At 53.3% G+C, this 63,430-nt stretch overlaps 15 non-coding genes across 15 annotated transcripts; 6 read left to right on the forward strand and 9 right to left on the reverse strand.

Annotated features, from left to right (window-relative positions):
* Positions 1-1,563: 1,563 nt before the first annotated feature.
* Positions 1,564-1,645, reverse strand: TRNAS-UGA. Its single transcript has one exon. It is a non-coding gene; the product is annotated as a tRNA-Ser (tRNA).
* Positions 1,646-5,124: 3,479 nt separating this feature from the next.
* Positions 5,125-5,206, forward strand: TRNAS-GCU. Its single transcript has one exon. It is a non-coding gene; the product is annotated as a tRNA-Ser (tRNA).
* A 1,815-nt stretch (positions 5,207-7,021) lies between these two features.
* On the forward strand, positions 7,022-7,095 carry TRNAT-UGU. The gene has a single exon. It is a non-coding gene; the product is annotated as a tRNA-Thr (tRNA).
* A 4,410-nt stretch (positions 7,096-11,505) lies between these two features.
* Positions 11,506-11,577, forward strand: TRNAR-UCU. Its single transcript has one exon. It is a non-coding gene; the product is annotated as a tRNA-Arg (tRNA).
* A 19,155-nt stretch (positions 11,578-30,732) lies between these two features.
* TRNAF-GAA lies at positions 30,733-30,805 on the forward strand. Its single transcript has one exon. It is a non-coding gene; the product is annotated as a tRNA-Phe (tRNA).
* Positions 30,806-32,247: 1,442 nt separating this feature from the next.
* On the forward strand, positions 32,248-32,320 carry TRNAK-CUU. Its single transcript has one exon. It is a non-coding gene; the product is annotated as a tRNA-Lys (tRNA).
* Positions 32,321-48,940: 16,620 nt separating this feature from the next.
* Positions 48,941-49,013, reverse strand: TRNAK-CUU. The gene has a single exon. It is a non-coding gene; the product is annotated as a tRNA-Lys (tRNA).
* Positions 49,014-51,988: 2,975 nt separating this feature from the next.
* Positions 51,989-52,070, reverse strand: TRNAS-UGA. The gene has a single exon. It is a non-coding gene; the product is annotated as a tRNA-Ser (tRNA).
* A 1,321-nt stretch (positions 52,071-53,391) lies between these two features.
* Positions 53,392-53,463, reverse strand: TRNAQ-CUG. Its single transcript has one exon. It is a non-coding gene; the product is annotated as a tRNA-Gln (tRNA).
* A 1,500-nt stretch (positions 53,464-54,963) lies between these two features.
* TRNAK-CUU lies at positions 54,964-55,036 on the reverse strand. The gene has a single exon. It is a non-coding gene; the product is annotated as a tRNA-Lys (tRNA).
* A 1,411-nt stretch (positions 55,037-56,447) lies between these two features.
* TRNAF-GAA lies at positions 56,448-56,520 on the reverse strand. The gene has a single exon. It is a non-coding gene; the product is annotated as a tRNA-Phe (tRNA).
* Positions 56,521-57,760: 1,240 nt separating this feature from the next.
* On the reverse strand, positions 57,761-57,843 carry TRNAS-UGA. The gene has a single exon. It is a non-coding gene; the product is annotated as a tRNA-Ser (tRNA).
* Positions 57,844-59,076: 1,233 nt separating this feature from the next.
* Positions 59,077-59,148, reverse strand: TRNAQ-CUG. The gene has a single exon. It is a non-coding gene; the product is annotated as a tRNA-Gln (tRNA).
* Positions 59,149-61,466: 2,318 nt separating this feature from the next.
* TRNAR-CCU lies at positions 61,467-61,539 on the reverse strand. Its single transcript has one exon. It is a non-coding gene; the product is annotated as a tRNA-Arg (tRNA).
* Positions 61,540-62,693: 1,154 nt separating this feature from the next.
* Positions 62,694-62,766, forward strand: TRNAF-GAA. The gene has a single exon. It is a non-coding gene; the product is annotated as a tRNA-Phe (tRNA).
* Positions 62,767-63,430: the final 664 nt, after the last annotated feature.

Genomic DNA, 63,430 nt, shown 5'->3' on the forward strand with positions numbered 1-63,430 from the left:
TAGATCTTCAGTCTAACGCTCTCCCAACTAAGCTACTTTGGCAGCTGTATAGCAGCATTTTGGCCTGTTGCTTCTCTGCCTGGGAGGTTTTTGCAGCAGTTGCACACAAAAAGGACGTCATTGGGAGCGGCCCATGAAGACAAGACTCGCTTTTGCCTGCCTTGCTCAGCTTGACTTGCTGCCTCACCCTGTTCCTGCCCTAGTGCCCGGGTTGACCTGGTGGTGGAAGGGGACTGGGGGGCCAGTGACATGGGGAGGAGGTTGAGCTGGACCCTGAGCTAGACTAGACCCTGGAGGCGAGAGTCTGGCCACCACTTGCCGCCCCACCCTGTTGTCCTGGCTTCCCCCACTGGGCATCATTTTGGGAGGGAAATGGGGCTTCTGCCTCCCCTCCCCGATTTTCACACCGCAGAGGAGTGTGAACAGGAAAACGAACGGCTGCTCCACACCCCCACCGGAGGAACCCGACGCCCTTAGCTGTGGGGAGTAAGAAGTGGCCGTTGGCTGACAGGGCCTGTCCCCGAGGAGCTGGAACAGCAGCTGCCGCCTCCCCCTTGGCTCCAGGCTGTGGGAAATGCTCATTGCCTGGCTGCATGGGCGGCTGCTGCTCCGTGCTCTGGAGAGCGTCTGTATTGCTCTGTCAACCCCCCGTCTTCACTGAGCCAATCTGGTAAGGTCCCAAGTGCCCCCTCCGGCCTGGCAGCTGAGAGTCTGTGCAGAAATCAGCCCCCCTGCCAGCCCCACAGGCAGCAGCAGCGCCAGCCCCCCAGCACCACAGGGGCACTCGATGCACTTCCTGTGAGGAAATGGCTCCTTGGCGTCCAGCTGCTAGAGTGAGAGCCAGGAGAGAGCAGTGTCTGGCTCAGCTTGGGGGAGAGAAGAGACCTGGTGAGTGCGGATCTCCCTCAGCCTCCCCCGCAATGCTGCTCAGTTTTATTGTCACTGTGATAGTCGGTGCGTCCCTTCAGGGCCGGCCCTAGAGGGATCCGGGGCATGGGACAAATCCCCCCTTTCCTCCCCAGGCCCTGCCCCCAACTCCACCCCTTCCCCCAAGCCCCCACCCCTGTCCCATCTCTTCCCGCCCTGCACCTTCCTGCCCCATTCCTCTTCCTCTCCCACTCTCCCTGCTCCTCCCCCCCCCAGCGCCTCCTGCACCCCACTGAACAGCTGATCACTGGCAAGTGTGAGGAGCTTGTCAGCAAGGCCTGTAGTGTGTGTGGGGGGGGAGCTGGCTGCCAGTGGGCACTGAGCACCTTTTTTTCTCTCTGTTGGTTCTGCAGCCCCGTAGCTCCCATGGAGTCGCTGACTCAGCTCCTTTCACACTCTAGAGAGAGGAGCAGAACCAGGGCTATGGCTGATCTATGGGGCACCAGGTGAGTGGCAGAGGCTTCAGGCACTGAGAGTTTGCCCAACCCCTCAACAACACAGTGTGAGGTGGTGTCCCAGGCATCTCGATGAAAGGAGCAGAACAGAATTTACTTGGGGTGGGGAGAGAATTGAGAGTGTCTCAGGGAGTTGTACAGAGGTATTGCCCGGGTGAGAGACTGGCTAAAACACAGGCCTCGCTGTGAGCAGGATTTGAACCTGCGCAGGGGAACCCTATTGGATTTCAAGTCCAACGCCTTAACCACTCGGCCATCACAGCTGTGAGCACAAAACTGCCCCAATGCCAGAGAAACTGGTAAAGAATCACAATGCCCAGGCATGAAGTCATCTGAACTACAGGATTCCCACAGCAAACCTGGCTCCCAAAGCACAGGGGGGATTTGGGGTTTGTTCTGTTTGCTTAGCCAGGTGCCACAGGAGTCTTTGCTGCTTTTACAAATCCAGACTAACACGGCCTCTCTGATACTCCTAGTGACACTCTCCAATGGATCCCCATCCTCCACCCACCTTGAGCTAGGTAGGAGTGGATCATCATTATCCCTACTTGAGAGAGGGAGAAGCTAAGGCTGAGAAAGGAGAATTGACTTGTCTTAGGTCACACAGCCAGCCAGTGGCAGAGTTGGGAATAGGACCCAAGAGCCCTGATTTTGAAACTAACCATCAGATCGTGAATTTCAAACACTGAATGACCTGAATAAAGTGCTCTCAGATGAGCTCCAGACCAACAACAGTTCACAGTAATTATTCAGCAAGTATTTGAGGAGAACTGCAATGTTAGAGAGAATCATGAACTGCTCAGAGACCATTAATGCAGCAAAGCAGCAAAATTTGTCAACATATAACAGGTTATGACTTATTTCCTTGGTCTTAAAAGAGAACAACAAGGACCTGAGTCTCCTCCCTGTCAATAACCCCCTGCTCAGCCAATCAGGGTAGAGACTGAGGACGGGAGGCTGAGGCTTCTCACCAGAGAGCCCAAAGCATGGCCCAGGTCACTGGTGGGGATCACTGCCCGAGCACTATTTCAGCCCCACATTTTTGGGTGGACCTCCCACAGTGGGAGCTGCAGAGCACTCCCCCACAACACACACACACACACACACACACACACACACACACCGCTCCTGGTGTTGGGAGGGGAACAGGTGAAAGGACAAAAGAAGCAAGAGACAAAGAGTAAGGAGGGAGGGATGGATGGAGGAAAAGGTGAAACAGAAAGGACAAACCCTAATGTCCCCACTGATTCTATGGGACAAAATCCCAGGTGCGGAATAAAATTCTGCCTCCTTAAGTTTGTGTTTTCCATGCCTAGAATTCAACTGTCACCAGATGGATCAGACCGAACAGGTTTCAAACCTCAAGGAGGCTCTTACCTTCTAAACAGAGATGGATGTTTTCTAGTAAAATCACTAAAAGGGAAGGAGAAAACTCTAAAGAGGTTCCTCCTGGTGCTCACATCTGTGAACCCGAATACTCTCTCAGTCCTCAAAGAGAGACCTGGAGAAGGAGACTTGCTGAAGCAAAGCCACAGGGGTCTCTGAGGTTTCCTGGCCCCTCACCCCTGTCCTGCCTGGCTGATGTCAGCATCTCTCTGTGAGGTCACCACCTCCCCACCACCTTGGACCAATAGTCTTAGGTCCTGCAAAAGGCCTTTGTGATGTCACTGCCACACCCCTCCCTTGCTGTGCTAATGTCCTGCCCCTGGCCAGGCACTTTGGAGGTTTGAGCTACTCCCTGTGGATCACCCCACTCAAGGAGCGTTCGTTCTAGGAAGCAAGCCGGCTAGACAGGAAAACATCAGATGCTGCTGCTCCCAATGCTACACTCAGCTTTTCAGAAATTAGTCGCCTTTATGGCCAGAAGAGACGATTAGAGCATCTAATCTGACCACTTGAGGATCACTTGAGCTGCAGTCAAGCACTCTACCGCTGAGCTATACCCCCACAATGACCTGAGTAGGGAATCGTGATTTTCAGGACTTTGAAGGACAAACCCTGATTCATCGAGCTCCTTTGCCATTCCCAGACCACAGGTGGTTTTAAAAATGGGGTTTGATTAAACTTCTTAAATGTGGCAAACACCACAGCTTGCACACCCACCGATATAGCTTCTCCCACTGACATAGCTGCCACCTCTTGCAAAGTGGATTAACTACACCCACAGGAAAACTCTCTCCCATCAGCATAGAGCAGTGCTTCTCAAGCTGTGGGTCAGGCCCCCAAAGTGGGATGTGACCCTGTTTTAATAGGATTGCCAGGGCTGGCGTTAGACTTGTTGGGGCCTGGGGCTGAAGCCAAATTTCTGAGCCCCACCACCCAGGGCTGAATCCTTCAAGCTCTGGTTTTGCCCTCCCCTAACTGGGGCAGGGCTCAGGCTTTGTCTTCCCTGCCTCTGCCCAGTGTGGAGGGGCCTGGTCCCTCTTTCCAGGGCCATGGAGTAAGTTTTTTTTGGGCAGAAGGGGGTTGCAGTGAAAGGAAATTTGAGAAACGCAGGCATAGAGCCCCTGAATATGTCTAGACTTGGCTCCCCGTGGCAGATCAGACACTGAAAGTATAGCCATGGAGACACCACACACCAGCCTTGCCTAACAGGCAAGAATCAAACCTCCACAGAAAGATGCCTGTTGCTTTCTAACCCATCTCCCTAAGCCCTCAGCCACCAACACTTAACAAAGGGGCTTTTCTACACGATGGTTCTGGTCTCACTGAAGGGTCATTTCCAATTGTTTGCTCAGACCAGCATTAGGGAAAATGGTGCCCTGGCCAAAGCTTGTACTTTGGCACTTCCCCATTGCCCCTGGACGATCCCCACTCCCCCTTTACCGCTAGCTCCTGCACTCCCACCCCTTGCACCTCCTTCACCCCTTCCTCCTGCCCCCTCCTGTGCCCCCTTTGCCCTTAACTCCCTATGCCACCAGCCATTGCCCCTCTCCTGCAGCCCCTTCACATGGCTCCAGTGCTGGGGGCCCACACTTGTTCTCCCTTTCCCTGGGCTTTGGCATCACTAGCCCCTGCTTAGCGAGTAGGGTTCAGTGGTTCCCAAAATGTGGGGCATGACTCCTAGGGGGACACAGAGGAACATTCATGGGGGCACCTCAGGGCCTGAGCCAGCCCCCATGGAGGGAGCAGCACTCAGCCCCACTCTGCCCCAGCTCTTCCCCAACCCCACCCTCAGCCTGGGGCTCTGGCTCCCAGCTCAGCCTCGACCCCCTTACCCCTGTCTGCACCCCTCTCCCCAGCAAGCAACAGCCCCACTCCCAGCCTCAGTTCTTGACTGCGGCTTCCAAGGGGCCACAGCCATGGCTAAGAGGGCACAGTGTGAAATGTTTGGGGACCACTGGTTTAGGGTGATGTTCTCAATCACTTCTATGAAGTCCAATAAAAGCTATTCCTCACCCACCTACCCCTCCATCAGGACAGTCTAGGTATGTTCTGCTGCCCTTCACTCATGCAGGAAGGATAATAACATTTCATTCCATTGAATCCTAAAGTGATTTGTAACCCGCCACCAGCCGAAACTGGTCATTTTGGGAAAGCAGCCCCATCATGCTGCATACCTAGGCAGAGTAGGTGTGTCTGTGCAAACACGCTCTGTTCCTGAAGTCTTTCCCCCAGCTCCTCACTAGATGTGAGGGGGGAGCTCATTCAGCCCCTGCTTCTGTGTAGTATTTAAAAACTCCTTATTGTCCCTAGCTCTGCTGGCCTTAGATTTCTCCTCCTGTCCTATTTTAACAGCTCAGATGAGGTGGCCGAGTGGTTAAGGTGATGGACTGCTAATCCATTGTGCTCTGCATGCATGGGTTCGAATCCCATCCTCATCGGATGCATTTAGTTTTCACCCCTCCTTTGTAGACAACCATCTCCCCCTTTGGTACAATGACAGATCAAACGATCTTGCTTCTTGCAAACAAAAACCTTCTCAGAAACTCAGAACTCCCTTGCTTTAAATAAAATGTCTAAATCCCAGATTTCTTTAAAAAAGAAATTCTCTAGTGCTGTATTTCTTAGTTTTTATCTCAAGAGGTAACATCCTCATCTTCTCCCCCAAACACCCTGGGACCTGCCCAAATTATTAAAATACCCTCAACCCGAGCAAGGCCAGAGCAGTGAACCAGAGCTAGTGTCTAGGCCAAGCTGTTCTGAAGGAGGCAACTCAAACATTTTCTCCCTGCTTCCCTTGGCAAGGTCTGACTGAGAAAACAAAATTCCCCAAACTGAAAATTTTCTGCTGAAAAACTAATACTAGTCTGGTTGGGGACTTTGGTTTGAAAGTATTATTGTTATTATTCTCTTCTGATTTCTGAATCAGTTCAGTCTTTGTCCTCCAGGTGTGTTTCCAGCTGCTGAGTTGTGGGGGAGAGAGGCCAAGTCATGATGTCTCTTCCCCTCTTTCATAGTTTCTTCCAACTTGCTAGGAAGCTCCTTTGCTACCATGTGAGTCAAGCAGTGTCCATTGTCTCTGTGCTATCTCGGAGAAGCCTGCATTGTACACGGTTCCTGGGATAGTCCTTGGGAGTGTGGATCCCTTCAATGGGCCAGCAGCGAGTCTGGCTCCTCCCTTGTCACACCTGAAAGGCTGGTGGGGGCATTTCCCAACCTCATAACATATCTCAGTAACACACACAGAGCAAAACTTCATAACTTCCCAACCAATGCGAGCACACACAATCCAACACGATATTAATGTTCAACAGATCAAGACTTTTGAAATGATACGTCACAAGGCAGACTTTGAACAAACCATGTCATCATTATATGAGAGTGGTGAATATGGGGCTTCCAGGTGCTGTTCTGAGCACAGCGTGCCACACCTGGGCTTACATTGCAATGGAGACGTACCCTTAGAGTCCATCTCTCCTGGGATAAAGATGGCCCACACCTGACTCTCTGCCAATCCCCACTGGGCCCTGACAAGTGTTGTTCATGTTTGTATTCTGTAAAGCAGAGGAGCAGATGAAGTTTTGCTCCCAAGGTTTGTGTGTGATTCTTTGGACAGGTCTACACTACAAAATTAGGTTGGTGTAATTACATTACTTAGGCTGGCAATGCAGTTCTATAAACCTAATCCCGGTGTAGATAGCGGCTCAGCTGTCAGAACTTTCTGGAGCTATGAAAGGGGAGGGGCCCATGGCTCTGTAGCAGGAATGCAGGGCAGGTGAGTTCACGGCAGGCATGGTGGGATACTGGTGGAGGCCAGTTATGGTGATATAATGACCAGCAGCATTTACACTGACATTTGTCACTTTAAGTTTGCTGCAAAAAGCACTAGGCCTCTCGTCGAGGTGGTTTTATTTTGTCACCAAAACAGGGCAATTTTGTCGCCAGACGTGGTATTGCAGTGTGTGCACCAGCCAAAAACTGCTGACCGAGGGAGCGTTGTGTGTTTTTCACACATCCTAGCAATATAATGATGCTGAAGTAACCTTGTAGTGCAGACCTGGCCAAAGATTCACACACACACACACACACACAGACACACACAGACACACACACACACACACTCACACACTGCTTGCAAGGAAAACCTCACCTGCTCCTCTGCTTTGCAGAATCCAAACACAAGCAAAGCTTGTCAGGCCCCAGTGGGAATGGCAGGGAGTCCGGTGTGGGCAGACAGTGTGTTGTTGTCACAGGGAGGCACCATGGCTTAGCTGGCTAAAGCACCTGTCTTGTAAACAGGAGATCCTGGGTTCAATTCCCAGTGGTGCCTTGTTGACTAACTCTTGGGCAACCTCGTATTGACTACTGTGGGAAGACAAAACACAGAGCTCTTTGGTCCAGCCCAGTATAGTTGTTTAAATTATACTCACAGGCACTGATAACAGACTTACTGAAAGTTTGGGAGTTAAGAGCTGATAGGTCAGTGTTCCAGCCTGTCACAGATGATCCTGCTTCCTCTGGGACAGGGGCAGGTCTGGGCTCTCACACGGAATGGCTCATTGTGGCTGGCAGAACCTGTGGGCGGCTCATTTAGTTTGCACCGAGGGTTGAGTCCTGCTTTGTGCACCGTGTGTGAGGATGAAAATCCTAAACTGCCCTTTGAAATAACGAATGCAGCAGGACGTGTTATTGTCCCTGCGCCAAAGCAGACAGACCAATGGAGAAATGCCATTGAGTCCAGGGTAATACTCCACTGCCATTTTACCTTTTTTGCTTGCTAAACTCCCTCCCAACCTTGAGGGCTCCCAGAGCCCGGTATTGAGCCTGAGCCGAGAGGTCTACGCTGCAAATTTACCACCCCATGGCCCTAGCCTGGGAGCCTGCACTGGCATGGGACAGCGCTGGGTGTTTCATTGCAGTGTGGACATAGCCCAGCATTATGTCTACACTGCCATTAACACACCCAAGTCACTATTCTCAAACCCTGGGTCAGTTGATTCAGAGTAGACACTTGGGCTTCAGCCCAGCCTCCAAGACCCCACGAGGGGTGAGGGTCTCCGAGCCTGGGCTCCAGTCTGAGCCCAGATGTCTACGCTGTAGTTTTTAGCTCCACAACCTGAGCCCCAGGAGCCCAAATCAGATCATCCAGGCCAGCCGGGCCAGTGGGATTTTATCACAGTCTAGATGCCCTCTCAGGGTATGTCTACACTGCAATGTAAGCCCAGGGTTAGCAGAAGTCATGTCAGCAGCCCCAACACATAAACATAAACCACGAGGGAAAGACCCACCCCCCAGATAAGCTGGGCAGTGTCCTTCTCCCTACGGTTCGTAAGTCCAGCAACCAAAAGTCCTTTAACATGAGCCATCCCCTCTCTGCACCCCACTCACAGCTGTTGTCCTTAGTCAGTGCAAGCCCAGAGGTGCCTCTGTAGAGTTCACCTGCCATCCTGGGTGGAAAAGGGGGGAAAATAAGAAGGCACCCTACTCACTATGTTGTCTAGGGACTCACTCATCCCTCCACAGCCACCCTGTCCTAAAGTTGGTCTAACACCTAAATTTTAGCACTGGGACCCAGACCCCAGCCCACTTGGCTTTGGATCCCCTGTCCCCTGCCTAGCAAGTGCTATTGAATTGAGGGTGAGTCCCTCAATCAGGGTCTGCCAAGCACAGTTGTGCTGCCCTCGATTCACACAACAAGGATAACAACCCTTTATTTCTCCTGCCCCTATAACATGGAGACTGGGAATCCAACACCAGCCACAAGTGATCATTTCGGCAAGCAACCCAACCTATTTCCAACACACTGTAAAATCCACATGCAGACTCATATATGAAACCTTGCAAGAAAATCTTCCTGAGGGGGTTTGAAGCACCTGCTGCTGGAGGGAAGGAGGGAGCCGTGGATTGGGATTGAGGAGCAGCATGAGGAGAAGGAGCCTGTGGGTTGGGACAGAGGAGAAGGGTGAAGAGGAGCAGGCTCTGGTTGGGAGTGAGGAGCAGTGAGCATAGGAGGGACTGAGGGTTGGGTCTGAGGGGCACTGGGAAAAGAGGGGACATGGGTTTAGGCTGAAGAGCATCTTCATTTGGGGATCCAGCAGGACTGGGGAAGGCAGCAGGTGATTCTAATTCCTTAGGGATATTCTGTGTGTTTGTATGTGTGTGTGTGTGTGCGCGCAGGGGAGGAACATGCTCTATGCCCAGAGGCCTTTATTCCTCCAGGCTGCAAGGACAGAGGGGCTGTCAGGAAGTTGCCCCTTCAAACCACACACAAAAAGGCCCTTCTGAGGAAAGGGAAAATCCTGAAGAGAAAAAGTAACATCAAAGTTGACTCCAGCACGACAGTGTAAGATCTCGGGGAGTAGTTTATCACTTGACCAGGGACTTGAACCCTGGACCCTCAGATTAAAAGTTTGATGCTCTGCCTACTGACCTAGCCAGGCTCACAAAGAAAAGCAGCAAGTTGGTGCAGAGGAGAAACTAGTCAAGAAAACAAGAGCAGGAAACAATAGGGGAAACCTGCTGCTCTCTCTGGCCTGGTCAACACTACGAGTTTATATCGAATTTAGCAGCGTTAAATCGCATTAACCCTGCACCCGTCCACACAACGAAGCCCTTTATATCGATATAAAGGTCTCTTAATACCGGTATCTGTACTCCTCCCCGACGAGGGGAGTAGCGCTGAAATCGATATTGTCATGTCGGATTAGGGTTAATGTGGCCACAATTCGACGGTATTGGCCTCCGGGTGCTATCCCACAGTGCACCATTGTGACCGCTCTGGACAGCAATCTGAACTCGGAGGCACTGGCCAGGTAAACAGAAAAAGCCCCATGAACTTTTGAATTTCATTTCCTGTTTGCCCGGCGTGGAGCGCCGATCAACACAGGTGACCATGCAGTCCCAGAATCAAAAAAGAGCTCCAGCATTGACTGTAGGGGAGATACTGAAGCTGATCTTTGTATGGGGAGATGAATCTGTTCTATCAGAACTCCGTTCCAAAAGACGAAATGCCAAAACATTTGAGAAAAATCTCCCAGGCTATGACGGACAGAGGCCACATCAGGGACTCAACACAGTGCTGAAACTTAAGGAGCTGAGATAAGCATACCAGAAAGCCAAAGAATGAAATGGATGCTCACGGAGGGAGGGGCGGCTGATGACTGTAGCTATCCCATAGTTCCCGCACTCTCCAAAAACCATTTGAATTCTTGGCTGAGTTCCCAAAGCCTGAAGGGTCAAAAACATTGTCACGGGTGGTTCAGGGTATATGTCGTTGCCCCCCCTCCCCCGTGAAAGCAAAGGGAAAAAAATCATTTCTCGCCATTTTCAATGTCACCGTATGTCTACTGGATGCTGCTGGCACATGTTGTGCTGCAGCGCTACACAGCAGCATCCCCTTCCCTTCCCTTCCCTTCCAGATGGCAGACGGTACAGTAGAACTGGTATGCGTCATCGTCGTCCCATGAGTGCTCCTGGCTGGCCTTGGTGAGGTCGCCCAGGGGCACTTGGGCAAAAATGTGAATGACTCCCAGGTCATTCTCTTCTTTAAGCTTTGTCTAATGGAGATTCAGTCCTGCCTGGAATATCATAGCAGCTGGAGGCTTCTCTCCCCTCCCCACTTTGAACTCTACTTGCAGAGGCAATAAAGTCAGTGTTGTTTCAAATTCCTGCATTCTTTATTACTTCGTCACACAAATGGGGGGATAACTGCCACAGTAGCCCAGGAGGAGTGGGGGAGGAGGGAAGCAATGGGTGTGGTTGTTGCAGGGGCACCCCCTAGAATGGCATGCAGCCCATCATTTCTGCGGGATGTCTGGGGCTGTGACCCGGAGCGGCTGTTTGCCTCTCTGGTTCTTTAGCAGGCTTGCCTGATAGTCTAGACAGGACTGACTCTCCCTTTAGACAAAACGTAAAGAAGGGAATGACCTGGGGAGTCATTCCCATTTTTGTCCATGCGTCCCCGGCCGACTTCACCGAGGCTGGCCAGGAGCACCCATGACAGCAGCAAATGGTACAGTATAACTGGTAACTGTCATTGTCAACTTGCAAAGCAGCAGATGGGACAGTATGGCTAGTAACTATCTTTGCTAACTTGCAAAAGGCAAGGGGATGCTGCTGTGTAGCGCTGCAGTACCGCGTCTGTCAGCACCATCCAGTAGACATACGGTGACAGTGAAAAAAGGCTGAACGGGCTCCATGGTTGCCGTGCTATGGCGTCTGCCCGGGCAATCCAGGGAAAAGGGCGCGAAATGATTGTCTGCCGTTTCTTTCACAGAGGGAGGATTGAGTGACGACATTTACCCAGAATCACCCACGACACTGTTTTTGCCCCATCAGGCATTGGGATCTCAACCCGGAATTCCAATGGGCAGGGGAGACTGCGGGAACTATGGGATAGCTATGGGATAGCTACCCACAATGCAACACTCTGGAAATTGACGCTAGCCTCGTACATGGATGCACACCACTTAATTAATGTGCTTAGTGTGGCCGCGTGCACTCGACTTTATACAATCTGTTTCCAAAAAACAGTTTCTGTAAAATTGGAATAATGCCGTAGTGTAGACATACCCTGTGATTAACAACTTTGCTGGCTAATTGAAAGGCTGATGGTTCAAACCCAAGTGAAGATGGAGGTGTTTTTTTAGTGATGAGAATCCAGTACATTTTAACAGGCAGAAAAGTGCCTCAATGCTGCTCTAGCCTCATTGGGCAAGCATAAGTGGCACTTTTGCTAGATGCATTGGTGGTATAGTGGTGAGCATAGCTGCCTTCTAAGCAGTTGACCTGGGATCGATTCCCAGCCAATGCAGGGATGTGACATTTTCTCTACTGGGAATTGGTTTTATTTCAGTCACGTTGTGTCAGTTTATCAATGAAATGAGAGAATCGATGTCCTGCAGGTCATTCAACACACAATGGAGGAAGAAAGGGGTGGGACTGTACAATGAGCTGTTGGAGTTATCTGGTATTACAATGTTTGGTTTATTTAAAAAAAAATCTTTACTTCCCTCTCCCTTTTAGACTCAGAGCCTTTAAGGTCAGAAGGGACCAGTGTGATCATCTAGTCCGACCTGCTGCACCTTGCAGGCCAAAAGACCCCACCCACCCACTCCTGTAATAGACCCGGGAGGGGAGGCAGCTCTGTGCTCTGCCCCTACCCCAGGCAGCACATGGAGGCCCTCTGCTCCCCTGCCCACATCAGTGTGCAGAGACTTGCCAGCAGCACTAAGGTGGCTCCCTGCCCACTCTGCCTCCGTCCCTCTGTGCCGCTCCCAGAAGTGGTTGGCACGTCCCAGCATCCCCTGGGGTGGGGGGAGTGTCTCCATTCACTGCCTCTGCCCCGAGTACCAACTCCGCAGTGCCCATTGGCCAGGAACTGCAGCCAATGGGAGCTCTGGGGGCGGCGCCTGCAGGCAGCGGCACACGGAAACCCCCCTGGCCCCGCCCACCTAGGACCTGCTGCCGGAGGGTTGTGTGTACCAGTCACTTTGGGAGCTGCAGTGCCCAGGGTAAGCGCCACCCCTCCTGCACTCCACCCCCCTCCCCCAGCACAGAGCCCGCACCCCGCACCCAAATTTCCTCCCAGAGCTTTGCTTGTCTTCCTTTCACCCAGAACTGTCCTTCTCCTGGGCTGCAAGTGGCCATCCCTGGGAAGCCAAGAGACAGGCACAGGATTCTACCTCCCAGCAGCCAACCGCACCTCCCCAGGCTTTGCAGAATGACTGGTGGTGCTCTACTAACCCCACTTAGCCGCACTGAGGTGCTGAGCTTCTGCCCTGCCTTCCTCAGCTCGACTTTCCTCTTTTGCCCCATTCCCGCCTCACTCCCTCCTTTGGCAAGTCACACAGAGGAGGCAGCAGGAAGAGCCGGCCGCCATAGGCCAACCTCCCAGGGCAGAGGAGACCAAGCCACAAGGCTTCAAAAGGTGCCTGGCCAAGGTCCTCTAGCTTTCCCGTGCTGATGCCAAGGCTTTTTCCCAGCTCATTTCACCACCCGCTATCTTGCAGGGGTTGGGGTTATCGCAGGTGTTACCCGAAATTGGGCCAGCTAGTCAGCGTAGGGAGGACTAATGACCCACCAGAGTTTGGCAGAAAGCAGCACGTTTGTTATAATGACAGCTAAGCTCAAAAGAAGAAGCGGGTGGGGGGGAGGTGTCACACTCACACTTGCATACTCACGCTCCCAGGACAGGCAGGGAACTGGAGATGTCAGGATTCTGCAAGGTAAGTGTCCCACAGCGCAGCTATGGATGGTGTGATGAAGGTAAGTCTTTCTGAGGCACAATGAAATGCAACGCAGAGAACCACTGGCCAGGCGGTCCGGGCAAAGGGCATTCACTGGAGGTACAAGCTTGTGAGTGCTCTCCTGAGCACAGGGCCCTTCCCCTTTTAAGGGCCTGCACCTCATGGCCTGCGACTAGAGATGACTTGGCTGCATCTGGTTGGTCACACTCCACCTTGGGCAGTGTCCATGCTCTGGGTGTGTGAGTGCTGCCTAATTAGAGTCCCAGACGCCTTGTCTACCTGGAAGCTCTTCTGCTCTTCACCCAGAACATTCATCCCAGGAGCATTCCAGGAGGGCTGGGGAGGGGGAAAGCCACTTCACAGGCATTCAGAGAGGGACAGGAGACAAAAGTGGGAGCAGGGGAAGTATAACAGACCTTCTGAGCATAGAAATCACTGCTGCTCCTACAACCGCAGGGACAGGCCAGTAGGAGCTGGGAAAATTAAACCCACATGTTTCTGCCTGGTTTTCAATGAGGGACCTTTTGCATGTTAGGCAAACGTGATAACCACTACACTACAGAAACTCTGTCAAAGGGCTCTGTCCCTCCCTTCATAAGACCATAAGAATGGCCATATTGGGTCAGACCAAAGGTCCATCCAACCTCACATCCTATCTGCTAACAGTGGCCAATGGCGGGTGCCCCAGAGGGACTGAACCTAACAGGTAATGATCAAGTGATCTCTCTCCTGCCCTCCATCTCCCCCCTCTGACAAACAGAGGCTAGGGATACCATTCCTTACCCAGCCTGGCTAATAGCCATTCATGGACTTAACCTCCATTAATTTATCTGCAAAAAGAACAAGGAGTACTTGTGGCACCTTAGAAACTAACAAATTTATTTGAGCATAAGCTTTCCTGGGCTAAAACCAACTTCATTGGATGCATGCAGTGGAAAATACAGCAGGAAGATATATATATATACACACACAGAGAACATGAAAAATTGGGTGTTGCCATACACACTATAACGAGAGTGATCAGTTAAGGTGAGCTATTATCAGCAGGAAAAAAAACCCTTTTGTAGTGGCTTTCATGGCCTTTGAGAAAGCAAGACAGAGCCTTGGAAGGCCCCGCAGAGTTTGTGGCACAGGAATTGTTCTCAGATTCCACTGAGACTTCAACTCAGATTGCAGGATTCAAAGTCCTGAGTGCTGGCCCTTACACCATGGGACCAGCAGAGCACGTGTTGATTACTGTCGACTTCCAGCAGGGAGGACTCTGTGGGCAGGGGCGGCTCTAGGCATTTTGCCACCCCAAGCACGGCAGGCAGGTTGCCTTCGGCGGCTTGCCTGCGGGAGGTCTGCCGAAGTTGCAGGACCAGCAGACCCTTCGCAGGCATGCCGCCGAAGGCAGCCTGCCTGCCGCCCTTGCGGCGACCGGCAGAGTGCCCCCAGCGGCTTGCTGTCCCAAGCACCCGCTTGGCGTGCTGGGGCCTGGAGCCGCCCCTGTCTGTGGGGACAATTTTTTCTGGCAGGGAGGACTCAGTGGGAACATGCCTCTGTGACCAGCCCTGCATTTGCTCAAAAAGTCAGCACACAGCACTTTCCTACAGGCCCAGAGGCCTTTCTTCCTCCAGACTGTGAGGCCAGTGGACAGGTGAGGCAATAGCACCTTCAGTCCCAGGCAGTAAAGGGCCCTTCCTAGGAAAGGCCATGTCCTGAAAAGGAAAAACTAAAGTAAAGGAAAGGAAAGTCCTGGGGGATAGTGTTTCTTTACCTGACTAGGGACTTGAACGCTGGACCCTCAGATTAAAAGTCTGATGCGCTGCCAACTGAGCTAGCCAGGCTCACATTTTAAAGAGGCAAATTTCATGCAGAAGAGAAACTAGTCAAGAAATATGAGGGCAGGAAACAATACAGAAAACCTGCTACTCTCACTCTCTTAGCAGTCCTAGCCCCAGCCTGCTCCTCCATCTGGAGCCCTGAAGCCGTATTCTTTTTTTCGTTAAATATCAAATCCAGGAGAAAACACAGTTATACAAAGCAAAATGAAATCACAAACAGAAATGTCATTGGAAATACAGAAATAAAAAAGGAAAATGCAATCCCCATCACTTTATCATGTCGGGGCCATTCCTGTATCAAGAGCACCCGCGAAGGTCCCTGTGTGCTTACGAGAAACCTGGAGCAACTCATACCACAGCCTGAACATGAAACTCAACTGCTCCCAGGTACTGCAGTAAAACCCTTTCCCTGCTGTGATGTTGCACTCCATAGGATTTTATGAAAATATGCTAATGAGTGTGAATATAAAGTGACTGGACTATGCTTCATGCAAAAGGTCTCTTGTAAGGTATCATTACAAAGCTTATAATCTACTGTGTGTGTTCATCCTATTTGTATGAACCGATCATTCTTGGATCTGAAACTAGAAATATGAACTATAACTCTGAGGTCCTGTTGTAATGATGCAAAGTGTGGGCCATTAACAGTGGTTTGGACTCCTGATGGCTCCCATTAACCAGGACAATTGACTGTAGATGGCTCTGTCCTACACCATCTGTGAGTCAGGCCAGGAAGAATGAAGGCTTGGGGGTCTCACAGGACATGTGACCATGTCCCCCGGTACAGGAATCCATCTTAAACCTGGGGCTCTTCCCCAGGAGAGAGACAAAAGATTCCTGCCTTGTACCAAAGCTGTATAAGGGGGTGGAACTGAACAAACATGGCTGCAGTCATGAGACATCCCCCAGCTACCACCTGAGCTGGAACAAGGACTGTACCAGGTGAAAAGATTGGGTCCAGACAAGAAATAAGTCTAGTCTTTGCCTCTCAGTCTTTGCAGATGGGACCTTTCCCTCCAGTGCTGGAGGATTTGCCCTTCTCATCTACCCTTGTCCCAAGCAGCACAGCGGGTGGGAATCTTAAATGTACAGAGAAGACTTAGGAGCAGAAACCCCCCCAGACCTTCCATGCAATTAGCACTTGCCCCTCACTGAGCAGGATTAAAACTCCTGCAGGGAGACTGCTGGGCCACATCCCCTCTGGGCATGAGCAAAGCAGCAGGGTGAAAAAGTGAAGCTGGAGATACAACCCAGGGCCTCATACATGCAAAGCATGTGCTCTACCACTGAGCTACGTCCCCAGATGGGCCATGTGTGCTATAGGTTACTCTCAGAGCCCTCCTGTTTCCAGAGCACCTAGTGGCCTAAAAGCAGCATGAGGGACACATTCCCTGCTCTGAGGCCAAAATAATACACTGATGATAATAAGAAGTATATAGAAAGATTTTGCTGTCACTATGGGCATAACTATGATGATTGTTTCGTGTTTCACTCTTAATATCTGGCACCACCACTGCCTTTCCCTTTAGTCTTGCAGTTAACAAAGGGTAAAACTAAACATCACTTCAGATACAAGGGAGTGTTTGTGTTCATTCCTGCTAGCTACACAGGGGTTTGATGTAGCTGCTTTCAATCCTCTGGCTCTGCTGGGATAAGTAACATTTCAGGCTGTCACTGAACTGAAGAGAGGAGATCACTTTTTGACAGGTTACGCCTCCTCTTAAGGGTGTTTGTCTGGCTGGCAGCACTGGTGCCCAGGTCTCTCCTGAGGGAAGAAAGTTTCTGTGCAAAATACTAAAACTTTTAACAGAGAGGAGGGAAAGGCGATGGCCACATGATGGGGCCAGTATGTACCACAACATGGTTCTTCTATGTGGGATGACTCTGAACACTGACTGATCTCCACTCCCTTGTGTTTGAAGAGATGTTTAGTTTTGCACTTGGGAACCTATAAGGCTGAAGCAATTTTATGGATGGTGACACTACGATTGAAGGGTTATTTAATGTTGTAAAAATTGTTAAAAACACTGAGCTTAAACTGGAATTGCCTGTTATTAAAGGCTGGTTTCCCCACGTCAGTTCCATAAGTTCTGCTAGAAACACCCTGGATTCTCTCCTGCCTCGGTGGGAACTGCAGGGAATCGTCCCCTGCTGCCCTTGGCTCCAAGCTGGTTTTTTTGGGGAGGGGGCATGGAATTGATTTGTTTGCTGTTGAGAAGGGAGCCAGGCCAGTTCTCAGGGAACGAGAACTCCCAGCATCTTCCCAGCCCAGCCCAGGCTGCTGCCCTGTCCCAGCCTCTGTTCCCCTGGGGGCCCTGTGTGTTTGACTCTAGAGCAGGCCGGGAGCAGCAGCTGAGGCAGAGGACAGCCTGGGCCGGGCAGATAAGAAGGAGTTTAGCCAGCAAAAAAGGTAAAATGGCAGGGGAGTATTACCTTGGACTCGACGGCATTTCTCCACTGGTCTGTCTGCTTTGGGGCAGGGACAATAACACGTCCTGCTGCATTCGTTATTTCGAAGGGCAGTTTAGGATTTTCATTCTCACACACGGTGCACGAAGCAGGATCCAACCTTTGCCGTAAACTAAACAAGCTGCTCACAGATTCTGGCAGCCACAATGAGCATTTGGGTGAGAGCTCAGAACTGCCCCTGTCCCAGAGGGAGGGGGTCATCCGTGTGGGGACTGGCCCACTGACCTACCCGCTCCTAACTCCCAAACATTCAGTAACTCTGTTATCAGTGCCTGTGAGTGTTATTTAAACCATAAGAAAAACCACACTGGGCCAGACCAAAAGGCCCATCTAGCTCTGAATCTTGTCTTCTGCCAGTAGCCAATACCAGCTGCCCCAACAACCAGTCAACAAGGCACCACTGGGAGTTGAACCTGGGAATCTCCTGTTTACGAAACATAGGTTTTAACCAGCTAAGCCATGGCGCCTGTGGGTAACTATAACACACTCTCTACCCACACCTGACTCCCTGCCATCACCAAAAGGGGTGTGTGTGTGTGTGTGTGTGTGTGTGTGTGTGTGTGTGTGTGTGTGTGTGTGTGTGTGTGTGTGTGTGTGTGTGTGTGTGTGTGTGTGTGTGTGTGTGTGTGTGTGTGTGTGTGTGTGTGTGTGTGTGTGTGTGTGTGTGAGAGAGAGAGAGAGAGAGAGAGAGAGAGAGAGAGAGAGAGAGAGAGAATCTTTGGCCAGGTCTGCACTACAAAGTTATTTCAGCAGAATTATATTGCTCAGGTATGTGAAAAACACACAACTTTATCTAGGTCGGCAGCTTGTGGCTGGTGCACACACTGCAATGCCACGTCTGGCGACAAAACTGCCCTGTTTTGCTGACAAAATAAAACGACTTCGATGAGAGGGCTAGAGCTTTTTGCAGCAAACTTAAAGTAACAGAGTAAATGCTGCTGTTCATTATATCACCATAATTGGCCTTCCCCAGTATCCCACAATGCCCGCCGTGAAATCGCCTGCCCTGCATTCCTGCTACAGAGCCATGGGCCCCTCCCCTTTCATCGCTCTGGGAAGTTCTGACAGCTGAGCCTGCTGCTCTGCTCCGGCAGCCAGGAGCAAATCACTGCCTTGGATGCTGCTCTCTCCCACACTGCGAACACAGAGCAGGGTGGCGGGAACTTCCTGACAGTGTAGGGGGGACACTGGCATCCGAACTGTGACACGCCCATGACACCCCTTCCCTCGAGGAGGCTCTTACCTTCTAAACAGGGACATTTGTTTTCTAGTAAAATCACTAAAGGGAAGGAGAAAACTCAAAAGAGGTTCCTCCTGGTGCTCACGTCCGTGAACCCGAATACTCTCTCAGTCCTCAAAGAGAGACCTCGAGAAGGAGACTTGCTGAAGCAAAGCCACAGGGTCTCTGAGGTTTCCCTGGCCCCTCGCCCCTGTCCTGCCTGGCTGATGTCAGCATCTCTCTGTGAGGTCACCACCTCCCCACCACCTTTGACCAATAGTCTGAGGTCCTGCAAAAGGCCTTTGTGATGTCACTGCCACACCCCTCCCTTGCTGTGCTAATGTCCTGCCCCTGCCTAGGCACTTTGGAGGTTTGAGCTACTCCCTGGGGATCACCCCACTCAAGGAGCATTCGTTCTAGGCAGCAAGCCGGCTAGACAGGAAAACATCAGATGCTGCTCCCAATGCTACACTCAGTTTTTCAGAAATTATTCGACTTTATGGCCAGAAGAGACCATTAGAGCATCTAATCTGACCTCCTGCATATCACAGGCCTCCTGTATGATACAAGAGCTACTTTTGGGGCAAACACATTCCAGAAAACCATCTAGTCTTCATTAAATGACATCAAGAGATGGTGAATCCACCACTTTCCTTGGTAGCTTGTTCCTGTGGTGATTCATCCTCGCTGTAGAATAAATGTGTCTTATTTGTAATATGAATTTGTCTCTTTTCACCTTCCAGCCACTGGGTTTTGTTATGCCTTTCTCTGCTGGATTAAAGAGCCCTTTAATACCCAATCTTTTCTCTCCATTAAGGCCTTTCAACACTTCAATGAAGTCACCTTTCAATCTTCTTTTGATAAGCTAAACAGGTTGAGCTCGTTCAATAGCTCCCTAGAAGGCATTTTTCTTCAGCCTTCAGAACATTTATTGGCTCTTTGGTCATCAGATTCCTGAACTGCAGCTGGATGTGGTTCTTGTTCTTCTGCACAGCACAGCTCCTGGAGAAGAGGGATCTGCAAATGTACATTCATATGATACCTTTGTTTAACTGATGAAAACATAAACTAGACACTTAGAGGATTGGAACTGATTTCAGCTGATGGACAGCTTTGCTAGGTTTTTAATGCATTTGGACAGTGAAATGTTGAGTGTTTACATTCATATGAAGCATCCCCGTATAGTGGAGCTCCTGAACATAATGGAGAATGGAAATGAAAATGTTTTCCTTTTTTAAAAAAAAGAAAAAAGGTTATAAGAGAACACAGGAGTTTGACCAAGTACCACTGTGAGCAGCAAGAAGCACTCTATCACTGAGCTATACCCCCGTGACAACAGGAATATAGAATTGTGATCTCCAGGACTTTGCAGGATAGACCCTGCTTCATCGAGCTCCTTTGCCATTCCCAGACCACAGGTGGTTTTAAAAATGGGGTTTGATTAAACTTCTTAAATGTGGCAAACACCACAGCTTGCACACCCACCGATATAGCTTCTCCCATTGACATAGCTGCCACCTCTTGGGAAGTGGATTAAATACACCCACAGGAAAATTCTCTCCCTTTAGCATAGAGCAGTGGTTCTCAAACTGTGAGTCAGGAACTCAAAGTGGGTCATAACCCTGTTTTAATGGGGTCGCCAGGGCTGGCATTAGACTTGTTGGGGCCAGGAGCTGAAGCCAAAAGTCTGAGCCCCACCACTCAGGGCTGAATCTCTCAAGCTCTGGTTTTGCCCTCCCCCAACTGGATAAGAGGGCACAGTGTGAAATGTTTGGGGACCACTGGTTTAGGGTGATGTTCTCAATCACTTCTATGCAGTCCAATAAAAGCTATTCCTCACCCACCTACCCCTCCATCAGGACCGACTAGGTATGTTCTGCTGCCCTTCACTCATGCAGGAAGGATAATAACATTTCATTCCACTCAATCCTAAAGTGATTTGTAACCCACCACCAGCCAAAACTGGTCATTTTGGGAAAGTGGCCCCATCATGCTGCATAGCTAGGCAGAGTAGGTGTGTCCATGCAAACACGGTCTGTTCCTGAAGTCTTTCCCCCAGCTCCTCACTAGATGTGAGCGGGGAGCTCATTCAACCCCTGCTTCCGCTTAGTATTGAAAAACTCCTTATTGTCCCTAGCTCTGCTGGCCTTAGATTTCCCCTCCTGTCTTTTTCATGACATTTCTCATGAGGTGGCTGAGTGCTTAAGGTGATGAACTGCTAGTCCATTGTGCTCTGCATGCATGGGTTGGAATCCCATTCTCATCAGATGCATTTAGTCTTCGCCCCTCCTTTATAGACAACTATCTCCCCCTTTGGTACAATGACAGATCAAACAATGTTGTTTCTTGCAAACAAAAACCTTCTCAGAAACTCAGAACTCTCTTGCTTTAAATAAAATGTCTAAATCCCAGATTTCTTAAAAAAAAATTCTCTAGTGCTGTATTTCTTAGTTTTTATCTCAAAAGGGAACATCCTCATCATCTCCCCCAAACACTCTGGGACCTGCCCAAATTATTAAAATACCCTCAACCTGAGCAAGGCCAGAGCAGTGAACCAGAGCTAGTGTCTAGGCCAAGCTGCTCTGAAGGAGGCAACTCAAACATTTTCTCCCTGCTTCCCTTGGCAAGGTCTGACTGAGAAAACAAAATTCCCCAAACTGAAAAACCAATACTAGTCTGTATGGGGACTTTGGTTTGAAAGTATTATTGTTATTATTCTCTTCTGATTTCTGAATCAGTTCAGTTCAGTCTTTGTCCTCCAGGTGTGTTTCCAGCTGCTGAGTTGTGGGGGAGAGAGGCCAAGTCATGATGTCTCTTCCCCTCTTTCATAGCTTCTTCCAACTTGCTAGGAAGCTCCTTTGCTACGATGTGACTCAAGCAGTGTCCATTGTCGCTGTGCTATCTCGGAGAAGCCTGCATTGTACACGGTTCCTGGGCTAGTCCTTGGGAGTGTGGATCCCGTCAATGGGCCAGCAGTGAGTCTGGCTCCTCCCTTGTCACACCTGAAAGGCTGGTGGGGGGCATTTCCCAACCTCATAACATATCTCAGTAACACACACAGACCAAACTTCATAACTTCCCAACCAATGTGAGCACACACAATCCAACATGATATTAATGTTCAACAGATCAAGATTTTTGAAATGACACCTCACCAGGCAGACTTTGTACAAACCATGTCATCATTATATGAGAGTGGTGAATATGGGGCTTGCAGGGTGCTGCTCTGAGCACAGCGTGCCACACCTGGGCTGACACTGCAATGGAGACGTACCCTTAGAGTCCATCTCTCCTGGGATAAAGATGGCAGCACGGCTGGCCTGGGTCATCTGACTTGGGCTCATGGAGCTAAAGCTGAGAGGCTAAAATCTGTGGTGCAGATATTTGTGTTCACACTGAAGCCTGGGTTCAGAAACCCTCACCCCTCGTGGGGTCTCAGAGGTTGGGCTCAAGCCCATTTGTCTGCACTGTAATTTTATAGTCTTGCAGCCCAAGCCCCATAACCCTGAGTCAGCTGAGCCGGGCTTTGGGACAGGTGCCCTGGGTGTGTTAATCACAGTGTAGACATAACACTAGGCTACGTCTCCAGTGCAATGAAACTTCCTCAGCTGGGCCGGGTCACATTAATCAGGGCCATGCAGCTTGGTCTGGAGTAAAGTTGCAGTGTCCGTGTCTGGGCTCAGGCTCAGTCCCCTGCTCTAGGAGCCCAGAAGGGTGGGAGGGAGTTTAGCGAGTGGAAATGGTGAAACCGCATTGAGGGGACTGGACCACTGACCTACCAGCTCTTAACACGCAAACTTTCAGTAACTCTATTATCAGTGCCTGTGAGTGTAATTTAAACCATAAGAAAAAACACTCTGGGCCAGACCAAAGATCCAGCTAGCTCTGAATTTTGTCTTCTGACAGTAGCCAATGCCAGGTGCCCCAAAAGCCACTCCTCACCTCACCACTAGGAGTTGAACCCAGAATCTCCTGTTTACAAAGCAGGTGCTGTAATCAACTGAGCCACAGTGCCTGCTGTTACTTAAAGCATCGTGTCTGCCCACACCTGACTCTCTGCCAATCCCCACTGAGCCCTGACAAGCTTTGCTCGTGTTTGGATTCTGTAAAGCAGAGGAGCAGGGGAAGGTTTACTCCCAAGGTGTGTGAGTGATTCTTTGCACAGGTCTACGCTACAAAATTAGATCGGTGTAACTCCATTACTTAGAGGTGTAAAAAATGTACCCCCCCCCAAGCAATGCAGTTATATCAACCTAATCCTGGTGTAGATAGTGGCTCAGCTGTCAGAACTTTCTGGAGCGATGAAAGGGGAGGGGCCCAGCCTCTGTAGCAGGAATGCAGGGCAGGCGAGTTCACGGCAGGCATTGTGGGTTACTGGAGGCGGCCACTTATGGTGATATAATGAACAACAGCATTTACACTGACAATTTGTCGCTTGAAGTTTGCTGCAAAAAGCTCTAGGCCTCTCATCGAGGTTGGGATTGAGGGGCACTGGGAATAGGAGGGGCTGTGGGTTGGGACACAGGAGAAGAGGGCCGACTGAGGGAGTGTTGTGTGTTTTTCACACAACTGAGCAATATAATTCTGCTGAAATAACTTTGTAGTGCAGACCTGGCCAAAGATTCACACACACACAGCTTGCAAGGAAAACCTCACCTGCTTCTCTGCTTTGCAGAATCCAAACACATGGAAAGTTTGTCAGTCCCCACTGGGGATGGCAGAGAGTCAGGTGTGGGCAGAGATTATCCCTATCCACAGGCAGGTACCATGGCTTAGCTGTCTAAAGCACCTGTTTTGTAAACAGGAGATCCTGGGTTCAATTCCCAATAGTGCCTTGTTGAGTACCTCTTGGAGCACCTGGTATTGGCTACTGTCAGAGGACAAAACAGAGAGCTAGATGGACCTTTGGTCCAGTCCAGTATGGTTTAAATTACGCTCACAGGCACTGATAATAGAGTTGATGAAAGTTCAGGAGTTAAGACCTGATAGGTCAGTGTTCCAGCCTGTCACAGATGACCCCCGCCCCCTCCCTCTGGGACAGGGGCAGGTCTGGGCTCTCACACCAAATGGCTTATTCTGGCTGCCAGAATCCATGGGCAGCTCATTTAGTTTACATCCAGGATTGAGTCCTGCTTTGTGCACCATGTGTGAGAATGAAAATCCTAAACCGCCCTTTGAAATAACGAATGCAGCAGGACGTGTTATTGTCCCTGCCCCAAAGCAGACAGACCAATGGAGAAATGCCATTGAGTCCAGGGTAATACTTCACCATTTCCACTCGCTAAACTCCCTCCCAATCTTCTGGGCTCCTAGAGCAGGGGACTGAGCCTGAGCTGAGACACATACACTGCAACTTTACAGCCCAAGCTGCCTGACCCTGATTAATGTGACAGGGGTCAGCCGTGGGTGCTTCCTTATGTCTACACTGTGATTAACACACCCAGGGCACCTGTCTTAAAGCCCAGGTCAGCTGACCCAGGCTTATGGGGCTTGGGCTGCAAGACTAAAATTGCAGTGCAGACATATAGGCACTAGATTTGCCTTTTTCCAATCATCCAAGACCTCCCCCAATCACCATGAGTTTTCAAAGAGAATGATCAATGGCTCTGCAGTCACATCTGCCAACTCCCTCCAGACCCTCAAATGCATTAGATCCAGAACCAAGGACTTGGTCATGTCCAGCTTTTCTAAATAGTCCTGAATTTGTTCTTTCACCACTGAGGGCTGCTCCCCTCCTCCCCATACTATGCTGCCCGTGTCTGTGAAGACCGAGGCAAAAAAAAGCATTGAGCACTTCCGCTTTATCCACATCATCTGTCCCTAGGTTGCCTGCCCCATTCAATAAGGGTCCCACACTTTCCCTGACCACCTTCTTTTTGCTAACACACCTACGTAGAAATTGACTTTGAAGCTAATCAAAAGAAGTTCCATTTGAAATACAAATCATTCAAATCGATACTGGGTCAGTTTTCTCCTCTATTCTATTTCTCACACACATTCCCCCACCCCAACCTTTGGAGTGAGGTTTTACAGCCGGACATTTTAGGCCAAGGGGGGTAAATTACATCAAAGAAGCTTTTCAGGATTAGCCCCCATTTCCTACATTACTAACAAAAAGAAAAACAAGACAAGTTTTATTTCTCCAGTATAATTCAGTTGATCACACAATTAAGTCTCTTCTCCGTTAAAGAGTAACTTCATGTGTAATTTCATTTTCATTGGTAATAATAAATCCTCAACAATTAAAGAATTTTCTCATATATGGCAGTTTTCCTTTAATCCCCCTTTCCACCAGTGAACCCTTGAGTACAGTTGTGGTTAGGGATTAGATCGGGGTGGGCAAATTTTTTGGCCCGAGGGCCACATCTGGGTATGGAAATTGTATGGGGCCATGAATGCTCACGAAATTGGGGGCTGGGGTATGGGAGGGGGTGAGGGCTCTGCCTGGGGCAGTGGGCTCTGGGGTGGAGCCAGAAATGAGTTCAGGGTGTGGGAGAGGGCTCCAGGCTTGGACAGGGGATTGGGGTGGGGCGAGGGATGAGAGGTTGGGGGTGGAGGAGGGTGCTCCAGGCTGGGACTGAGGGGTTAGGAGAGTGGGAGGCTGGGGCAAGGGAGGGGGTCAGTCTCCAGTTGATGCTTACCTCAAACAGCTCCTGGAAGCAGCAGCACGTCCCCGCTCTGGTTCCTACACGGAGACATGGCCAGGCAGCTCCCAGTGGATGCAGTTCCCGGACAATGGGAACTGTGGAGGTGGTGCTTGGGGTGGGGGCAGTGTGTGGAGCCCCCTGGCTGCCCTTATGTGTAGGAGCTGGAGGGGGGACATGCCAGTGCTCCCAGGAGCCGCACCGAGCCACAGCACATGCGGAGCGGGGCAAGCCCCCGACCCGCTCCCCCGCTGGAGTGTCGGAATGTGGCAAGCCCTAGCACCTGCTCCCCAGTGGCTGGATTAAAATGTCTGAAGGGCCAGATGCGGCCCCCTGGCCGTAGTTTGCCCACCCCTGGATTAGATACAGTCCTGGATCAGAATCTCTGTAAAATAACAGAGATGAGGTTCCTATTAAAAATGCAGCCATCTCACATACGACACTGATTTCGTCCTACACACAGTTCCATCACCCACAAATGGTGAGTTCAACAAAAACACCACTTCTGTTTCCTCCACATCTACATCATTATGGACAGTGTCATGGGGTTGATACATCCTGTCACAGGGTGTGTGGCAATGTACGGAAGAAGGCAGGGCGGAGAAATCTGTCCCCTGGGTCAAGACAGCTTGTCTTCAGGTGGTGACTCCATCCAGTGGTGGGCGCAGTGTGGGGAAGAGGGACCTGGGACCACCCCACTCCACCAGGTCCTGACCCAGGGCCTTGAGGATCCAATACTCCTGTGTCCAGGGTTGATCTCTCACTGCAACAGTCCCGCTCCCTGAGTCACTTCCCCCCTTACGTCCAGAGTCGGTAATGTCCCGGCATCCAGCGTCGCATCCTTGGCGGTCAACTGGGTGTCTGCAGGGGCCTCAGGGTGGCTGGATGGTGCAGCCTGGGGGTCCAGCAGCTTCCTGGCAGGAGCCCACAACATAGGCTGGTTCTCCTCCTCAGTCCACCTAGGCTGAGCTGAGCTGCTCCCTTTTATACTCCGTCTCCAGTCGGCGCATGCCCAGAGAGGGGGAGGGGGTGTGGCCTCTTCAGCCCACAGGGCGCAGTTAACCCTAGCAGTGCCAGTTCAAGGTTGATACACCTCATCACAGACAGCATTTCCCAAATGTTGGGATTAGCTAGGAGATCTCTTCAGGAGTAACCTCCTGCAGGGACTGGGTCACAAATACCTTGGGAACCAAATACCTGGGCATTTTGCCTAGTTCCAAGTCACTTACTGTGGAATTCTATCCCTGGATCATCTGAGACAATATTGACTTAAACAATTGAACTGCCCTGTGACCATGTGCACTTACTTCCATCAGTTGCACCATTTGGGGTCTCCTGCTGTTCACCTTTTCAGAGTGCAGATTTAAATACACAACTGTTTCTCTGATAATATGTCCAGCAGCTTGGAGTATTCTGTCCTGTTGACTGAACTGCATTTGAATTTTCTCCATGTCACCACGCAGGGATAGGGGAAAATCCCTTCCACCCCAGGGACCACCTGTTCCAAACCCCCCAGAGTGAACACACCCACCCACAGGAAAAGTACAATGGATATAACAAAGGAAGATATTTATTTACAGAGGGATGAGAGGAGAAAAACAACAAGGTGAAATATAGAGGGAGCAGTAGAACAGGGTTGCATTTAAACCCAGGTCCCACGGGCCCAGTGGGAGCACAGTCTGACAGGGCAGACACTGAGCAATGTGTCTGCGCACAGAGTTCACGAGTCCTGAGCAAAGTTCCAGTCCAGTGGTGAGTCTTGGGTGCTCCTGGTCATCTTCGGTGCCAGTGAACTCTCCCCAGCAAACCCCTCCGGTGCCCTCTTCTGCCGCTCTCTGCAAAGCCCCAGAGAGCGACCCCCCTCCCCACTTAACTAGCTACAGCCTCCCTCCTTGTTCCCAATGCAGAGTCACCAGCCCCAGTACTCACAGCCCCATGCAGCTCTGGGCAGCCATGATACAGGGTCCGGGTCCGGCTCCGGCCTGTCCTTCTTCGGCGATTCCCCCCCTGGCACAGTGCACCTCCTGGCTCCTGTCCTGGGCTGTCCCCGACTGGGCCTGTCCTTCTCAGGCTTTACGCAGGTTTTTCCCCTTCCTTTTCCAGGGCCTGAAGACTGCCTTTCTCCTCCCTCCTTCTGGGAAAAAGATTTATAGGGGCCATGCTCTCTATACCCCAAAGGGGTTACACAAATAAGATGCAAATATTCAACAGCGAGGATGATTCACCACAGGGACAAGCTACCAAGGAATGTCATTTAATGAAGACTAGCTGCCCTTCTGGAATGTGTTTGGCCCAAAAGTAGCTCTTGTGTCATACAGGAGGCATTTGATATGTAGGGGGTCAGACTAGATGGTCTAATGGTCTCTTCTGGCCATAAAGTCGACTAATTTCTGAAAAAACTGAGTGTAGCATTGGGAGCAGCGTCTGATTTTTTCCTGTCTAGCCAGATTTCCAGGGGCGGCTCTAGAAATTCTGCTGCCCGAAGCAGGGCGGCGCGCTGCACCGCTCGCGCCGCCCTTCCCCGGTCCCGCGGCCGGGGCAGAAGTGCCTGCGGACGGTCTCGTGGTCCCACGGCTCCGGTGGAGCATCGGCAGGCATGACTGCGGAAGGTCCGCCGGAGCCAAATGCCGCCCTGCCAGGACAATGCCGCCCCACAGGCCTGCTTGGCGCACTGAGGTCTGGAGCCGGCCCTGCGGCTTGCTGCCTAGAACGAACGCTCCTTGAGTGGGGTGATCCACAGGGAGTAGCTCAAACCTCCAAAGTGCCTGGCCAGGGGCAGGACATTAGCACAGCAAGGGAGGGGTGTGGCAGTGACATCACAAAGGCCTTTTACAGGACCTCAGACTATTGGTCAAAGGTGCTGGGGAGGTGGTGACCTCACAGAGAGATGCTGATATCAGCCAGGCAGCCAGGACAGGGGCGAGGGGCCAGGGAAACCTCAGAGACCCCTGTGGCTTTGCTTCAGCAAGTCTCCTTCTCCAGGTCTCTCTTTGAGGACTGAGAGAGTATTCGGGTTCACGGACGTGAGCACCAGGAGGAACCTCTTTCGAGTTTTCTCCTTCCCTTTTCCTGATTTTACTAGAAAACAGCTGTCCCTGTTTAGAAGGTAAGAGCCTCCTTGAGGTTTGAAACCTGTTCAGTCTGATCCATCTGGTGACCATTGAATTCTAGGCATGGAAAACACGAGCTTAAGGAGGCAGAATTTTATTGCGCACCTGGGATTTTGTCCCTTAGAATCACAGGGGTCATTAGGGTTTGTCCTTTTTTTTCACCTTTTCCTCCATCCATCCCTTCCTCCTTTCTCTTTGTCTCTTGCTTCTTTTGTCCTTTCTCCTGTTCCCCTCCCAACAGCAGGAGCGGTGTGTGTGTGTGTGTGTGTGTTGTGGGGGAGTGCTCGGCAGCTCGCACTGTGGGAGGTCCACCCAAAAATGTGAGGCTGAAATAGTGCTCGGGCAGTGATCCCCACCAGTGACCTGGGCCATCCTTTGGGATCTCTGGTGAGAACCCTCAGCCTCCGGTCCTCAGTCTCTACCCTGATTGGCTGAGCAGGGGGTTATTGACAGGGAGGAGATTCAGGTCCTTGTTGTTCTCTTTTAAGCCCAAGTAAATAAGTCATAACCAGTCATATGTTTGATGAATTTTGCTACTTCTCTGCATTAATTGTCTCTGAGCAGTTCATGATTCTCTCTAACATTGCAGTTCTCCTCAAATACTTGCTGACTAATTACTGTGCACTGTTGTTGGTCTGGAGTTCATCTGAGAGCACTTTATTCAGGTCATTCAATGTCTGAAATTCAAGATCTGATGGTTAGTTTGAAAATCAGGGCTCTTGGGTCCTATTCCCAACTCTGCCACTGGCTGGCTGTGTGACCTAAGACAAGTCAATTCTCCTTTCTCAGCCTTAGCTTCTCCCTCTTTGAAGTAGGGATAATAATGATCCGCTCCTGCCTACCTCACGGTGGGTGGAGGATGGGGGTCCATTGGAGAGTGTCACTAGGAGTATCAGAGGGGCCGTGTTAGTCTGGATCTGTAAAAGCAGCAAAGAGTCCTGTGGCACCTTATAGACTAACAGACGTATTGGAGCATGAGCTACTGCACATGGCTAAGCAAAGAGCACAAACCCCAAATCCCCCCTGTGCTTTGGGAGCCAGGTTTGCTGTGGGAATTCTGTAGTTCAGATGACTTCAAGCCTGGACATTGTGATTCTTTACCAGTTTCTCTGGCATTGGGACAGTTTTGTGCTGATGGCCGAGTGGTTAAGGTGTTGGAGTTGAAATCCAATAGGGTTCCCCTGCGCAGGGTCAAATTCTGCTCACAGCGAGGCCTGTGTTTTAGCCAGTCCCTCACCCGGGCAATACCTCTGTACAACCCCCTGAGACACTCTCAATTCTCTCCCCACCCCAAGTAAATCCTGTTCTGCTCCTTTCATAGAGATCCCTGGGACACCACCTCACAGTGTGTCCCTGAGGGGTCAGGCAAACTCTTAGCACCTGAAGCCTCTGCCACTCACCTGGTGCCCCATAGATCAGCCATAGCCCTGGTTCTGCTCCTCTCTCTAGGGTGTGAAAGGAGCCAAGTCAGCGACTCCATGGGAGCTACGGGGCTGCAGAACCAACAGAGCAAAAATAGGTGCTCAGCGCCCACTGGCAGCCAGCTCCCCCGCCCCACTACAGGCCTTGCCAACAAGCTCCTCCTCTTCCCCTTCAGCCCCTCCCACCTGCCAGTGATCAGCTGTTCAGTGGGGTGCAGGAGGCGCTGAGTGGGGAGCGGGAGGAGCAGGGACGGCAGGAGGTGGGAGAGGGAGAGGAATGGGGCAGGAAGGTGCAAGCCGGGAAGAGATGGGACAGGGGTGGGGGCTTGGGGGAAGGGGTGAAGTGGGGACAGGGCCTGGGGTTGAAAGGGGGGGATTTGTCCTGGGCCCTGCACCCCTTTAGGGCCGGCCCTGAAGGGAAGCACCGACTATCACAGTGACAATACTACTGACCAGCATTGCGGGGGAGGCTGAGGGAGATCTGCACTCACCAGGTCTCTTCTCTCCCCCAGGGTGAGCCAGACACTGCTCTCTCCTGGCTCTCACTCTAGCAGCTGGATGCCAAGTAGCCATTTCCCCACAGGAAGTGCATTGAGTGCCCCTGTGGTGCTGGGGGGCTGGCGCTGCTGCTGCCTGTGGGGGCTGGCAGGGGGGCTGATGTCTGCACAGACTCTCAGCTGCCAGGCCGGAGGGGGCACTTGGGACCTTACCAGACTGGCTCAGTGAAGATGGGGGGTTGGCAGAGCAATACAGACGCTCTCCAGAGCACGGAGCAGCAGCCGCCCATGCAGCCAGGCAATGAGCATTTCCCACAGCCTGGAGCCAAGGGGGAGGCGGCAGCTGCTGTTCCAGCTCCTCGGGGACAGGCCCTGTCAGCCAACGGCCACTTCTTACTCCCCACAGCTAAGGGCGTTGGGTTCCTCCGGTGGGGGTGTGGAGCAGCCGTTTGTTTTCCTGTCCTTTTTGTGTGCAACATCTGACAAAAACATCCCAGACAGAGAAGCAACAGGCGAAAATACTATTTTGGAGGTGCCAAAGTAGCTCAGTTGGGAGAGCATTAGACTGAAGATCTAAAGGGCCCTGGTTCAATCCCAGGCTTTGGTAGGTCCTTTCCTCTCTCTTTGTGCAGGGGTGGCTTGTTTTCTGGGAGCACAGCAGTGCCTGCACCCAAGGTGAGTCCCTGAGCTTGGGCTCTGCAGTAGGAAAACATAGAAGGGGCTTCTGCCCCTAGTTGGCCCACCTGACCTTTAACAAGGCGAGATGGGAGCTGTCTTTCCCAACACAGCAGGAAGAGAGCAAGGCAGGGTGACCCTCAGGAATGGTGCCAGAGGGCTGCTGGGCAGTGACAGGCAGGGATTGGGGATGGAAGCTCCTCTGTGCAGCTGAGCAAGGGCAGTACCAGGGAAGGGGCATCTGTAAAAGTGACCCAGAAACACCTCTCCTCCTCTGGGCACCTAGAGCAGAGGCGGCTGGTGCTGACAGCTCCAAGGGAAGGCTTAAAAGCCACAGAGCAACTGAGGTCAGCGCTAGAGGAGGGCAGGACCATGCCTACGTGTGGCCTTCAGACAGGCACAAAAACACCCAGCCAGGCTGCTCCCTGCCATGCCGAACACCCACTGAAGGTCACCAGCATGTGGGGCGGCTGCTGATGCTCTGTGGCCAACATCAGAAGACAGTAGGAAAGCAGGGCCAGCCCCCATGGTGGGGCCTCTTACCGTTCCCACTCCAGGTGCTCACTTTTTCAGTGGGGCAGGAGATTTTACCCCAAGAGGCTTTTCCCCAGGTGGTGAGAAGCAGAGAAACACCCAGGCTCCCAAGGTGCTATGTAGCAACCCCCCTCAAACACAGGGACAGGCGCACACTTGGAAGAGGGAAACTGCTCCACACGCTAGCCCGGGCAGCCGCCCATTTTCTTTGGCAAGTCAGGAAGGGCAAAGGTGAGACTGGAAGCACATGGGGCTCATGCCCCAGCCTTTGTGACGCCCAACCCCCAACTCCTTCCCGGGGCTCTAGCTGAAGCCGGAGCATTGGCCTGAGCGGCCAAGAAGAGGTTCCAGCCCTGAAGGGAGCAGGACTTGCAGCACAAAGTGAGCACAACCACGAGGGGACTCAAATCCTGAATCATCCGATCCACAGGGAGATGCCTTATCCTTTAGGCCACATGATGAGGGGGTCTAAACACTTCTTTGGAAAAGCCGGACACTGTGTTTCTCAGGTCATCTGCTGAGGGGGCCGAGACTCTCTGGGCACAAGAAGTTAAGTTCCCAGCGACATGTGAGACTTAACTGTATGGGGCCAGGTGCAGGGCTTTGGCAGGGAGGCTCGGGCATTGGGGATTGAGGTGCAGCGGATGGACCGGCTGTCTAGGCACAGAGATTTAGTCTCCCTGAGGAGGAGGAGGAATCCTTCTGACAGGCAGTGGCTGTGCAGAAAAAGAGGAGGGGTTCCTGGGACTTTTTTTGCCTCTCTTTTGCCTGCGTGCTCACTCTTGCCTGAACACTGGGATAATCACTGTTGTGGTGAATGGTGAAGCTCTTTCCTAACAAGCCCAGGTAGCTCAGGTGGTAGAGCATCAGGCTCTTAATCTGAGGGTCCAGGGTTCAAGCCCCTGTCTGGGCACTCAGCTTTTAAGTTGCCTTGTGTGCCAGGAGCCAAACTCTGTTCACAGCCACACAGGGATTCCCAGAAGCTGTGGCCATTTCCTGGAAAGGTTCCTTTCCTTAGCAAGCAGGAGAGAGGCTGCAGGTGCAGATAGCGCAGTCTCTGGCTGCCAGGAAGCGCTGTGGGGCCAGGTCTGAGAAAGCCCAGAGGGGGAGCAGCAGAGATGAGGGGAAGAGAGACAGAGAAGCAATGAGTACAGAACACAAGTGTAAAGGGGGCATCTGGTCTGGCTATTGTGGGGAACTTCCCTGGTTTATACATGACCCTGGTGGAATTGGCCTGTGGAAGGATCTGAGTCCCCACCCCCTTACCCAGAGTCTGCCTGACCTCGAGGACTGTTAGGATACAGAGATTCAGGCCTGTCTGCAAAGGCCTGTACTTTAAGAATTTAGGTGTATTTTTATCACTTAGCTAGTTATAAAGATATAAAAGAGAGAATAAAAAATCACTGTCTGTCTGTGTAATGGCCTTCTCTTACTGTGACAGTCTGAGGCCTGGTTCTTCGGCTATGCAGCAAAGGCAGCCATAAGGTGGGAAGTGTATGGTCACATTCACACATTCCCAACTAGTCACATTGAAATAAGGTGCTATTGGGCTGTTAGGAATACAATCCTGTCCTGATATTCCATCACCTCCAGAGAAAGGGAAACTTAGTTTGGTAGCATCCTGTCTGGCAAGAACTCACTTATCAATAGACACAGCTGGAAAACCCTGTCTATTGTGACTCAGCAAGGTCACAAGGCATATCTGTAGTTGTGAAATCCTCCCTTCTGTATTGTTTTGTATGTTTATTTGCATGGTCTCTGTCTGGTTCTGTGATTGTTTCTTTCCTGCTGTGACAGGAAAACATCAGATGCTGCTCCCAATGCTACACTCAAGTTTTTCAGAAATTAGTCGACTTTATGGCCAGAAGAGATAGATATATGTATAGATGTATAGTTGTGAAATCCTCCCTTCTGTATTGATTTGTATGTTTATTTGCATGGTCTCTGTCTGGTTCTGTGATTGTTTCTGTCTGCTGTATAATTAATTTTGTTGGGTGTAACCAGTGAAGGAGGTGGAATATAACCATGTTACAGTATATTAGGACTGGTTAGTCTAGAGAAGGAGTGAGGGTACCAGGCAGTGTGGCGGTCGGGGCCACGTGGTGAGTGCCCCGCTGAAGCGCTGGCCGCCCCCCTTCTCTCTCCCCCCACTCCCTCCCCTTCCCCCCCGCTAGACCGGGTGCGCACTGTGCAGCACAGGGACTCCACTGGCTCTGGCCGCCATGGAGGGTTTTTTGTTTTGTTTTTCCCCTGCTTTGCCGACCGCGCCGTTGTTTTTCCCCCCACCCCCCTGCTTTGTTGCTCCAGCCCCCCCCCATTTTTGTGTTGTCCCCCCCAACTTTGCCACTCCAGCTGCGCCGTATCCGCCCCCCCACACCCCCGCTTTGCCGCTCCAGCCGTGCCGTTTTTCCCCCCGCTGTTTTGTTGCTTGGGGCGGCAAAAAAGCCAGAGCCGGCCCTGCCCACACCTGGACTCCCTGCCATCTCTACCGGGACCTGACAAGCTTTGCTTGTGTTTGGATTCTGCAAAGCAGAGGAGCAGGTGAGGTTTTCCTTGCAAGCTGTGTGTGAGTCAATCTTTGGCCAGGTCTGCACTACAAAGTTGTTTCAGCAGAATTATATTGCTCAGGTGTGTGAAAAACACACTAAGCTCCCTCAGTCAGCAGCTTGTGGCTGGTGTACACACTGCAATGCCACGTCTGGTGACAAAACTGCCCTGTTTTGCCGACAAAATAAAATGACTTCGATGAGAGGTCTAGAGCTTTTTGCAGCAAACTTAAAGTGACAGAGTAGACACTGCTGTTCATTATATCACCATAACTGGCCTCCTCCAGTATCCCACAATGCCCTCTGTGAACTCGGCTGCCCTGCATTCCTGCTACAGAGCCATGGGCCCCTCCCCTTTCATCACACCGGGAAGTTCTCACAGCTGAGCCTTCTGCTCTGCTCTGGCAGCCAGGAGCAAATCACTGCTGTGGATGCTGCTCTCTCCCACCCTGTGAACACAGAGCAGGGTGGTGGGAACTTCCTTACATGGGGGGGGGCACTGGCATCTGAATGTGACACCCCCATGACACCCCTTCCCTCGAGGAGGCTCTTACCTTCTAAACAGGGACGGCTGTTTTCTAGTAAAATCACTAAAAGGGAAGGAGAAAACTCGAAAGAGGTTCCTCCTGGCGCTCACGTCCGTGAACCCGAATACTCTCTCAGTCCTCAAAGAGAGACCTGGAGAAGGAGACTTGCTGAAGCAAAGCCACAGGGTCTCTGAGGTTTCCCTGGCCCCTCACCCCTGTCCTGCCTGGCTGATGTCAGCATCTCTCTGTGAGGTCACCACCTCCCCACCACCTTTGACCAATAGTCTGAGGTCCTGCAAAAGGCCTTTGTGATGTCACTGCCTGTCACGGACTCACAGATCGTGCCCACTCATGGCCCCGTGCGGTCCGTGGGGGAGCCCCTTTCAGTGCGACAGCCCATCGCGGGGGTCCACTCTCTCTCGGGGTCAGGCCCCTCCACCTCCTGGAGCCGCACCTCTCTGAGCCTTAGCACGTCTGTCTCTCGCCGTGGGCCCCCTCAGGGAGTCCACGCGCTCTGGACCCCCTGGGCCTCCTCACCCCCGAAGGGGTTGCTGCCCCCTGTTCTCTAGACCGGAGTGACTCTCAGCCAGCATAAAACAGGAGGGTTTATTGAGAGTTGAACACAGCGCAAGAAACTCTCAGGGCCTCAGGCCTGGCCTCCCTCAGCCCAGCACATCCCAGTCCCCCTGCAGCCAGGTGGGCTCTGCCTGCTTCCCCTCGCCAGCCCAGAGCCCCCCTGCTTCCCAGCTGGGCCTCTGATATCCCCGGCCCCAGGCCCCGCCTCTGTCCATTGTCTTTTCTCCAGGTAAACAGGGTTGCCTGGGCCTCCTCCCCTCTCTGCCCTCCTCTGGCTGGAACAGGTTGGTCACGGGGTCCTCTCCCCGCAGCCCATTGTCCTCTCACTGGCCAGAACTGGCTGTGACTCCTGAGCTGCGTCTCCGGGTCACCAGGTCACCAGTCGCTGGGGTCTCCATCCTCCAGGCCAGAGCATTGGCCTGAGCCGCCAAGAAGAAGTTCCAGCCCTGAAGGGAGCAGGACTTTCAGCACAATGGTAAAACTGCACGAGCACAACCATGAAAAGATTTAAACCCTCAATCGCCTGATCCGAAGTCAGACACCTTATCCATTAGGCCACGTGGTTACACAGAAAAAAAAGGCCCTCCAGGCACTTCTTTGGAAAAGGCAGACACTGACACATCCAACGAAGTGGGGATTCAGCCACGAAAGCTCATGCTCCAATACGTCTGTTAGTCTGTGAGGTGCCACACGACTCTTTGCTGCTTTTGCAGACACTGTGTTTCTCGGGTCAGCTACTGAGGGGGGCCGAGACTCTTTGGGCACAAGAAGTCGAGTTCCCAGTGACACGTGAGACTTAATTCTCTGGAGCCAGGTGCAGGGCTTTGGCAGGGAGGCTCAGGCATGGGGGATTGTGGTGCTACGGACGGACCAGCTGTCTAGGTGTGGAGATTTATTCTCACTGAGGAGGAGGAGGGGGAATCCTGCTGATAGGCAGTGGCCAGGGCCAGTGCAACCACTAGGCGAACTAGTCGGCCTCCCAGGGTGCCAAGTGGTTGGGTGGCACCAAAAAACGCATTATGGGGAGGTGGGGGAGTGGAGGTGAGCTGGGGCAGGGGGCTGGGAGGTGCGGGGGGAGGGCTGCCCACAGCAAGTAACAGGGGTGGGAGCGTGCAGGTGAACCGCTCCCTGTCCCAGTTCACCTCTGCTCCGTCTTCTCCCCTGAGCACAACGCCCCCGCTCTGATTCTCCTCCCCTCCCAGGCTTGCCGCACTAAACAGCTGATTGGCACCACAAGCCTGGGAGACGGGAGACGTGGCGAGCTCAGGGGAGAAGGTGGAGCGGAGGTGAGCTGGGGAGGGGAGCTGCTGCAGGGGGGGCTGCCCGGCTCGTCCCCATGGCCCCCGCCCCTGCACTCTCTGCATGGTAAGTGGAGTGACCCAGCCCCAGCCTGGTCCACTGCCCTTGCTCCCAGCAACGCCGCCGGCGAGTGCTGTGGGGCGGTTCCCCCTCCCCCAAGCTTGGGAGCCAGGGGAGCAGAGCAGGCTGGGGCCGCCGGTCTCGGTGGGGGGAAGCCGTGGGGGGCTGGTCCCAGGCCAGCGTGGGACCAGGGGGGCTGGCTACTTCCTGCAGGAAGTGGAGTGACCCAGCCCCAGCCTGCTCTGCTCCCCTGGCTCCCAGGCTTGTGTTGGTGTTGGCTGGATTTGTGCGGGTGTTTGTGTACATTAGCAATTGTGTGTGTGTGGCTGGATTCATGCATGTGTTCGTGTATGTTTGCAATTGTGTGTGTGTGCGCATGCTCTGCTGCCCTCTGCCAGTGCAACAACCGTTTCTCTATATGTCACAGCCCCCATACCATTGACCCCGATGGTGATTTCCCCATCTTACAAGGGCTGGCTGGCCTGACCCTTCTCCCCTCTGCGGAGTGTGGCAGGGGCTGCAGCTCACCCCCTGTGGGGCAGGAGTGCCACGGTGTGGGGTGCTGGGCTCCAATGCACCTGGAGAGCAGCTCAGGTGAGGCTGAGCAGGGCGTGTGGTGTCTGTTCTGCATTGCCTGGTGCTGGGCCATTGCACAATCCCCAGCCACGCCACACACGTCCCGAGAGGGATTGGGGGGCCAAGCAGATGATCCAGCAGGAGGGGATCATTCTCATTGGTAGCTGTCCAGTGGCAGTGAGTTCCACAGGCCTCGGCACAGGCTGTGTGGGGCAGGAGGTCCTTGTGTTGGGAGCAGTGGGCGTGAACTGTGTGCAGTTGTGTCTCTGTGCAAGATTGCGAATATTCTGGTGAGTGTGTGTGTGATTGAGAGTGCGGCTGTGGGGTGTGATTGTTTCTCTCTGGGGGGGTTGGGCTAGCATGCCCCTCTGGGTGTGTTGTGTGTGTGTTCTTGGGATTGTGTGAGTCCCTTTGTGCGTCAATGTGTGTGTGTGTCACTTGCTGCAGGATACAAAATCCTGCAAAGCCACCACACACACAGAGCGGGGCTCAGCCCCACCAGCAGGGGGCAGCAGGGACACACACGTCTCTCCTGGGCCAGCGTGGACAATTTCCCATCACGACCCGGCACAGTGCTGGTGCCACACACGGGGTGGGCAGTGACCAGGCGGGGGGGGGGCAGGTACAGAGCTTTGGGGGTATGGGGGAGCAGGGGCAGGGAATGTGGGGGGCAGGGCAGGGCTTTGCGGGAAGGCCAAGTCTGTCTGCGGGTGTTTACAGCCGGGCTCACCCGGGGGAGGGGGGCGGGGCCGGGGGCAGCGGGAGTCGGGGGGTGACACGCAGCCGGTGCCGAGGCCCGGCGGACCCACCCAGACCCGCTCACACCCAGATGCAGGGGGCGTGGGTTACAGCCCCAGCGAACAAGGGGCGCCGGGAACATCCCCGCGGGGTGGACACAGGGATCGAGTCCCCGGACAGAGCCAGACCTGGCCCGGACCCGCCCTGCACAGACCTGCCCTGTGCCGGGGGTGGGGCATTTCGGCGGCAGGAGCTTCCCCCCCGGCCCCCGCCCTGACCAGCCGCTTTGTGCGGGGGGGGGGGAAGGGGTGAAGCGGCGCAGCACGTTCCTGCGCGGGGCAGCATCATACCTTCAGAAACCACGGTTGAGAAACGGGTAAGTGGTAAGTGAGTCGAGGCTGGGGCTGGGAGTGGGGCTGTTGCTTGCTGGGGAGAGAGGTGCAGACAGGGGTAAGGGGGTCGAGGCCAAGGAGGGAGCCAGAGGCCCAGGCTGAGGGTGGGGTTGGGGAAGAGCTGGGACAGAGTGGGGCTGAGCGCTGCTCCCTCCATGGGGGCTGGCTCAGGCCCTGAGGTGCCCCCATGAATGTTCCTCTGTGTCCCCCTAGGACTCATGCCCCACATTTTGGGGACCACTGAACCCTACTTGCTAAGCAGGGGCTAGTGATGCCAAAGCCCAGGGAAGGGAGAACAAGTGCGGGGCCCCAGCACTGGAACCATGACCCCCCGTTACTGTCTGTGGCTCTGCCCCCTTCCACACCTTCCACCCACGGCCCCATCCACTGTCACCTCTGTTCCACCCCTTCCCCTACTGGCCCCACCCTGTCACTCCTTTACCCCTGCCCCGCTGTGGCCCCGAGACCAGAGATGCTCTGTGCCCCTGCTGCAGCCCCCGGGCCGTAGCAGGGAGTGGGAGCTCCTCCAGCCCTGGGGCCGACATGGGGGAGAGTTTTCCAGGGGGCCCAGTTTGGCCAGGGCCCCTAGTCATGGGCCCCACTGCCCCCTGGGCGACGCAAGGTTTGGGGAGGCTGAGCCCCCCGAGCCTCCATTATGAGCCGCCCAGGCTACCTCTGCTCAGTGGGTGGCCAGTCTCCCTGTGTGTCTGCTGTTCGTGCTGGGGAGCCCGGCCGGCCTTAGGGGTGGGGCCCCCGGCAGCCGCCCAGGGCTCCAGGGGTCAAAGGGCACCGTGTGGCAGTGCAAAGGTGCTCACTGCTCTCCCCTGATACAGCCCGGCTGAGGAAAGTGACCTGGATGCAGGGAGCTCGGATGATGTCACTTCTCGCCCCTCCCCACGCCCTGCAGCACCTCGGGGTGCCCGGAGGAGCAGCATCCCAGGGAGGAGCAGGCAGCAATGCCAGCGGCTCCATGTACACAGGTCAGTGTCCCCACATGGGTGCAGGAGGGGGTGCAGGGGTTAGGGATGAAGGGGGTGCAGCAGAGGGGCAATGGCTGGTGGCACAGGAGCAGGGGCGGCTCTAGGATTTGCGCCGCCCCAGTAGGGCGGCACGCCACGGGGGACGCTCTGGCGGTCGCCGGTCCCGCGGCTCCGGTGCATCTCCTGCAGACGTGGCTGCAGAGGGTCCGCTGGTCCCGCGGCTCCGGTGGACCTCCCGCAGGCATGCCTGCGGATGCTCCACCAAAGCCACGGGACCGGGGGACCCTCCGCAGGCACGTCTGCAGGAGGTCCACCGGAGCCGCCTGCCGCCCTCCCACGGGATGCTGCCCCAAGCGCGCGCTTAGCGCGCTGGGGTCTGGAGTCGGCCCTGCACAGGAGGGGAGTGTGGGAGTTAAGGGCAAAGGCGACAGTGTAGGGGTTAGGGCACAGGAGGGGGCAGGAATTAGGGGTGAAGGAGGCACAAGGGTTGGGAGTGCAGGAGCTAGCTGTAAACGGGGAGGCGGATCGTCCGGGGCAATGGGGAAGTGCCAAAGTACAAGTTTTGCCCCGGGCACCATTTCCCCTAACGCTGGTCCTTGGTCACATTTCTTGCTGGGAGGGGGAGGGGAGAAGAGGCGTTTTCTCTCTGTTTCTTTCCTCTCCATTTCCTGCTCCTTCCTTCAATTCCAGAAACCTCCCTTGTGTTTCAGACTGTGCAGTGACGCCCTCCCCACCCCAGGCCTCTGGAGCCTTTGGAGCAGAAAGTTCCCAGGAGCTGAGGGTGTATCCAGGGGTGAGTAGCTGGCAGGAAGGAGTCCTAGCAGCTCTTCTGGGAGCGCAGGGGAGGAATGACTCCCCCCTCTCTAGATTCTCCCCATGGGGCTCTGGGGAGCAGGGAGGGTTGTGTGATAAATTCCATCCAACTCCCCCTTTGTTCCAAGCCGAGGGATGTCTCAGCTCTGCACGATCCCCTTGGCAGCACCAAACAAGAGATGTTTTCCACTGCCCAGGAGACACCAGCCAGAGACTGATGTGCTGGAAATATGTTGGGAAAAGGGACTGTCTGAATTGCCAAGGCAGGGAATGAACAATCTACAGTAACATCATTAACCACAGACACACTCTAGCCATGCTCCAGCCAGTAGGGAAAAGGGCAGGAATTCTTGCTGCTCAGCCATGGCCACATGTACAGAGCTGCACAACAGTGAGTGTGCTGGGGAAGCTGGTCTGAGCAAACAATTGGAAATGACCCTTCAGTGAGAACAGAACCAGAGTGTAGAAAGATCCATGTGTTAAGTGGTTGTGGCTGAGGGCTTAGGGAGCTGGGCTATGACACCATAGGGGTTTTTCTGTGGAAGTTTGATTCTTGCCAGCTAGGGAAGGCTGGTGTGTGGTGTCTCCATGGCTGTACTTTCAATGATGCAGATTTCTCTCTCCCATCGTTTTGTGGGCATCCTACTAGATTGCCAGCTGCCTTTCAACTGCAGTGTGGAGACTTTGTGTGTGTGGGGAGAGACAGTGAGTGTGTTGAGGTAGGTAGGAGCGGATCATTATTATCCCTACTTGAAAGAGGGAGGAGCTAAGGCTAGGAAAGGGAATTGACTTGTCTTAGGTCACACAGCCAGCCAGTGGCAGAGTTGGGAATAGGACCCAAGAGCCCTGATTTTCAAACTAACCATCAGATCTTGAATTTCAGACATTGAATGACCTGAATAAAGTGCTCTCGGATGAGCTCCAGACCAACAACAGTGCACAGTAATTATTCAGCAAGTATTTGAGGAGAACTGCAATGTTAGAGAGAATCATGAACTGCTCAGAGACCATTAATGCAGCAAAGCAGCAAAATTCATCAAACATATGACTGGTTCTGACTTATTTCCTTGCTCTTAAAAGAGAACAACAAGGACCTGAGTCTCCTCCCTGTCAATAACCCCCTGCTCAGCCAATCAGGGTAGAGACTGAGGATGGGAGGCTGAGGGTTCTCACCAGAGAGCCCAAAGGATGGCCCAGGCCACCAGTGGGGATCACTGCCCCAGCACTATTTCAGCCCCACATTTTTGGGTGGGCCTCCCACAATGGGAGCTGCAGAGCACTCCCCCGCAACACACACACACACACACACACTGCTCCTGGTGATGGGAGGGGAACACGTGAAAGGACAAAAGAAGCAAGAGACAAAGAGAAAGGAGGAAGGGATGGATGGAGGAAAAGGTGAAACAAAAAGGACAAACCCTAATGACCCCAGTGATTCTAAGGGACAAAATCCCAGGTGCGGAATAAAATTCTGCCTCCTTAAGTTTGTATTTTCCATGCCTAAAATTCAACTGTCACTAGATGGATCAGACTGAACAGGTTTCAAACCTCAAGGAGGCTCTTACCTTCTAAACTGGGATGGCTGTTTTCTAGTAAAATCAGGAAAAGGAAAGGAGAAAACTCGAAAGAGGTTCCTCCTGGCGCTCACGTACCTGAACCGGAATACTCTCTCTGTCCTCAAAGAGAGACCTGGAGAAGGAGACTTGCTGAAGCAAAGCCACAGGGGTCTCTGAGGTTTCCCTGGCCCCTCGCCCCTGTCCTGCCTGGCTGATGTCAGCATCGCTCTGTGAAGTCACCACCTCCCCACCACCTTTGACCAATAGTCTGAGGTCCTGCAAAAGGCCTTTGTGATGTCACTGCCACACCCCTCCCTTGCTGTGCTAATGTCCTGCCCCTGGCCAGGCACTGTGGAGGTTTGAGCTACTCCCTGTGGATCACCCCACTCAAGAAGCATTCCTTCTAGGCAGCAAGCCGGCTAGACAGGAAAACATCAGACACTTCTCCCAATGCTACACTCAGTTTTTCAGAAATTAGTCGACTTTATGGCCAGAAGAGACCATTAGAGCATCTAATCTGACCCCCTGCATATCACAGGCCTCCTATATGACACAATAGCTTCTTTTGGGGCAAATACATTCTAGAAAGGCATCTAGTCTTCATTAAATGACATCAGGAGATGGCAAATCCATCACTTTCCTTGATAGCTTGTTCCTGTGGTGAATCATCCTGGCTGCTGAATATTTGTGTCTTATTTGTAATATGAATTTGTCTCTTTTCACCTTCCAGCCATTGGGTCTTGTTATACCTTTCTCTGCTATATTAAAGAGCCCTTTCATACCCAATCTTTTCTCTCCATTAAGGCCTTTCAACACTTCAATGAAGTCACCTTTCAATCTTCTTTTGATAAGCAAAACAGGTTGAGCTCGTTCAATAGCTCAGTAGAAGGCATTTTTCTCCAGCCCTCAGAACATTTGTTGGCTCTTTCGTTATCAGACTTCTCAACTGCAGCTGGATGTGGTTCTTGTTCTTCTGCACAGCACAGCTCCTGGAGAGGAGGGATCTGCAAATGTACATTCGTATGATACCTTTGTTTAATTGATGAAAACATAAACTGGACACTTAGAGGATTGGAACTGATTTCAGCTGATGGACAGCTTCGCTAGGTTTTTATGCATTTGAACAGCAAAATGTTGAGTGTTTACATTCATATCAAGCACCCCCGTATAGAGGAGCTCCTGAACATAATGGAGAATGGAAATGAAAATGTTTTCCTTTTTTTAAAAAAAGAAAAAAGTTTATAAGAGAACACAGGAGTTTGACCAAGTACCACTGTGAGCAGCAAGAAGCACTCTATCACTGAGCTATACCCCCGTGACAACAGGAATATAGAATTGTGATCTCCAGGACTTTGCAGGACAGACCCTGCTTCATCGAGCTCTTTTGCCATTCCCAGACCACAGGTGGTTTTAAAAATGGGGTTTGATTAAACTTCTTAAATGTGGCAAACACCACAGCTTGCACACCCACCGATATAGCTTCTCCCACTGACATAGCTGCCACCTCTTGGGAAGTGGATTAACTACACCCCCAGAAAAACTCTCTCCCCTCTGCCTAAGGCTCTGGGAGGGAGTTTGGATGGGGGGAGGAGGTCTAGGGTGCAGGCCCTGGGCTGGGGCTGGGGATTGGGGTGCAGGCTCTGGAGGGATTTTGGGTGCAGAAGGGGTGAGAGGTTGGGCTCTGGGAGGGAGTTTGGGTTGGGGAGGGGGTCTGGGCTGCAGGCTCTGGGATGGAGTTTGGGTGCTGGGTGCAGGCTCTGGGCTGGGGCAGGAGGAAGGGGGAACAGGAGCAGGGGTGGGGTTGTGGGCTGTGGGAGGAAGATTGGGGGTAGGCGGGAGGGGGTGGGTGGGAAGGGGGTGGGGGGTGCAGGCTCAGGAAGGGGGTCAGGGGTGTGGCGCTTACCTGGGGCTCCAAGGCAGGGCAGGCTGGGGGGCCTCCGTGTGCTGCTGCCCCCAGGCATCACCCCCACAGTGTCCCATTGGCTGCAGGGGCTCGGGACAGGAGCAGCGCGCGGAGGCACAGCCCCACCCTGCCCTGCCATGGGGAGGGGCCGGCAGCCACTGGAGCGAGCAGGCAGACGCTGCTCAGCTCCGCTGCACTGACGGGGCCCCTGGGCGGGGGGGGGAAGTGCCTGGGGGCAGCAGGTGGGGCCAAGGGAGTGACCCAGTCCCAAAACTGCTGGAGCCGCACGGGCAAGACCTGGGAACCAGGACTGCCAGCCAGACAAACCCCTTTAAGAGGAGGCGTCCCTCTCCCTGTCAAAAACTGATCTTCCTCCTTCAGTTCAGTGACAGCCTGAATTGTTCCTTATCCCGGCAGAGCCGGAGGATTGAAAGCAGCAACATCAAACCCCTGTGTAGCTCGCAGGAATGGACATAAACACTCCCTGGTGTCTGAGGAGATGTTCAGCTTTGCCCTTGGTCAACTACAAGGCCAAAGGGAAAAGAGGTGGCACCAAAGGGAAAGGAGAGTGAAACACGACACATCATAGTTATGCCCATGGTGGCTGCAAAATCTTTTTATGTACTTCCTCTTATCAGCAGTGTATTGTTTTCTCTGGAGCCTAGACCTTGACTATACCTTGGCCAAGAAATTTGTACCTTGATAAAATAATTGACTGCTCTTGTGAAGACAATGGACTTGACACCCACTGGGGTGTCCCTACACAGGTACAAGTACTAACAACCGTGGCTGCCTTTTAGCCATAGATTTTAATCAGGGCAATAAATACAAACCCCTGTTAAATCATTTCTCAGCCCGAGTCCTTCTCCCACATTCCCTAGAGCATTGGGCCACCATGTGGATGTTTCATTTCCTGCCTCAATTTCACACAGAGACACAATTTCCTTTGCACAGATCCATGAACAGCAAAATCTTCCTGTGTCTCTGGTCTGAGCCAGGGCATTTGATTTCAGTGAACCCTTCACTCCTGCACTGGCGATAGTCTGACAGCGGGATCATGGCACCTGCATCCCTGCCAGGGAGATATTGGCTCGGCTCTTTCTTTCTGCTGCTGTTGTTAGTCCATGAAACATCAAGGGTGGAATGCAAGGCTGAGTTCATGCACCAGCCCCCTGAAAAAATTTCAGTGCCCCAGAGAAATCCTGCCCCCAGCTATTGGAACGATGTGCTGGAGATTTGACTAGGAAAGGGACTGTCTGAATTGTCAGAGTGGGGAATGAACAACAATCTTCAGCAATGTCGTTCACACAAACACACTCTCATCCTGCTCCAGCTGGAAGGGAAATGGGCAGGAATTCTCGCTGTTCACCCAAGGACACAAGTACACTAATGCACAGCCGTGAGTGTGCTGGGGAAGCTGGTCTGAGCAATTTGAAGTGACAATTCAGTGAGAACAGAATCATCATGTAATAGAACAGCTCTATATCAAGTAGTTGTGGCCAAGTCATTAAGGGAATGGGTTAGGCATCTATTGGGGTCACCCTGCACAAGTTCAAATCCTGCCAACTATGCAGGCACTGTACTGTTGTTATTATTACTCTAGTCTTAGTGCCTGAGCATCCAGAGTGCAAAGTGGAACCAGATCTACTTTCACTCTGTCTACACTTAAAATGCTGCTGTGGCACTGCTATAGCACTTTGGAGTAGACAGTGACTGGAGGTGTTTTCCCATCCCTGTAAGAGTTCCATGGGCAGAACAATTCTTCCTTTTATTTAGCACTATCTAACCAGGGCTTAGGTCACCTTAACTATATGGGTTGGGGGGGTCACACCCTGAGAGACGTCGCTCTGTCAGTTCAGTGCCCAGCGTACACCAGCCCTTAGATCCCTCTTGCTATTTCAGTGCAGGCACTGACCTGTGAGAGGAAAACATCAGCTCACAAACACAGAGACTGAATTCCCCACATTTAATTTCGCTGCACTTTCCAGAAAGTCACAAAATTCAATTCATTCTTGCTAGGCCAGAGAAAAAATAAGGGGTCATTCAGTCCTTTGTAGAGAGCTTCAGTTTGTAGCAAAGTCCATCCAGAGGTAGGAAGCAGGACTGAAGACAAGATGGAGGCAAGGCATCAGCCTTTTATAGTCTCTTGTCATGTAGTCTTTGTCCCAAGGACACTCTATACAGCACCTGGCATAGAAAAACCTTAAAGTTCTGTCCATAGGCAGGTCCCTGCAGACCTTGCTGAGGCACAAGGCATATCTGCCTTCTCTCAATGGGTCGATTGTACAGCTGATGGTCCTTAATGAGCCATCAAACAGGCTAGACAGCACTGACACCAACTTGTCTGGGGTGTTCCCTGGAAGCAGAGCACAAGTTTGAAATACGGGCAGCATAGAGCCAATATTCATAACATCAACTACAAAAATGATACACATCTAGAGATAGCATCATTATAATCAGCCAATCAGAACCTCTCCATAGACCCCTTACACAACAACCTTTCTACCATATTGGCTGAAAATATAGAACAGTGGTGGCAACGGTGATCTATACAGTTATAGATTATGTCAATAACGTCACAGGAAGTGACACGGCATCAGTGAGACTGATACTGTAATGCTGCCTCCAGTTTTGGTGTCCTCATTTGAAAAATATGTTGTGAAATTGGAGCTGGGGCAGCAAAGAGCCACCAAATGTTCTGAGGGCTGGAGAAAAATGCCTTCTAGTGAGCTATTGAAAGAGCTCAACCTGTTTAGCTTATCAAAAGAAGATTGAAAGGTGACTTCATGGAAGTGTTGAAGTGCCTTATGGAGAGAAAATATTGGGTATTAAAGGGCTCTTTAATCGAGCAGAGAAAGGCATAACAAGACCCAATGGCTGGAAGGTGAAAAGAGACAAATTCATATTACAACTAAGGCACAAATATTCAACGGAGAGGATGATTCACCACAGGAACAAGCTACCAAGGAAAGTGGTGGATTCTCCATCTCTTGATGTCAATCAATGAAGACTAGATACCTTTCTGGAATGTGTTGCCCCCAAAAGTAGCTCTTGTGTCATACAGGAGGCCTGTGATATGCAGGGGGTCAGATTAGATGCTCTAATGGTCTCTTCTGGCCATAAAGTCGACTAATTTCTGAAAAACTTGAGTGTAGCATTGGGAGCAGCATCTGATGTTTTCCTGTCTAGCCGGCTTGCTTCCTAGAACGAACGCTCCTTGAGTGGGGTGATCCACAGGGAGTAGCTCAAACCTCCAAAGTGCCTGGCCAGGGGCAGGACATTAGCACAGCAAGGGAGGGGTGTGGCAGTGACATCACAAAGTCCTTTTGCAGGACCTCAGACTATTGGTCAAAGGTGGTGTGGAGGTGGTGACCTCACAGAGAGATGCTGACATCAGCCAGGCAGGACAGGGGCGAGGGGCCAGGGAAACCTCAGAGACCCCTGTGGCTTTGCTTCAGCAAGTCTCCTTCTCCAGGTCTCTCTTTGAGGACTGAGGGAGTATTCGGCTTCACGGACGTGAGCGCCAGGAGGAACCTCTTTCGAGTTTTCTCCTTCCCTTTCAGTGATTTTACAAGAAAACAGCCGACCTTGTTTAGAAGGTAAGAGCCTCCTCGAGGGAAGGGGTGTCATGGTTGCGTCACAGTTCGGATGCCGGTGCCCCCCCCAATGTATGGAAGTTCCCGCCACCCTGCTCTGTGTTCGCAGGGCGGGAGAGAGCAGCATCCATGGCAGTGATTTGCTCCTGGCTGCCGCAGCAGAGCAGCAGGCTCAGCTGTGAGAACTTCCCAGAGCTATGAAAGGGGAGGGGCCATGGCTCTGTAGCAGGAATGCAGGGCAGGCGAGTTCACGGCAGGCATTGTGGGATACTGGAGGAGGCCAGTTATGGTGATATAATGAACAGCAGCGTCTACTCTGTCACTTTAAGTTTGCTGCAAAAAGCTCTAGACCTCTCATCAAAGTCATTTTATTTTGTCAGCAAAACAGAGCAGTTTTGTCACCAGACGTGGCATTGCAGTGTGTACACCAGCCACAAGCTGCTGACTGAGGGAGCTTAGTGTGTTTTTCACACACCTGAGCAATATAATTCTGCTGAAACAACTTTGTAGTGCAGACCTGGCCAAAGATTGACTCACACACAGCTTGCAAGGAAAACCTCACCTGCTCCTCTGCTTTGCAGAATCCAAACACAAGCAAAGCTTGTCAGGTCCCGGTAGAGATGGCAGGGAGTCAGGTGTGGGCAGGGCCGGCTCTGGCTTTTTTGCCGCCCCAAGCAACAAAACAGCGGGGGAAAAAACGGCACGGCTGGAGCGGCAAAGCGGGGGTGTGGGGGGGCGGATACGGCGCAGCTGGAGCGGCAAAGTTGGGGGACAACACAAAAATGGGGGCTGGAGCAACAAAGCAGGGGGGGGGGAAAACAACGGTGCGGCCGGCAAAGCAGGGGAAAAACAAAAAAAAACCCTCCATGGCGGCCAGAGCCAGTGGACTCCATGTGCTGCACAGTGCGCACCCGGTCTAGCGGGGGGGAAGGGGAGGGAGTGGGGGGAGAGAGAAGGGGGGCGGCCAGCGCTTCAGCGGGACACTCACCACGTGGCCCCGACCGCCACACTGCCTGGTACCCTCACTCCTTCTCTAGACTAACCTGTCCTGATATACTGTAACATGGTTATATTCCACCTCCTTCACTGGTCACACCCAGCAAAATTAATTATACAGCAGACAGAAACAATCACAGAACCAGACAGAGACCATGCAAATAAACATACAAAACAATACAGAAGGGAGGATTTCACAACTACATCTATACAGACATAAGGGTTTTCCAGCTGTGTCTATTGATAAGTGAGTTCTTGCCAGACAGGATGCTACCAAACTAAGTTTCCCTTTCTCTGGAGGTGATGGAATATCAGGACAGGATTGTATTCCTCACAGCCCAATAGCACCTTATTTCAATGTGACTAGTTAGGAATGTGAGGATGTGACCATACACTTCCCAGCTTATGGCTGCCTTTGCTGCTTAGCCGAAGAACCAGGCCTCAGACTGTCACAGTAAGAGAAGGCCATTACACAGACAGACAGTGATTTTTTATTCTCTCTTTTATATCTTTATAACTAGCTAAGTGATAAAAATACACCTAAATTCTTAAAGTACAGGCCTCTGCAGACAGGCCTGAATATCTGTATCCTAACAGTCCTCGAGGTCAGGCAGCCTCTGGGTAAGGGGGTGGGGACTCAGGTCCTTCCACAGGCCAATTCCACCAGGGTCATGTATAAACCAGGGAAGTTCCCCACAATAGCCAGACCAGATGCCCCCTTTACACTTGTGTTCTGTACTCATTGCTTCTCTGTCTCTCTTCCCCTCATCTCTGCTGCTCCCCCTCTGGGCTTTCTCAGCACCTGGCCCCACAGCGCTTCCTGGCAGCAAGAGACTGCGCTATCTGCACCTGCAGCCTCTCTCCTGCTTGCTAAGGAAAGGAACCTTTCCAGGAAATGGCCACAGCTTCTGGGAATCCCTGTGTGGCTGTGAACAGAGTTTGGCTCCTGGCACACAAGGCAACTTAAAAGCTGAGCGCCCAGACAGGGGCTTGAACCCTGGACCCTCAGATTAAGAGCCTGATGCTCTACCACCTGAGCTACCTGGGCTTGTTAAGAAAGAGCTTCACCATTCACTACAAGAGTGATTATCCCAGTGTGCAGGCAAGAGTGAGCAGGCAGGCAAAAGAGAGGCAAAAAAGGTCCCAGGAACCCCTCCTCTTTTTCTGCACAGCCACTGCCTGTCAGAAGGATTCCTCCTCCTCCTCAGGGAGACTAAATCTCTGTGCCTAGACAGCCGGTCCATCCGCTGCACCTCAATCCCCAATGCCCGAGCCTCCCTGCCAAAGCCCTGCACCTGGCTCCATACAGTTAAGTCTCACGTGTCGCTGGGAACTTAACTTCTTGTGCCCAGAGAGTCTCGGCCCCCTCAGCAGATGACCTGAGAAACACAGTGTCCGGCTTTTCCAAAGAAGTGTTTAGACCCCCTCATCATGTGGCCTAAAGGATAAGGCATCTCCCTGTGGATCGGATGATTCAGGATTTGAGTCCCCTCGTGGTTGTGCTCACTTTGTGCTGCAAGTCCTGCTCCCTTCAGGGCTGGAACCTCTTCTTGGCCGCTCAGGCCAATGCTCCGGCTTCAGCTAGAGCCCCGGGAAGGAGTTGGGGTTGGGTGTCACAAAGGCTGGGGCATGAGCCCCAGGTGCTTCCAGTCTCGCCTTTGCCCTTCCTGACTTGCCAAAGAAAATGGGCGGCTCCACTTCCAAAGTCAGCACCATGAGTGGGAACGGTCAGAGGCCCCACCAGGGGGGCTGGCCCTGCTTTCCTACCCTCTTCTGATGTTGGCCACAGAGCATCAGCAGCCGCCCTGCATGCTGGTCTGTGGGTGGCCTTCAGCACAGCAGGGAGCAGGCTGGCCCTGTGGCTGTCTGCTGGCCACACATAGGCATGGTCCTCTCCTCCTCTTGCCCTGGCCTCTGTGGCTTTTAAGCCTTCCCTTGGAGCTGTCAGCACCAGCCGCCTCTGCTCCAGGTGCCCAGAGGAGGAGAGGTGCTGGGCTTCCGCCTGCCCAGCCCTGACTATGAAGCCTGGCCCTGGCCCTGCTTCTTTCAAGCGCCAGGTGGGCAAGAGGGAAAGCACAGTGGCAAGTGCCAGACTTGTGGGCACCAGGTGAAGCCGTGAGAATCCCAACCCTCAGGTGTCACTTCTAGAGCCCTGACCCATCCAGCAGGAGGGGAAAAAAATGGCTCTTGCAGAGCTAGAGACAGGGAAGTGGAGCAGTGGGAGCTCCAGGGCTTTACCACAAGGTACCACTGAGATTTGAACTCAGATTGTAGGATTCAAAGTCCTGAGTGCTGCCCATTACACCATGGGACCAGCTCATGCTGCCTTCTTTGGCCATCAGTGACCCTCATGGGACCTGCTCGAGTAAGGGACTGTTGGCCCCTTACTAAAGCTTAGTGGGGGGTTTGGTTGGCTAGTTCCTTGTCCCAGTAGAAGGGGGAAGGGCCAATGGGAAATCAGGCCCCTGAGACTGACAGTCCCCTGGGGCAATGGGGAGAGGCCAAAGCTCCAAGTTAGCCGCACTGACAGGCCAGGCAGTGTAATGAGGGAGTCACCAGGCCAGGGGGTCCCATCCTCTGTGGGAGCTGGAACTGCCTGGGCCAGAGTGGGGCGGAGCTAAGGCGAGAGCAGGAGCCCGAGAAGAGCCGGGGAGCAGAGCTGGGCAGGTGTAGTGCCAGAAACTGCTCCCTGTAGGACTTTGCTACCTGTAGCAGTTACTGAGACCTGAGGTTGTTCTTATTTGCTGACTTGTCCTAATTGGCTAAAACTTGACAGTGGTGGGGGATGGAAGCATAAAGTCTTCGTCCTCCAAGCGACCCTGCCTGGTGTCCATCTGTATCTATTACCTCTTAACACCGGATTGTAAAAAATAGAGTGAGGTCATTTAAACATCATTTATTTTGCAGCTTCATTTACTGTGCTAACAATGTAGCATCCTGACACCGATACTTCTGCCCATGTGACCTGTGGGTTGGATTCATTTTAGTGGGATGTGGGACATGAGCAGGATAATTTAAACTCTTAATTTCCTTATGGTTTCCCTGCAATATACTTCTCTGCTGGTGCGATTTCTGACCATTGCATGTCTATTGTATTTATTACAATAGCACAAGTAAGTCACACAAGTGACATAGTCTAGGGGCTTGGCTACACTTGCAAGTTAGAGCCCATTAAAGCAGCCCCAGGGGTCCTAACTCCTGAGGTGTCCACACTGGCAAGGCACATGGAGCACCTGGGCTCTGCAGCTGGAGCGCTCCTGGTAATCCACCTCCATGAGAAGCATAAAGCTCACTGAGTCCTGCTGAAACGCCCGGGCATCACTGTGAGTGCGGATCTCCCTCAGCCTCCCCCGCAATGCTGGTCAGTTGTATTGTCACTGTGATAGTCAGTGCTTCCCTTCAGGGCCGGCCCTAGAGGGGTGCAGGGCCCAGGACAAATCCTCCCTTTTCTGCCCTGTCCCCACTCCACCCCTTCCCCCAAGCTCCCACCCCTGTCCCCTCTATTCCCATCCTGCACCTTCCTGCCCCATTCCTCTCCCTCCCCAACCTCTTCCCGTCCCTGCTCCTCCCCCTCCCCGCCCAGTGCCTCCTGCACCCCACTGAACAGTTGATCACTGGCAAGTGGGAGGCGCTGAAGGGGAAGAGGAGGAGCTTGTCAGCAAGGCCTGTAGTGGGGTGTGCGGGGGGAGCTGGTTGCCAGTGGGCGCTGAGCACCTATTTTTGCTCTGTTGGTTCTGCAGCCCCGTAGCTCCCATGGAGTCGCTGACTTGGCTCCTTTCGCACCCTGGAGAGAGGAGCAGAACCAGGGCTATGGCTGATCTATGGGGCACCAGGTGAGTGGCAGAGGCTTCAGGCGCTGAGAGTTTGCCTGACCCCTCAGGGACACAGTGTGAGGGGGTGTCCCAGGGATCTCTATGAAAGGAGCAGAACAGGATTTACTTGGGATGGGGAGAGAATTGAGAGTGTCTCAGGGGGTTGTACAGAGGTATTGCCTGGGTGAGAGACTGGCTAAAATGCAGGCCTCGCTGTGTGCAGGATTTGAACCTGCGCAGGGGAACCCTATTGGATTTCAAGTGCAACGCCTTAACCACTCGGCCATCACAGCTGGGAGCACAAAACTGTCCCAATGCCAGAGAAACTGGTAAAGAATCCCAATGCCCAGGCGTGAAGTCATCTGAGCTACAGAATTCCCACCGCAAACCTGGCTCCCAAAGCACAGGGGGGATTGGGGGTTTGTTCTCTTTGCTTAGCCATGTGCAGTCGCAGAGAGAGCGCGTTTAAAAGTCTCCCGTCCCACAGAGCAGGAATGGGAAATGATTCTTAACTTGAAGCCTGATGTAGGGTGACCAGACGTCTTGATTTTATCGGGACTGTCCCAATATTTGCTCTCCCCCCGACACACATTCTAACCACTGGCCCCCACTCCCCTCCCAGGGCTGGAGATAGAACCCAGGAATTCTGACCACCAACCCCCCTCCCCTGCTCTGACCACCAGACCCCACACTCCCCTTTTAGATTTTAGGCTCACTGCCTCTTCTATCCATGCACCCCACCTGTCCATCCCTTTGCTGCAGCTTTTTAGGGTGTCACCCCTGCTCTGCACTCCCCCAGTGCAGCCCAACGCTTTTCCTCCCCCCAACCACACATCCTCTCCCCACACTGAGTGGATTAAGCACATCTTCAGTGGGGGTTTGGCAAGGCAGGGACAGGGGCGGCTCTAGGCATTTTGCTGCCCCAAGCATAGCAGGCAGGCTGCCTTCGGCGGCTTGCCGAGTCGCAGGACCAGCGGACCCTCTGCAGGCAAGTCGCCGAAGGCAACTCTGCCTGCTGCCCTTGCAGCGACCAGCAGAGTGCCCCCAGTGGCTTTGCGCCCCAAGCACACGCTTGGCGTGCTGGGGCCTGGAGCCGCCCCTGGGCAGGGAGCAGGCTGGCTGGGTGTCTTTGTGGCTGTCTGCTGGCCACACATAGGCATGGTTCTCCCCTCCTCTGGCCCTGCCCTCATTTGCTCTGTAGCTTTTAAGCCTTCCCTTGGAGCTGTCAGCACCAGCCACCTCTGCTCCAGGTGCCCAGAGGAGGAGAAGTGTGTTGGGCTCCAGCCTGGGACTCTGCCTCCCTCCTGCCTTTCCCTGACTATGAAACCTGGCCCTGACACTCCTTCCTTTAAATGCCATGTGGGCAAGAGGTAACGTGTCGCTGCAAGTGAAATGGCCAAACTTGTGAGCCTCATGTGAAGCAGCAAGAACCCCAACCACCTGGTCAAACCACAGGCATCAGGGTAACACGTTCTAGATCCCCAACCCATTGTGGCCATCACAACCCAAGACCTGGCTCCAGTGGGTGAGTCACCCAGCTGGAGGGGGGAGATTGGCTCTTGCACAGCTGGAGACAGGAAAGTTGAGTACCGGGAGCTCCAGGGCTTCACCACAAGGTCCCACTGAGATTTGAACTCAGATTGCAGGATTCAGAGTCCTGAGTGCTGCCCCTTACACCATGGGACCAGCTCATAGTTCCTTCTCTGCACATCAGTGACCCTCACGGGTCTGGCTTGTGTAAGGGACTGTTGGCCCCTTACTAAAACTTAGTGTGTGTGTGTGGGGGGGGGTTGGTTGGCTAGTTCCCAGCACCAATAGAAGGGGGAAGGGCCAATGGGAAATCAGGATCCTGAGACTGACAGTCCCCAGGGGCAATGGGGAGAGGCCAAAGCTCCATGTTAGCCGGACTGACAGGCCAGGCAGTGTAATGAGGGAGTCACCAGGCCAGGGGGTCCCATCCTCTGTGGGAGCTGGAACTGCCCGGGCCAGAGTGGGGCAGAGCTAAGGAGAGAGCAGGAGCCCGAGAAGAGCCGGGGAGCAGAGCTGCACCAGCCAGGGAGAACCAGAGCAGATCTGTGCTGGGAGCCGAGCCGAGCCGCAGCAGCACGAGCCATAGAAGCTGCCCAGGGAGCAGATCTGTGCTGGGAGAAGAGCTGCAGCAAGCGGAGCCAGAGGAGCAGCCCAGGGAGCTGGAGGCAGAGCCGCAGCAGCACTGGGGCTGGAGGTGGGTGCAGTGAGCAGCGTGGGAGAGCGAGGGGGACCCTGGGCAGAAGGCCCAGTGCAAGGAGATGCCACCCGTCAAGAGACCTTGCAGGCCAGACTTTTCGGGGTGGGGGGATCATATCCCCTACATGGGGGCTGACACTGGGAGCAAGGGGCCTGTCACCTAGAGCACATGGCCACTGCCAGAGCAAGTGTCCAGCCCGTGGTGTCCCTGCAGCACAGCCAGGGCCTGGGGAGGAGGCCTGGGACATGTGAGGGAGAGACTGTGACCTGCCCTGACCCTCCAGAGACGCTGGTTGTGATCTCCCTGCGCCACAGAACAGGGTGACGTGTTTTCCTTTCCCATCTTTCCTTATGTTTTACATTGATTGCTTGGTAGTAAATGGTGTTTGCTTGAAGCACATGCAATGAGGAGTGGGTCAGGGAAGTGCCCAGAGTGGAGACACTGTAGCCCCCGTTCAAGTGATCATGACAAGATTGGGAGTCATCAAACCCCCCAGGATTCCTGGGCCCAGCTTGTCGGGGTTACGAGGTCTCTGCCACACAGGAGAGTAGAAAGAGCCTCCTTGGGGTCAGGCAGCCTCTGGGTAGGGGGGTGGGGACTCAGATCCTTTCTCCAGCCAATTGCACCAGGGTCGTGTATAAACCAGGGAAGTTCCCCACAATAGCCTGACCTGAACCCCCTGTACACTTGTGCTCTGTCCTCATTGCTTCTCTGTCTCTCTTCCCCCCATCTCTGCTGCTCCCCCTCTGGGCTTTCTCAGCACCTGGCCCCACAGCGCTTCCTGCCAGCCAGAGACACTGTGTTCTAGGCCTGCTCCTGTGGATGTGGCCTCTCTCCTGATTCCTGAGGAAAGGAACCTTCCCAGGAAATGGCCACAGCTTCTGGGAATCCGCATGTGGCTGGTGGACAGCACCAGGAATCATTTGGCTCCTGGGACACAAGGCAACTTAAAAGCTGAGCGCCCAGACAGGGGCTTGAACCCTGGACCCTCAGATTAAGAGCCTGATGCTCTACCAACTGAGCTACCTGGGCTTGTTGAGATCATCTTCACCGTTCACCACAAGAGCGAGCAGGCCGGCAAATGAGAGGCAAAAAAAGTCCCCAGAACCCCTCTTCTTTTTCTGCACAGCCACTGCCTGTCAGCAGGATTCCTCCTCCTCCTCCCTCCTGTGCCTCAGTGCGACTAAATCTCCACACCTAGACAGCCGGTCCGTCCGCTGCACCCCAATCCCCCAGGCCTGAGCCTCCCTGCCAAAGCCCTGCACCTGGCTCCAGAGAATTAGGTCTCACATGTCGCTGGGAACTCGACTTCTTGTGCCCAGAGAGTCTCGGCCCCCCTCAGCAGATGACCTGAGAAGAACAATGTCCCCCTTTTCCAAAGAAGAGCTTGGAGGGGTTTTTATCATGTTACCAGGTGGCCTAATGGATAAGGTGTCTGAGTGTGGATCAGAAAACTGAGGGGTCAAGTCCCTTGGTGGTTGTGTTTCTGCAGTTGTGCTGAACATCCTGCTCCGTTCAAGGCTAGAAACTCTTCTTGGCCGCTCAGGCCAATGCTCTGGCTTCAGGTAGAGCCCCGGGAAGAAGTTGTGGGGTGGGAGTCACAAAGGCTGGGGCATGAGCCCCAGGCGCTTCCAGCCTTTGCCCTTCCTGACTTGCCAAAGAAAGTGGGCGGCTTCCCGGGCTAGCGTGTGCGCCTGTCCCTGTGCTGGAGGGTACTTGCTACATAGCGTCTTCGGAGCCTGGGTGTTTCTCTGCTTCTCGCCAGCTGGGGAAAAGCCTCTTGGGGTAAAATCTCCTGCCCCACTGCAAAAGTCAGCACCTTGAGTGGGACCAGTCAGAGGCCCCACCATGGGGGCTGGCCCTGCTTTCCTACCATCTTGGGACATTGGCCACAGAGCATCAGCAGCCGCCCCGCATGCTGGTGACCTTCAGTGGGTGTTTGGCATGGCAGGGAGCAGCCTGGCTGGGTGTTTTTGTGCCTGTCTGAAAGCCACACCTAGGCATGGTCCTGCCCTCCTCCAGTCCTGACCTCAGTTGCTCTGTGGCTTTTAAGCTTCCCTTGGAGCTGTCAGCACCAGCCGCCTCTGCTCCAGGTGCCCAGAGGAGGAGAGGTGTTGCTGGGTCACTTTTACAGATGCCCCTTCCCTGGTACTGCCCTTGCTCAGCTGCGCAGAGGAGCTTCCATCCCCACTCCCTGCCTGTCACTGCCCAGCAGCCCTCTGGCACCATTCCTGAGGGTCACCCTGCCTCGCTCTCTTCCTGCCATGTTGGGAAAGACAGCTCCCATCTCTCCTTGTTAAAGGTCAGGTGGGCCAACTAGGGGCAGAAGCCCCTTCTATGTTTTCCTACTGCAGAGCCCAAGCTCAGGGACTCACCTTGGGTGCAGGCACTGCTGTGCTCCCAGAAAACAAGCCACCACTGCACAAAGAGAGATGAAAGGACCCGCCAAAGCCTGGGATTGAACCAGGGACCTTTAGATCTTCAGTCTAACGCTCTCCCAACTGAGCTACTTCGGCAGCTGCATAATAGCTTTTTGGCCTGTTGCTTCTCTGTCTGGGATGTGTTTGTCAGCAGTTGCACACAAAAAGGACAGGAAAACGAACGGCTGCTCCACACCCCCACCGGAGGAACCCGGCGCCCTTAGCTGTGGGGAGTAAGAAGTGGCTGTTGGCTGACAGGGCCTGTCCCTGAGGAGCTGGAACAACAGCTGCCGCCTCCCCCTCGGCTCCAGGCTGTGGGAAATGCTCATTGCCTGGCTGCATGGGCGGCTGCTGCTCCGTGCTCTGGAGAGCGTCTGTATTGCTCTGTCAACCCCCCGTCTTCACTGAGCCACTCTGGTAAGGTCCCAAGTGCCCCCTCCGGCCTGGCAGCTGAGAGTCTGTGCAGACATCAGCCCCCCTGCCAGCCCCACAGGCAGCAGCAGCGCCAGCCCCCCAGCACCACAGGGGCACTCAATGCACTTCCTGAGGGGAAATGGCTCCTTGGCGTCCAGCTGCTAGAGTGAGAGCCAGGAGAGAGCAGTGTCTGGCTCACCATGGGGGAGAGAAGAGACCTGGTGAGTGCGGCTCTCCCTCAGCCTCCCCCACAAGGCTGGTCAGTTGTATTGTCACTGTGATAGTCGGTGCTTCCCTTCAGGGCCGGCCCTAGAGGGGTCTGTGACAAATCCCCCATTTCCTCCCCAGGCCCTGTCCCCACTCCAACCCTTCCCCCAAGCCCTCACCCCTGTCCCATCTCTTCCCGCCCTGCACCTTCCTGCCCCATTCCTCTCCCTCCCCCACCTCTTACTGTCCCTTCTCCTCCCCCTCCCCGCCCAGCGCCTCCCTCACCCCACTGAACAGCTGATCACTGGCAGGTGGGAGGGGCTGAAGGGGAAGAGGAGGAGCTTGTCAGCAAGGCCTGTAGTGGGGCGGGGGAGGGAGGAGCTGGCTGCCAGTGGGCGCTGAGCACCTATTTTTGCTCTGTTGGTTCTGCAGCCCCGTAGCTCCCATGGAGTCGCTGACTTGGCTCCTTTCACACTCTAGAGAGAGGAGCAGAACCAGGGCTATGGCTGATCTATGGGGCACCAGGTGAGTGGCAGAGGCTTCAGGTGCTGAGAGCTTGCCTGACCCCTCAGGGACACAGGGTGAGGGGGTGTCCCAGGGATCTCTATGAAAGGAGCAGAACAGGATTTACTTGGGGTGGGGAGAGAATTGAGAGTGTCTCAGGGGGTTGTACAGAGGTGTTGCCCGGGTGAGAGACTGGCTAAAACACAGGCCTCGCTGTGAGCGAGATTTGAACCTGCACAGGGGAAACCCTATTGGATTTCAAGTCCAACACCTTAACCACTCGGCCATCACAGCTGTGAGCACAAAACTACCCCAATGCCAGAGAAACTAGTAAAGAATCCCAATGCCCAGGCGTGAAGTCATCTGAACTACAGGATTCCCACCGCAAACCTGGCTCCCAAAGCACAGGGGGGGATTGGGGGTTTGTTCTCTTTGCTTAGCCATGTGCAGTCGCACAGAGAGCGCGTTTAACAGTCTCCCCTCCCACAGAGCGGGAAGGGGAAATGATTCTTAACTTGAAGCCTGATGTAGGGTGACCAGACATCCTGATTTTATTGGGACTGTCCCAATATTTGCTCTCCCCCCGACACACACTCTAACCACTGGCCCCCACTCCCCTCCCAGGGCTGGAGATAGAACCCAGGAATTCTGACCACCAACCCCCCTCCCCTGCTCTGACCACTAGACCCCACACTCCCCTTTTAGATTTTAGGCTCGCTGCCTCTTCTATCCATGCACCCCACCTGTCTATCCCTTTGCCGCCCCTGGGCAGGGAGCAGGCTGGCCGGGTGTCTTTGTGGCCGTCTGCTGGCCATGGTCCTCTCCTCCTCTTGCCCTGCCCTCAGTTGCTCTGTAGCTTTTAAGCCTTCCCTTGCAGCTGTCAGCACCAGCCGCCTCTGCTCTAGGTACGCTGAGCAGGAAAGGTGTGTTGGGCTCCAGCCTGTGACTCTTCCTCCATCCTGCCTAGCCCTGACTATCAAGACTGGCCCTGGCACTCAGGGCCGGCTCCAGACCCCAGTGCACCAAACGCGCACTTGGGGAGGCCTTTTGCCGGCAGGCGGCTCCGGCGGACCTTCCGCAGTCATGCCTGCGGGAGGTCCACCGGAGCCGCAGGACAGGTGGACCTGCCGCAGGCATGACTGCGGATGCTCCACCGGAGCCGCGGAACCAGCGGAACCTCCGCAGGCACGTCCTGCTTGGGGCAGCAGGATTGCTAAAGCCGCCCCTGCTGGCACTCCTTCCTTCAAGTGCCATGTGGACAAGAGGTAACATGTGGCTGCAAGCAAAATGGCCAAACTTGTGGGCATCAGGTGAAGCTGTGAGAATCCCAAGCATCTGGTCAAACCACAAGACTGCAGGCATCAGCAACCAGGGTAACAAGTTTTAGAGCCTCAACCCATTGTTGCCATCACAACCTGGCCCTTGTGGGCGAGTCACCCAGCAGGAGGGAAAAGATTTGCTCTTGTACAGCTGGAGACAGGGAAGTTGAGCCCTGTGAACTCCAGGGCTTTAGCACAATCCAACACAAGGTCCCACTGAGATTTGAACTCAGATTGCAGGATTCAGAGTCCTGAGTGCTGCCCATTACACCATGGGACCAACTCATGCTGCCTTCTCTGGCCATCAGTGACCCTCACGGGGCCGGCTCATGTAAGGACTGTTGGCCCCTTACTAAAGCTTAGTGGGGGTTTTGGTTGGCTAGTTCCCAGCACCAGTAGAAGGGGGAAGGGCCAATGGGAAATCAGGCCCCTGAGACTGACAGTCACCAGGGGCAATGGGGAGAGGCCAAAGCTCCAAGTTAGCCGCACTGACAGGCCAGGCAGTGTAATGAGGGAGTCACCAGGCCAGGGGGTCCCATCCTCCCTGGGAGCTGGAACTGCCTGAGCCAGAGTGGGGCGGAGCTAAGGAGAGAGCAGGAGCCCGAGAAGAGCCGGGGAGCAGAGCTGGGCAGGTGTAGTGCCAGAAACTGCTCCCTGTAGGACTTTGCTACCTGTAGCAGTTACTGAGACCTGAGGTTGTTCTTATTTGCTGACTTGTCCTAATTGGTTAAAACTTGAGAGTGGTGTGGGATGGAAGCATAAAGGCTTCATCCTCCAAACGACCCTGCCTGGTGTCCATCTGTATCTATTACCTCTTAACACCGGATTGTAAAAAATAGAGTGAGGTCATTTAAACATCATTTATTTTGCAGCTTCATTTACTATGCTAACAATGTAGCATCCTGACACTGATACTTCTGCCCATGTGACCTGTGGGTTGGATTCATTTTAGTGGGACACGGGACATGTGGAGGATAATTTAAACTCTTAATTTCCTTATGGTTTCCCTGCAATATACTTCTCTGCTGGTGCAATTTCTGACCATTGCACGTCTATTATATTTATTACAATAGCACAAGTAAGTCACACAAGTGACATAGTCTAGGGGCTTGGCTACACTTGCAAGTTAGAGCCCATTAAAGCAGCCCCGGGTGCCCTAACTCCTGAGGTGTCCACACTGGCAAGGCACATGGAGCACCTGGGCTCTGCAGCTGGAGCGCTCCTGGTAATCCACCTCCATGAGAAGTATAAAGCTTGCTGAGCCCTGCTGAAACGCCCGGGCATCAGTGTGGACGACGTGTTGCATCACTGCACTATGTTTGGCATCAGGAAATGTCCCATAATCCCCTGAAGTCAAGTGCCCACTCTGGTCATTGTTTTGAAATCGGTTGCAGGCATGCGGATATCCCCTTTCAAAGCTCCGTTTCTGACAGCCGGCTGCTTATCTGCTCTGGGACAAAGCAACCATTAGTGTGGAATGCTGCTGTTGTGAGTGTGTGTGAGAGAGGGGGGGTCTGCTGCTGTCTGAACACACAAGACAGCATGCTGACACACTCTCAGCCCCCCAAACACACCGTCGCTCCCCCCACGTACGCACAACACACTTCCTGTCACACTCCACCCCCGTCCCCCATTTGAAAAGCACGTTGCAGCCACTTGCACACTGGGATAGTTACCCCAGTGCACTGCTCTCTGTGGCATTGCCAGAGCTGCTAATGTGGCCACTCCAGTGCGCTTGCAGCTGTCAGTGTGAACACACGGCAGCGGTTTCCCTGCTGTGGTTTCACTCCCAGTGCTCTACATCTGCAAGTGTAGCCAAGCCCTAAATTTGCCAGACCAACCAAACTCAGTAACTGCCCTCCACCACCATGTGCAGTAAGTAGGGGCATGGTGAAGCACACACCGCACTTGCTGGCTCAGCCTTGTGCATGGTGGGGTGGCCACCTCCCCGTTGATGAGACCTGGTCCCACCATCTCCGTGGAGCTCCAGGCTGCCCTGCTGCCATCCCTGTCTGTGTTGTCTTCTCTAGCAGTTGACTGGAAGGTGAGCATTGGCCACATGCCATGTAGCCGTGTTGTCTCGAAGGGCGAAAGCAGGAGGAATGGTGCCTTCATAGCCCACCCAATATTCCATAACATAGTTAAGGAAAATATTTCTCAATGAACTCTCAGTAAAAGATCAGAAGCAGCCAGTGTCTGCATCAGTCTACGAGCATTGGTATTTTCTTGAAATTTGTCAGACCAACCTAACTAACACCTAACACACATTTGAAGTTCTTCTTTTCACACTGTTGCTCATTCTCAGGTTCTGCTTTGTCTCCAGACAGATCCATTCTCTTTCAGGACGGCCTTGCTCTTTCTGTCTCTTTCGCTCATGGATGTTTTGGAGTAAACACTCCCCTTCCCTCTATTCTCAGACAAACACTAGTATTAACTGTTTGCTGCTGATGGGTTTAGAAAGGATTTGTTAAGTGGAAGATGCCATTTCTGGGGGATTGCTCCCAAGATCCAGTACTTTGGGTTCAAATGTCTCCCAGCTTCCTTGGGGAAAATAACACCAAGGCTTTGTTGCAATATACAAGAAAGAAGGAGTTTTGCCACCCCAGATGGGACTTGAACCCACAATCTCTGGCTTAGGAAGCCAATGCCTTATCCATTAGGCCACTGGGGCCCTGAAGAGCAGTAAAAAGAAGGATGGAAATTCCCTCTCAGGATTGCACATTCCTCACATTCATTCAGAAGCCAAATACCCCATTTAATGGCCTTACAGAAACGTCTGCATCCCCTGGCAGCGAGGCACCTGGGCAGGTGGCTGACAGAGCTGAGCACCACCTTTCTGCCAGCCATCTTGAGAGAAGAACCCCACCCTAGAGTCACCCCTTCCTCCTTCAGCACCTCTACAGCTGTGGCTCTGAGTGGCAGTAGGATGATTAGGGGGTGAATCCGGGGCTGGAAGGGGGGTAAGGTCGGCCTGTAAGGAGGAACCAGGTGGGGCAGACCCAGGGGGAGGCTGTGGGCTGCTGGTCGGTTGTTGTGATCCGAGCTCTAGATCAAAGCTGCACAGTGACCTGACACCCAGGGTTATAGGGCTGACATAGTGACCCCCTTACTGGCCTCGGTGACCCCCAAACCCTTGTTACTAAGGGCACTGAGGAGTCTCTGTCCCTTAATAACTTCTGGGAGCTCCCAGCAGGCTGCGGGCGTCAGCCGCCTCCTGCCTGACAGGTTAGACTCTTGGCGCTGTGCCAGCCGCCCCCTCGCTTGCAGGCCCAGTGTAAGAAGCAGGAGGCCCGGTGCTGGCAGAAGAGGGTTTTGATTAATCGAGCTCTGTGTGATGGGCACAGGACGCTTCCACTCAGTAGCATGGCTGGGGGGGGAGCAGGGGAAGCAGCTAAGGGAGTCGGGTGCCTCCGGTGGGGGTGTGGAGCAGCCGTTCGTTTTCCTGTTCACACTCCTCTGCGGTGTGAAAATCGGGGAGGGGAGGCAGAAGCCCCACTTCCCTCCCGAACTGACGCCCAGTGGGGGAAGCCAGGACAACAGGGTGGGGCGGCAGGTGGTGGCCAGACTCTCACCGCCAGGGTCTAGTCTAGCTCAGGGTCCAGCTCAACCTCCTCCCCGCGCCACTGGCCCCCAGTCCCCTTCCCCCACCAGGTCAACCCGGGCACTAGGGCAGGAACGGGGTGAGGCAGCAAGTCAAGCTGAGCAAGGCAGGCAAAAGCGAGTCTTGTCTTCATGGGCACCTCCCAATGACGTCCTTTTTGTGTGCAACTGCTGCAAAAACATCCCGGGCAGAGAAGCAACAGGCCAAAACACTGGCATACAGCTGCCAAAGTAGCTCAGTTGGGAGAGCGTTAGACTGAAGATCTAAAGGTCCTTGGTTCAATCCCAGGCTTTGGCAGGTGCTTTCATCCTCTTTGTGCAGGGGCAGCTTGTTTTCTAGAAGCCCAGTGGTGCCTGCACCCAAGATGAGCAGGGTTTCCCTGGGGTAAAGCAATTTTGGGGGCCCCTTCCATTAAAAAAAAAAGTGGCAATACTGTATTCTCACGGGGCCCCTGCAGGGCCTGAGGCAAATTGCCCCACTTGCCTCCCCTCTGGGTGGCCCTGAAGGTGAGTCTCCGATCTTGGGCTCTGTTGTAGGAAAACATAGAATGGGCTTCTGCCCCTATTTGGCCCACCTGACCTTTAAGGATGAGAGCTGTCTTTCCCAACATGGCAGGAAGAGAGCAAGACAGGGTGACCCTCAGGAATGGTGCCAGAGGGCTGCTGGGCAGTGACAGGCAGGAATAGGGGATGAAAACTCCTCTGTGCGGCTGAGCAAGGGCAGTACCAGGGAAGGGGCATCTGTAAAAGTGGCCGTGTGGAAGGTGGAAGGGATTTGGGGGCCCAGGAGGAGGTGATTGATGTTCAGTGCCTTGGAGCAGCTGGACTTAGCCATGGTGGGTGTTCAGGAAATGCCCATTAATAACTCTAGGGTAGCTCAATAGGCAGAGGGTGATTGGAGGAAGGGCCTCCTGGCCAGAGAAGAATGATGGGGCTGGAGTCACATTCGTGGTGCGAGTACA

This window comes from Mauremys reevesii, linkage group 23 (genome assembly GCF_016161935.1).
Source record: "Mauremys reevesii isolate NIE-2019 linkage group 23, ASM1616193v1, whole genome shotgun sequence".
NCBI classification, from domain to species: Eukaryota; Metazoa; Chordata; order Testudines; family Geoemydidae; genus Mauremys; species Mauremys reevesii.